Source organism: Setaria viridis, chromosome 9 (assembly GCF_005286985.2).
Source record: "Setaria viridis chromosome 9, Setaria_viridis_v4.0, whole genome shotgun sequence".
Taxonomy (NCBI): domain Eukaryota; kingdom Viridiplantae; phylum Streptophyta; class Magnoliopsida; order Poales; family Poaceae; genus Setaria; species Setaria viridis.
The window spans coordinates 29,700,955-29,773,043 of record NC_048271.2 but is presented as its reverse complement, the minus strand read 5'-3'; the positions used below and the strand labels follow the sequence as shown (position 1 = coordinate 29,773,043).

Here is a 72,089-nt window from a genome sequence, read left to right as displayed (position 1 = left end):
GGGAAGGAGTTTCATCAAGATGAAACTGTGTATACACTGTTTCCAAGACTATGAAACTTGCATTGGGGGCTATAGAGTTTCATTTCATCTAACCCTATCCAATCACATACCTCACAATTAAATATCATGGCCATCCTATGAAATCGTGAAATGAAACTATACACTGGAACTCTCTGTTTCATTCACGAGAATACATCTTATAGGATGATGTGGCATTCTTGGAAACAGTGCCACGCCACACTAGCCTAATAGACATATCTGCAAATAGCGGTATTCATTGCATCGGTACAATGTGGAATGCAACCATGCGCCACGTTACACTCTCGAATGTCCCAGAATTTAGAAAAAAAATCACACTTAGGACTATTACATGGAGGATAGCACTGTTACACGGAGGACAGTGACATCATTACACAAAGATCCCCACTATATAAGCATTCCAAATCAACCAAATGAAAGACATCCACTCTAGCCTGCCATCCACTTCATCATCATGAGTCATGGCTATTGATTTAAACATAGAACCTGACGAAGGAGTTGGGCATCCATTACCTGATCCATTACCTGATCTAAATGTAACGTAGAACCACTAGATGAGAAAAAAGATGAAATCTATCATCTCCAAGAAGATGGATTTCATTCGATGGCTATTAATCTAAACATAATACCAGATGAATTACAACAAGCTCAGTCTCAGGAGGCCATCTGCACACCATCCATGGAGGCCGAGGCGCCCCTCAAATCGGTCACCTTGACGCCGCCCGCCTCCACCTCCATGCTGGACTCTTCATCCACGGAGTCGGGGACCTCAAGTCGCCATTGGCATCCACTCTCATCCGACCCATCCATTTGATACAATGGCTGCGCGCACAATCCACTCTCCACAGCTACGGCTGCCAGGCTTCATGACGACATCGTCGTCCCCTCCACCATTGCCACTTATCTTGGAGACCCCATGACACCGGCGGATCCAGGTGCGACGCCTTCGGCACCTGGCGTCGCCAGCCATGAAAGGGAGGTGGAGGAGCGATGGATGGATAAGGGGCACGGGGGGCACTCGCGGATGGAGGGAGTGCTAAGTGGTGAGGATAGGATTTGGAAGACTGGAACACAAGAAGCAGGAGAGGGGAGGGAGGTGCTGAGGTGTTGACGGAGCTAGGTCGCTGGATGTGGGGCAGCAGGCGGTGGCGATACAGAGCGGTGCGGGAGGATGGACTGCAGAAGATTGGAGAAACGAGCTATGCAGAAATGAGCAGAGCGGTGGTGTGTCCCAGAGTTCAGAGCGTTCAGCGAAAAGCTGAAACGGCTGATTTGTTGTGAGAGAAAAACACTGTTTGATGGCTGATAAGCCAGCCGAATAAGCTGAAGCGAATAGGCCGCCAGGCTTCCAGCGGTCCAGCCTTTCAGGCCAAGGCTCGGTGCTTCAGTTTTTTTTAACAAATGGGCCCACGTATACTGTGCACATGCTGGCATATTGGGACTCGTACCTATTGGTGCGTTTATTCTGGGTAAATTTTTGAATTTGATAAGTTTAGTTAAATAAAGTCTTAGATCAGTCTCAATAGAATAGAATGTTTTATAGAAGTTTTATGAGTATTAATTCTATGTTATATCAGTAATTTTCCTAATTGGGTAAGCTTATTATGAGGAAAGAGAGGAGGAGCAGTTTCATGAGATAAGAGAAGTTTCATCTATATGACACCCACCGGACTTAGTTCTTAATTTTGGTAACTATGCAATAGAAATAGAAATGTACACTAAAACTAGCCTTAGGGCTGATTGGTTGGGTGTGTAGCTTGGGCCTGGCTAGGGACCGGAGCCGGCTGTGCGCATGCAACTGGGTATGATTGGTTGCTGGGGTAATTCGGCTAGACTGGATGGACTGTGTCATGGGCTCCATTACTTACGCAGAGCTAATTTATTCACCCAAGGATTTCATTTCCATTTCTCTCCAGAGCCAGGACACGAGGCCTCCATTGCACACGTAGAGCTAGGACTGCAGGCGCTCCCACGCAACCAAACATCCAGACGCTGCATCCGTTAGGCCTGGTTGGGCCAGATGTGCGCAACCAATCTCTGTTATTTGCCTGGATGGTGTACTGTAAGGGTCAGTTTCGTGTTTTTTTTTCTTCAGCTTGTCCAGGTAAAACAGCTCCGGCTCCTTAAGTACTTCAAGAGTCAAGAGTGAAGTTATTTTTAACCAAACTACTTGGTAGGACTTCAGCTAGAGCCGCAAGAGAAGCCGGAGCCGGAGCTCTACCATATCCTAAGTTTATTATTTAAACATAAATGGATTTTGACTGACTTGTTAGTGTGTATGGTCTGAGAACTGAAATGGGCTTGGGCCTGGCCCGGTCTTTGTGTGCGCACGGCACAACACTTAAAAAGGCTACGGAATAACCGATATGTACACACAAATTCGTCTTTTGGTAGAAACTATAGATGGAAGCTGCAGAAATGACACCCCTGTCCATATATAGGTGCTTGTCCATAGCTGCAAAAATTATACAAATTGGCGGACACCTAAGTTCTGCCCCTTATACATCGATACTCCTCGTTCCACATAAGCATGAAACATCCGAAGTCCGAAACGTAATACCTCTTACATGAAAGCAAATTGATAAAAATTGGAGCAAACATACGTGAGTGAAACTAAATCTGATGATCTATAGTTCGTCCCGTTGTATTTAGAGCAATATTGCCGTTCAACTCCATGCACGGTGTAAACACCATAGTAGAAATGATTTGTTTTCCCCAACAAAGAAATGACTACTCCAATATTCCTGAATTAGCACAAAGAATGATATTAATGGGAAGTAATTCTAATTGAATAAGATCAGCGCAAAAGTTTAATACTCTTTTTGGATGTTTAGCCCAGTGGGTAAAGCCTGCAAGGAATCACTGGAATCAGTAGGTGCAAAAAGAAGAAAATAGGGGGCTTACCTCGAAGGCACAATAATATAACAATTTGGTAAATAATGTTGAATAAAGTGCTTACACAGACAACCATCATGTTACAATTTGAATTGAAATTTCAAAGATAGAAATTGATCATTGATAATATAAATATGTAAGCAAAAGGAAGTTTAAGAAAGAAGTAAAATAGGTTCATCAATAACATGGCAGGTTGTACAATCTTCGTCGTTCATCACTTGACTAACATCTCAGCAACTAATACCAACCCGAAATAAGAGTAAATTACATCCACCATACAATAAATTGCATGATTGTATCACTTTGGTCCAACAAGTTGTAAAATATACAAATTGATGCATGGAGTTGTCAAATGTGTTATCGAGTGTATTTCTTGATGGTTAGGGAGAAGCTATCGAGGATGAAGGACATGGCCAACGAGAATGGAGTTAGTTGGCCCAACCGCATATTTCTGGGGAGTCGGTTAGTCACATTGAGGGCTGCAATCTTGTCGCTGGTTCCGAGGGCGCACGCAATGAGGCGGTGCTCCGCCTGCATGCTTCCGACGCTGCGCGCGAAGAGCCATGCTCCACCTCCAAGGTCGACGGTGCGCAATGGAGAAAATCAGTTCATCGGCAAGCACACGATGGCATTAAAGGGACTGTGACATCTTAGGAGGGAGGGTTGAATCGGATGTTCGAAAATTTAAGGCTCTAGGCATATATAAAAATCTATTTTAATTTCTATCTATATGTGCACTAGGTTTTTCTATGTGTTGCTATCTCTACCGTAAAAGAGTTTTGCACCATAGGTTCCAATCCTATAAACTACATATGACAATTCTAGGAAAGGTAAACGCCGAATGTAAGTGCAATAAGAAATGCGGAAGGTCAATGAGGTAGAGGAGACAAACTCCGGGCGTGGTGACACGGCGATTTTTACCAAGGTATCGGAAAGCAAAGCTATCCACTAGTCCTCGTTGTTGGAGCCATTCTCAAAGGGAATGCCCACACAAGGGCATAAACTCCTTGGTCAAGTAACTCCGTAGGATAGCCGACGGATCTTCCCTTCGCGTAAGTGGGTCTCTGCCTAGCCTCTCCCGGATGCTCCTTGCCGCTGTTCACTTGATAGAGCTTTGGCAAAAACGCCAAGGGCCTCTCCTCCCTATCACAAGCAATGGAGGTCACTTCACCGTTACAAAGTTCCGCATTTACAACTCTTGGTGCGAGCAAGCACCGATACAAAGGAGATGTCCAAACCTCGCCTAACTCCCTAAAGCAATGCGCTAAAAGGCCTAAAGTAGCACTAACTAAGACCAAGACTTATGTAATTACCTTAATCTTCTCTTTACCACTTTGGTGGATAGAGCACTTGTGTGTACGTAAGAACCAACCCTATAATTTATGCAAGATCTAACACGCTTGAAATGGCCGGGCAAAGGGGTATTTATAGCCTCAAGCTAAGAAACTAGCTGCTATGTAGCCATTGTAACTTTCTGCGTATGACCGACTCATACGTTGCCCTGGTAACTATTACCACCGTATGAATCAATGAAGCCCAAATTATACTTCGAAACTTCCAGAGTTATTTTTTAGCCGATGCTGAGCCGAGCCAACGATCACCGACTGATTCGGTAATGGCCACTGTTCCCACCGTATGAATCGGTGGTAACAGTGCATGAGCCTATCTTGATCCTGGCTGTGGTCACCGATTGAATCGGTGATGGTTACTGTTACCATCGAATGAGTTGGTGGAATGTGTCGTTGCACATTTTTCAGCAGGATTCATTTCAAATCTTCACATGTCTTTGTCTCGACTTCATTACCATCATTTTTAAGTCTTAGAATAAGATCATCTCTGGATTTTTATTATCATTTGGATGCTCAAAAGTTCTTCTAAGTCTTTTTCTTGTTATTTTGATGGTTTTGTAATTTATTTGGGACCTATAAAATACCCACAAAGGTACATCTTGCAAACACGTTAGTCCCAATGGCTATGTTGTGATTAATCTCCAAAATCGTTAGGACCATTTTCCTTGCAGGCACAACCGCGATGGCCTGGTGGTGGTTCTCCGCTCGCTTACCGGCATGCTGCTGTGATGTGTCCTTGCATTCACCGCCGCGGCACCCCTTCACGACCTCGACTTGTTCATCGCCGATGCTGAGTACTAGGATGGGACGCAGAAGGGACTAATTTGTGTGCTGCCTTGATAGCGATCTCAATTGTGAAGCAAGAGGGAGAAGAGTAGAAGACCATGAAATCCACCTCCATGTTAAAAGCATAGCGATCCTTTCCTGGATGCAGTTGCAGCCTTGCAGCTGCAGGCAGGTGCAAGCAATTGATGCCCTCTTCCATGACACAGCTGAGCGCTGCCTATTCCCTGCGCCCTGTCCTCTTGCAAGTCTGCACCCTGTCCAAGCCTGCACACCATCTCATCTCCCAGACGCAGTTGAATCCTAGATTAGTCAGGACATTGTTTCGGGAGAACAAAACGGACTAATCGTCCATACTCATGATTAGCTTTCAGGGAGAGAACTTTCAGGGAGAGAACTTTCTCCAGCAAAATGGATGGGAATTTGTTGGAGGAAGAACTAGCGCGAAGGCGTTTGTCTGATTCGATCGAGAAAATCATCTCGTCTCCCGGGAGGCCGAAGAAGGTATATCGGGAGGCGACTCATCTTGAGGGAAGAATCTGGTGTGGTTCTGATTCAGAGATCGATGAAGACTTGGGCGACGTCGAAAGTCCTCCGCAGATATGCTCTTCTGTGATTGCAGGTCAAATTATACCTACTGAACAGGCACAGACCGGCAAATCTGGGGAGCAACGACGAACAGAAAAGCTGCAAGCGAAGGGGTGTTGGCCGTGGGATAAAAATAAAGGATGGAAGGGTCCTTTGCCCAAGCCTAGATCTTCTCCTCTGAGAACGCTTGGAGATTTTTTGAAGCCTAAACTCGATGAAGCCCATCAGCGATTGTCTACCTCGCCGGCGTTGACGATTTCTTGTCCTGTGCAGATCTCAGATCCCAAAAACACAGAAAGTTCAAAATTCAAACGAGCTGGCTATTGGGCTCACTGGTCCAGTCTTGGGCCGAAGGGATATTTGGTCACTACGTAATCCTGGTTTGGCATCCCTACAACGGCGGCTATCACGAAGACCTAGCAACACGCGATCTTACGCGCAGGCGCTAATGGCTGGCGGCATGGCGGCGACTGGTGGGGGATCCGGTGGAGCTGGGAGCGGCGGCAGCGATCAACGGGAGGGGCGCAACTACGGCGTCCAGTTTCGCGCGCATCTCGCACGGTGGTGGCCGTGCTCCAAGAGGTCAGGGCCGGGGTCGTGGACAACGTGGCGAACACGATCGGGGAGGACGAGGTGATGGACACAAAGGCCGTGGACATCAAGTTGGGCACGCTGGTGGCGCTCATCCTGGAACTGGTTCTCACCGTGGTGAAGATAAAGGACCAGCAGGCAGCCACAACATGCAACGTACAGAAAAGGGTGAGAGCTCGGAGTCCTTGACAGGGAAGCACAAGGGTCCACAACCAGCCGGGGAACCGGATCCAAAGAAGAAGAAGTTTGTGCTATGCTGTGAGATTTGCGAAGCAGAGCACTTCACTAATCAGTGCCCGTTATTACACGGTCCCAAACCGGAAGCAACTTACTGTGGTCTTGCACGGGATGGTCTTGGCTTCTTCCACATACCATGCTTTCAGTACCGGATCCAAACCTCCCTTTGTACCGGTTATGCAACTAATATTGCTAAGTCAGTACTAAAAGGGTCCTTTTAGTATCGGTCCAAATAATCGGTACTAAATAACTAGCCAATTTAGTATCGGTTGGTCTCCCCAACCGGTACTAAATTATTTTTTCTTTTCTGTTTCTTTTCTCATTTTCTTTTTTATTTATTTATTCTATATTAGTATTTCGTATTTATTTCCTTTACATATACTAGTTCAAATAAGCAATATATATAAAGTTGTATTTGATCTATAATATTACATTTGAGATAATATTATATATGGACATATTGTGCATACACATATATGAATAATATTGCATTGCATCAACTCTCCAAGTTCAACATTTGGATCAACTATTTTGAAACCGAGTCCTGATGATGATGCAGATTTGATCCATCATTATGGAACTCTCCCGCTAGATTTACTACCTCGTCCAGAAGAAATCCACTAAATTGTTCTTAAATCGCCCTGATTTTTTTCCGTCTCGAGGAATTCTTCCTTCATGTGCACAATCTATGTCATCAGCAAAAGTTATTATATTAAATCAATGGATCTGCACAATTAGAACTAATTTATTGTTAAGAAATTTATATACGTACTCTGAATTCGTGGTCAGTTATACGCTTGGGACGTACAAAACCATGGATGAACTCACATACGTAGTATCCACATAAATTATTCCCCGAATTCTGTCTCAAACACTATATATATGGCAAAAGAAATTATGAAATATTTGTTGTGTTCAAGGAAGTGACACGAGATGTGCAAATTCAATACATACCAGGAATTTGGAGTTGATATGAAGTTGCTCCTTGAATTCACCTGAGTGATGTTGATGGAAGCGAGCCCATGCTATGTTGAACATGTCTATGAGGTCGGTGTATTGATTTATTGGTCTCCTCAGAGAGTTCAGGATATAGACCATGCTTCGATCAATCACGATAACAAGGAGTATCCAGTGGAAGCTATACATATATACATAGTGAAAAACTATTTAGTCTTATTTTTAACTGCTAGTTCGAAAAATAAAAGAGATGGAAAACACGCTCACTTGAAGTTGTATGGCAGAAGTATGTACTTCTTGTAATGTTGCTTGTCCAAGAAATTATATATATTCTTCAAGGTCCGATTTAGTTTATCTCTTACATTTCCCTCATTTATAACATTCGGGTCCATGAAGCCGACATCATACAATCCTATCCTCCGGCAAGCTTGAATCTCTATCCTGCATGATACAAAATAGAATAGGAGATAAGACATCGCACAATAACTAGAGTAGAGATTTTGAAGTTAGAGCAAATTAAACACTTACAGAACCCAAGAACTAATGAGTGATTTGTCAAGTGCGTCTTGATTTTAAAGGAAATAAAGTTCCTCGAGCAGCACATTTATAACGGCATCACCACAGAAATAATGCTGATCTTGATATTGAAAAAATAATGCAATAACTGATGAAAAATTGCTATTATATTTATTTAGTACGTAGTAAATCAAATAACGTTCATAAAATTGCAAAAAGAAGTTTGTTATCTTGATATTGATTAGATTTACACAATAAAAATATTAGATGCACTTAAATATCAAAGATAGTAAAATTAGTAATATTAAGTTAGTAATGGGTTATAAATTCTCATAATACTTATGTTAACTTAACAATTAGAAAAAATAAATATTTTGACCATGCAAAAATCTAGAAAAATAGTGCCTACAGTGCTATTAACATGTTTACCATAACTTAGTCATGTACTTGTTAAATTGTATGTAAATTTATTGTTTAATATATAATGGTGCTAAAAAAATCAAAATAATTAATATTTTAACCATGCAAAAATTAGTTCTTGTTTAATAACTCCATAGAACGTTATTACATTACTTTGTCACTTGATCGTAAAACTTTGTCACTTGACCACAATACATTACATATCATTACAATGTGTTGTTACATTAATTTATCACTTGACCACAAAACATAACATATAGTTCTAATACATTACACATCATCATCTAATGGAATGTTAATAACCTTCCTCTTGATGAACGTCCCTTGGTTGTGATCGTGGCGTATGGAGCATCCTCTTTGGTTAATAGGATGCTTGGGCCAAGCTCGATTGAAAATGGAGAAAGATCATCGAACTGATCATAGACTTCTGAAATATCAGTTTTGTCCTCAACTCCAGTGATTTTTATTTTCCCTGGAAGAACTATGTGGCGCTTTGGCTGGTCATTTGACTTATTAGCACCCTTCTGTTTTGGTTTGCTTGATGTCGGCTAGGCACCCCCGAGCCCACAAGAAGACTTGTACGAACCCACTCAAGGAAACGTACCCGAAACCTACTCGGACATGAATACTACTCTGCAGAGCGCGTAGGCTTCATGGACTTCCCGAAGACTAGTCGGGTCCAAAGGAAAGTACTCTACCGAGTTAGAGTAGGACTCTGTAATGTACTCGACTAGGACTCCTACCCTATAACCGCTGCTCCGCCAACTATATAAGGGCGGGCAGGGATCTCCTCTAGACAACGAAGAACAAGATCAATACAACCAACACACAGGACGTAGGGTATTACGCGATCTAGCGGCCCGAACCTATCTAAATCGTGTTCCTTGCATCACCATCGACTCCTTGATTCTTGACGACACCTGCTGCACAAAAGACCACCTTGGGTACTCCCTAGGCGGGTTGCCAGTCTAAACACCGACAGCTGGCGCGCCAGGTAGGGGAAGTCGCCGAGTTTCTCCGCGCGAGATCGATGGCACCAGTCATCATCAAGCCTGCTTCCTCCTTTGAGGTGAGCGCGACCTTCGTATTCGGCTCTTGGCTTTGCATCGCTGACGGTGCTGGATCCTTTCAACGTTGCATCATCGATAGCCAGGAAAAGAAGCGTCTCGATGAAAACTTTATTCATCAAGAAATAGAGAATCTCATCAAAAAAATCCAAAATTTCAATGCCAACAACATTGAGTTCGACTACGGCACAGGCTGATGTCCAAGTCATCCCGCAAGTCGACTTCAGCTCGAAGTCAATTCCCGCACGAAGTCCGCAACACAGCTGTGGTCCACCAAGATTTCCTTACTCGAGTCCAATCCGAACTAGAGTCAGCTAAGGACTACGACTTCGATTCAGACTCCGTCCAAGAGATCCCTCTGTCAGGACCAGCTCAAGGCTTGGTAATTATTTCAACTTCGTAAGGCAGATTCGTTTATTGGCCTCAGATGAAGCCATCATTCTTTGCCCAAGATTACGAGTCACGCCTTGTCGCTTACATAGACAACATCCCATATTAAGAGGGTATCCCGCTTACTTCAACCCGCGAAGAAGGAAGCACTACGGAGATTGCAACATCAAGCTCTGGAAGCTACTACATGGACAGAAAAATCTTCGTCATCATGTTACCAAATAACGACGTGGGTGCCAGCCACCAAAAAACTCCTTGACGGGTTGCACAACTCGACGACTTTTTGCAAGACGAATCGTCAGCCAACACCCCGCAAGATGAAACCTCTAAACAAAGAATCAAAGAAGGGCACGCAATGCTGCCCGAGCAGATCGTCGCTGACTACTAGCTACAAACATTCCTATTGTGAATCTCGAAAGAGAATTTGATGCAGTGCAAACTCGAGAACACAACACTCCACTCGCAGCAATTGCCTCGATCAATCTCATATCAACTCTCATACCTCATGACAGAGACAACAAGTTAACAGCACAACTCACGGAAAGGGGCAACGGGTTAATAGCACAACTCGTAGAACAAGCTTACAAACTACTTGATAAGGAATCGCCAATCTCATCCATCCCTCGCAACTCGGCCCACCAGGATGGCAACAGAGGTGTTGCAGTCTATGGTGGCAATCGTGAGGCTCCAAGAAACAGTAACGAAGTAGTCAACCAGCGGAGGCAACATAGCCAAAGGCAAAATAGAGCTGAACGCGAGGCCCCAAGGCGAAACAAGGACACAAGGGAGGCTACCTGCACCAATTCTGCAAAGAGCCCTCCCCACCGCAGAGCCGATCGCGAAGCCTCAATCTTTAGCGACCTAAGAGAGGTAATTAATAACAACCATCGCCGCGAACGCGAATGCGAAACCAATGACTATGATCACTTCCCCGCCTTCACCACACAAGTAATGAAGACTAAACTACCCGAGAAGTTCAAGCCGACGGGGATCACCAAGTATGATGGTAAGCAAGATCCAGTCCAATGGCTACGATGCTACTCACTAGCAGCTCAAGCAGCTGGGGGTAATGATGATACAAAGGTTATTCACTTCCCCATATGCATGGAACCCGCACCATTAACATGGCTCGAGTCACTCAAGCCCAAGTCGATCGATTCCTGGGAAGACTTGACGAAGGCTTTCACTAATAATTATGGGAGCTCCATGTCTCGCCCAGGCAACAAAATTGACCTAAGCCAAGTCAAACAGAAAGAAGGTGAGACACTTCGTGACTACCTGCGCCGTTTCTTTGAAAAAAAGGCTACAATATTTGACATTTCAGAAGCAGACAACATCGAGTGCTTCCAAAATGGCCTCTATGATCATCGAACATACCAAGACTTTGGCAGACATTGTCCAGCCACCATCAAAGATCTCAAAATCATGGTGCAATAATGGGCAGATAAAGAAGACAAAGAGTGTGAGAGATTCGGCTCTCATCACAACCGCGGTCGCGAAAACAATAACAACAATCATGAACAAGACAGAAATTGCAAAAATGATACTCGAAACAACTACTCGGGTAATCAGAACCACAAGCGCAAACTTGACAACACTGTCGCGGCTATGTCCAACTCAGGCAAGAAAGGGTCACACAAACGCAATGATGGGCCCTCCTTCACTGAGTTACTCAAGAAGCAATGCCCGTGGCATCCAAACAGCAAACACTTGGCGATCGACTGCTACAACATGTGCCGAGTAATGCAAGAATTACCCGCACCACCCCCTCCCGAAGACATTGGTCAGAAAAAGGATAAAGGTAAAGGCAAGGTCAACAAAGTTGATGAGGGCGAAGGCGAGTTCCAAACTGCCTCTAAAACGGTCAACATCATTTTCGGTGGAATCCCAGGTACCACATCCAAGCGGTCCAATAAGCTAGTACTTAGAGAGATTATGGCTATCGAGCCAGTAGCTCCTACACCACTTTAATGGTCTAAGGTACCCAGAACTTTCAGCAGAAAGGACCAATGGACAAGTTTCTCAGAACCAGGCCGATTCCTTCTGGTACTCGATCCTGTCATCGCAGGCTCAAGACTTACCAAAGTACTCATCGATGGCGGAAGCGGACTCAACCTTATTTTCGCCAAGACACTAAGGAAAATGTGCCTCGACGTCACAGACATGCTTACTCCAACGGACTCACCATTTTACGGAATTATCCCAGGCAATGCTGCCATACCTTTAGGACAAGTTGTCCTACCAGTCACTTTCGGCACCAAGGAACATTACCGACCGAGTACATCAGGTTTGAGGTTTCCAACTTTGAAACTTCTTACCATGCCATACTCGGAAGACCAGCCCTAGCAAAGTTTATGGCTATACCACACTACGTCTACCTGGTACTCAAGATGCTATGACCTAAGGGTGAGTTAACACTACGTGGAGACTTGAGGTGATTGTACGAGTGCGACACGAAAGCTGTCGAACTCGTAGCGAGTTCTCAAGCACCCAATCCCATGCAACAAGTCTTCACAGCATCAAAGAAACTCAACCCCACAGAACTCGAGATCTCAGGAAACAAGACGAGATCAACTAAGGTGAAACCAGCAAGCGAGAAGGACTTCAAACCCGTCGATCTACAAACTGGTGACTCATCCAAGACAGCCCTGATTGGAACAAGACTAGACCCTAAATAGGAAAGCGTGCTCATCAGTTTCCTTTGGGCTAACCATGATATCTTCACTTGGAAGGCCTCTGATATGCCTGGTGTGCCCAAGGAGCTGATTGAGCATTCATTAAATGTCGATCCCAAAGCTACCCCATAAAGACAATGACTACGAAGGTTCACCCAAGACAGAAGAGATGCAATAAAAAAAGAGCTGGCCAAACTACTTGCAGTAGGGTTTATCAAAGAAGTTTTCCACCCTGATTGGTTAGCCAACCCTGTACTCATTCGCAAGAAGAACAATGAGTGGAGGATGTGCGTCGACTATACAGACATCAACAAGCATTGCCCAAAGGACCCCTTGGACTACCTAGGATCGACCAAGTAGTCGACTCCACAACTAGGTGTGCATTGCTCTGCTTTCTTGACTGCTACTCAGGCTACCATCAAATAGCCCTCAAAGAAGAAGATCAAGCCAAAACAGCTTTCATCACCCTGTTTGGAGCATTTTGCTACAAAACAATGTCTTTTGGGCTAAAAAAATGCTGGTGCGACCTATCAACGTGCCATCCAGATGTGTTTCGAGAAACAACTACACCGCAACATAGAAGCTTATGTAGACGACGTGGTCATTAAAACAAGATATCCAGATGATCTAGTCGCTGACTTAGAAGAAACATTCGCAAGCCTACGAGCATTCTGGTTGAAACTCAACCCTACGAAATGCGTTTTCGGTGTACCCTCAGGAAAATTACTCAGATTCATCATTAGCCATCATGGCATTGAGGCCAACCCAGAGAAAATTTTTGCCATAAAAAATATGCAAGCTCCAGCTGGCATCAAGGATATGCAGAAGCTTACATGCTGCATGGCAGCCCTCAATTGATTTATCTCAAGACTTGGAGAACACGGATTACCCTTCTTCAAGTTATTGAAATAGCAAGACAAGTTCCAATGGACAGAGGAGGTAGACAAAGCCTTGACACAGCTCAAGGACTTCTTGTCAAAACCACCAATCCTCACAGCTCCATCTCCAAGCGAGGACTTGCTCCTATACATAGCTGCTACTACTCATGTTATCAGCACAACAGTAGTAGTCGAAAGGTCTGAACCAGGCCACGTCTACAAAGTCCAGAGACCCATCTACTTCGTCAGTGAAGTACTCTCGGACTCCAAAACTCAATACCCACCAGTGGGAAACTACTCTACACAATCCTGCTTACTTCACGGAAACTACATCACTACTTTAAAGAATACAGCATATCCGTCATCACCGACTTCCCGCTCGGTGAAATCCTTCATAACAGGGATGCAACGGGTAGAATCTCCAAGTGGGTAGTAGAACTCGGAGCTCTATCTCTAGATTTCAAACCCAGAAAAACTATCAAATCCCAAGCTCTGGTCAACTTCATAGTGGAGCGGAGGGAAAACCAAGTACCAACACCAGTTGAAAAGCCAGAGCATTGGGTTATGTACTTCGACAGTTCCCTCAAGCTTGAAGGCGCCGGTGCAAGAGTACTCTTAATCTCTCGAAAAGGTGAACAACTCGAATACGTTCTCCAGATCTTTTGGGAAGTCTCGAACAATGAAGCTGAGTACAAAGCACTTTTACATGGCCTTCGTCTTCCAATATCACTCGGTATCAAACGACTATTGGTATATGGTGACTCGCTAGTTGTCATTAACCAAGTCAATGATGAGTGGGATCGCAACAAGGAAAAAATGGACGCCTACTGCAAGGAAGTCCGCAAGCTAGAGAATAAGTTCTCAAGCCTTAAGTTTCACCATGACATTCGCGACATCAACGTAGCTGCTGATGTGTTATAAAAAATAGGCTCAACCCGTGCAGAAGTTCCAGCAAGTATTTTTGTACACGAGCTTCGCAAACCTTCCATACCAGAACAAGCTATTCCAGCAACTACCAACACAAAACCTCCAGAACCCAACCGAGAGATCATGATGATCGAAGTTGACTGGAGATCACCGTTCATCGACTATATCAAAGAACAAAAGCTAGCCTCCGATAAGGACCAAGCTGAACAAGTCTCGCAGCGAGGTAAGAGCTATGTTCTAGTTGGAGATAAGCTCTATAGAAGGGGTGCATCTTCAGGAATACTCATGAAATGTGTCACCCAAGAAGAAGGTCAAGAAATCCTGGAAGAAATACACAAAGGAATATGTAGTAATCATGCCTCTTCATGAACGATCATAGGAAAAACTTTCAGAGCAGGCTTCTACAAGCCCATGGCACTGGCCGACGCAAAACAACAAGTCTGTAGATGCTAAGGCTGCCAATTATTCGCCAAGCAACAACATGTCCCCGCCTACAAGCTTAGTACAATACCTCCAACATGGCCCTTTGCATGCTAGGGGCTTGACATGATTGGTCCACTCCCAACTGAACTAGGAGGGTTCAATCGAGTACTCGTAGCCATCGACAAGTTCACCAAGTGGATTATAGTCAAACCCGTCACTTGCCCCAAGGCCGACCGAGTCCTCGACTTCCTGGATGAGATCGTATATCGCTACGGTTTCCCCAACAGAATCATCACTGATTTGGGATCCAACTTCAACAATCACGACTTTTGGGAATACTGTGAGAATAGCGGAATTGATGTACGATACGTCTCTGTCGCTCGCCTAAGGGCCAATGGCCAAGTCGAGCGTGCCAACAGCATGTTACTCGAAGCTCTCAAGAAAAGACTGCATGACATCAGCAACACAAAAGGAGGCAAATGGCTCAAAGAACTACCCAATGTTCTTTTGGGACTACGCACTCAACCATGCTGGGCACTCTCCCTACTTTCTCATATATGGGTCAAAGGCCATCCTCCCTGTAGACGTCATGTGGCAATCTCCCGTAGTTGAGCAGTATGACGAAGGAATATCAGAGGAAACAAGGCGCCTAGACCTAGACAGTCTGGAAGAAATAAGATGTGCAGCACTTGTTCAGTCATCCAGATATCTCGATGCGCTACAACGCTATCACGACCGTAATGTCAAGGAGCGTTCCTTTAATGTGGGTGACATGGTCCTCAAACGCATTCAAGACATATCAGGGCTGCACAAACTCAACTCGCCATGAGAAGGTCCCTACGTCATATCCAAGGTCACATGGCCTGGATCGTACCGACTACAGGAACTCTCAGGCGAAGAAATACCAAACTCTTAGAATATAGAGCATCTATGTCGCTACTACCCATAGCAGACTACAAGACATATACTCGGGTCTTCACCCATTTATTAAACAACAAAGATCTTTGACAAACACTATCCTTGCCTCCGCTCGGCTATTCACAGCCACTCGAGCTCTTCAGCTCTGCGAGCCCCAGCGCTCCGCCTTCGACTTGATTCCATCAAGTCTATTTGAGTTATCACAACTCGTCGACTATTCACAGCCACTCGAGCTCTTTAGCTCTATGAGCCCCAGCGCTCCGCTCTCGACTTGTTTGCATCAAGTCTCTTCGAGTTATCACAACTCGACGACTATTCACAGCCACTCAAGCTCTTCAACTCTACAAGTTTCAATGCTCTCTTGCCGACTCGTCTCTACAAGACTAAGCGGCTTCACAAAGCCACGACTCAAGTCATTCCACTTACTGGGCGCTCTATGATAACAAGCCACGGCTACAGCGCTAGTCATTCGTTCTTCTAAGGCACAAGACTGCCACAACCATCAGTCAAGGAGTACTCAAACTCACTTCATACTTGCATTTTTCGCGTTAACGAAACTCCGCAGGATTACAATCGACTACCCAATGAAGTCAGGGTATACAAAATACAACACAATAGCACAATAATGACTGCAAGAAACTAATGGCAGTTAGAACAGAAGTCCCAAGCTTTTACTATATCACAAGGATACACGAGCCTAGCAACTGCCTGACTACCAAGGTGCAAGCAGTGTCAAAAGGCAGGGCCTGCACACGAGGAAGCTGCGCAATAGGCAGTTGTACCCTGATCCCTCCCCCTGACAACCGGAAGCCAGGTACTCCTTCACCGTCGCTCCCTCGACGGCGACAGGATGAATACCCGATGCAGGATCAGGAAGAAAAGCACCAGGAAGATGAAGTGCACTCCCCAAAGCTACTCCCTGGACAACTTTAGTGCACAGGTCCTTACCACATGCTACACCTCCACCTCTAATCAGGGAGCTGGATAAAGACCGCAGAGCTCATCATCCTTCACCCACGAGTTCCAGCGTGGACTGAGTTGGATCGCAATTTGCAAGATGAGGCACACAACAAACCCTCCTACGAGGATTCTTCTAGCATCGCGGCTATCCCTACGAGCGTCAGAGTCTATGGAGGGAAGGTAGCTCTAATCTACGAGGAATCTTCTTGCACCGAGGCGCTCATTGGAAGCTCTCTACTATCAAACAACATTAACCTGAAGCAAGCCATCGCTATACTGAAGGGCATGACCCTAGTCGAGTACCTAGGGGCTCATTTATAGCCGAAGGGCTGCAACTGCCTACTACTCGCAATTCCAGCCTGCTCGTGACGATTAGCACAAGACATTGACAAGGGTCAGACAGACGACTTAACTCCACGCATGTGACCACACTGAGCATAACGGAAAAAAGTGAACAGTGTACCCGTGCACCCTCTTAAGTACAAAGCAATAATTGCTACAGTACCCTCACCAGCAACTCCAATAATTGAAGACCACACCAGATACTATGACTACTCGATTACTTGGATATTGTTTTCCCAACTACGAGATCAACCAACAAAGATCATCGATTATATCAGAATTTAAATTTCTCAAAGCAAGATTTACATGACTGAGTTTGAGTACAGCCACAAGTGTTCAGCAAAAAATACAACACGAGTTCAAATGACTAGGGTTCTTCCAAAGATATGAACTCGGTCATCCTTGCCGCAATGGGCTCAGGCTCCTCAAGATACTGCACATAGGCATCCTCTGTGCAGTCCCAGGCAATTCCGTCTCCAGCCGCCGACAAGTTTGCCCTCGGGTAATACGACTTGACCACTACAAGGACTTGCTTGCAGACAGTCTTACATAGTCCAGCAACTCTACCTGGGGCAGCTCTTAGTCTCTCGACTAGAGAGCGAGGCTCAGCATCATCTTCGGGTGGAACAATGGCGTTGACTGCGTCTTGAGCAGCACTAGTCAACTCTTAGAGATCACTTTCCAGCCTCTCCACAGCTCTAGCATGGCCTCTACAGGACATCATAGCCAACGCCAGCATCACTCCCATCCGATCCTTTCTATCCTTCTCACACTCATAAGCCGCCTGAGCTTCAGCTAGTGATGCCCTAAGACGGACAACCTCATTGGCTACCTGGTCGTGGGCATTTCTCCAGTCAAGTAGTTGGCTACTCGCAGCGGCCTCCTTGCCTTTGAGCTTCGCGTCAAGCAACACACTAATCAGAGAAGAATCTATGACTATGATTAAACATACTCAACAACTATGAGTACTCACCCTGATATCTTTGATTCAAAGATCTATAGCGATTCTCCAGCCACTCCTGAAGGACTTCATGATCATTCCTTTCAATAGCAAAAGATTTAGTGGCCTCCTTATGAACTAGCAAGGAATCTGTAAGACGGCGACATTCTTGCTCCAATTGCACTACCCGCTGTTCGGCTACACTATGCTCCTGAAGAGCTCGAGTATTTTTCTGGGCCTTATCATACAGATCGTACAACAACACAACACAATCATCAAAGCTTGTCAAAATATAATTAATCAAAGAAAATGGGTTATACACACCTGAAAGCTCTGGATAGCTCTCTTGATCTCTGACTCTGGTGGCAGCTCGAGTATCGGACCCCCAGTGCTCTTGGCAACTCAAGGCTCTGGCTCTTTACTCACAACATACCCTGACAAGAAAAATCAAGGTTAGCTACTGGGTACAAGGGAACTCCCCTTCAAAAAACATCTCTACTCCAGTAACATACCTATTGCGCCAAATTCGCCTACTCCTATCGCAACAACCGGTGCCAAGGCCTGAACACCAGTCGCGCTCACAGTCAACGCAACTTTAGCCGTTGTAGGCAGCACACCTTCAGAACTCTCGGGGACTGTAGGACCTTCCACTGAGCAGATGACCTCCTGCAGCATATTCATGGTAGCACCCAAGAGACTTGCGTCTTCGATCTTAGGTGCATCACCCTCCATAATTAAGTCAACTATGGGCCCAGAAAAGGTAGTCAACGGACCAGCCTCAACCTCAGCCCCCACCTCGACGGGAATAATGTCTTCGGCATCCCTTGATCGATCAAGTCACATGATTATCATCCAGCTACAGAGTACAAAAATCATGAAAAGAAAATACTACACAAGTCCTTACTGGGCTGATCCCGACGGCAGACGAACACACCTCTTTTCGACTACCACCGACTAGTTACTCGGTACTGGCTCCACAGGGGCCACGGGAGGAAAGTCCTCCACATTCTCACCAAGTTCTGAAAGAACCAAGGTTGAGACTACGTACGCACGACTATCAGAACAAACCGCGTACTCACCACTGGTAATATCCTCAGGCAACGAGGCATCAACAACCACTTCCGGTGTCTTCACAGCAACCGCCACCTCAGAAGCCGTGGCCTCATCACCTACTGGGTTAGTAGCCTTCCTAGGGGCTTCCAGCTCGGAGGCTCCCAGCTCGGGGGCTGCTGACCCTAAGTTTGACGGCTCCTCCTCCATGAGCAGCCCTTCCATAGCCGCGACACTCGCAGCCGCATCTCTGGAAATCATGACTACTTCAGCAGAAGTAGCCTCATCATCACCAAAAGTCAAGTCGGCGGCCTTTTCAACACACAGACTAACATCATCAGTGTTCTACAAGCAATATGACTAAGTCAACAAGAAACTCAAAGTACTCAAACAATTACAACGCACGTACCTTGGTACCTCACGACTCATCGGGAGTCAAGTCTGAAGCAGTCGCAGCATACTGTGTAGCGGGTTTCTTCCGCACTACTTGGTGTTTCTTAGTCGGAGGAGTGGAAGGAGAATCTTCATTATTACCATCAGCTACCTCCTTATCCTTATACGGCGTGGGCAAAAAACCAAGCACCACCCAGGACTACAAACCACAATACAACATTGTTACTCGGAAAGTACTACTTGTCAAATTAACCGACTATATATTTGACTACACAAAATGAACATAGAAAAGCAAAAATACCTTTGCTGACCCATACCAACCGTTCAACTACCGGAGGACTCTTGGGAGTACTGACACTCCTTGATACGTCTTCAGGGCACATACGTGACGGGTCATCAAAACCCGTGTACTCGAAGCCCCAGTGAGCATGCTGCTGCAGGGGCTGAACTCTGTGCTGGGCACGCTGCTGCAGGGGCTGAGCTCTGTGCTTAAGGAAACTAGCGGCTACATTGATCCCAGTTAACCCCAAAGATCTCAACTCGGAAATCTACGACAACAAGTCGGTGATCTCATGGGTATCCTCAGGCTTAGTCACCCAGTTGTCCGCATGTTTTGGAGCATGGCCGGTGACTACTGGCAAGATAGGATCATGGTTGCCAATATAAACCACCTCTTCTTCCAATCACCATGGGAATCGGGCAAATCGTACTCAAGATATGCACCCGAGTTTCTCAACTGAAACCTAGCTCCTCCAAAGACTTTTGTCCTAGTCGTGCTGGGTTGTGGTTTACACCAAAACAATTTCCTAAACAAATCCAGACAAGGCAAAACACCCAAGTACACTTCGCATAGGTGTACAAAGATAGCCATATGCAGCACACCATTCGGATTCAAATGGACTAGCTGAAGATTATAATACTCGAGAATACCTCTGAAGAAGTCAGAGGTAGGCACTGCCAGGCTTCTCTCGACAAAGTGAGCCAGCATCACCGCCTCCTTGGGGTGTTCTTCGAATTGCCATGCATTTCCATATGCAGGCCTCCACTCAAGCTCAACCTTTGGTTGGAGAAACTTTGCATGAACCAAGGCCTGAACCGCCAGCTTTTTCATCACAGAGTGGTGCCAGGTGACCCCAGGAGGCGGTGGCGCAGTATGGTTCATTGGATCACACTTGGGCGCGGGCAACTCGGGCTCTTTACCCTTCTTGGATCTGGATCACAACTTGCTGGTGGTCGTGGTCTCCCCCTGGATCTTCTCAGGTTTCTTGCCCATCTTCTTGGTACGCATCAACTAATCTTGAGGAATAAAGGGAGAGAAAAAGGCCGTAGCGATTCCTCTTCAAAAGATTGGGCGGGGCAACAATGGCAGCGGCGGCGCAAACAGGAGCAGCGGCGCTAGGGTTGCAAAAAGGGCGCAAATTGCAGATCTACTACAGGCATGCCAATAATTAGCACTGGGCCCCCTATTATATCAACAACATTTCCGGATTCCACCCGTTAATCAAGCAATGGTCAGATACGACTAAGATTCACCACCATTTAGTGTCCAACAGCTACTCTGACCAAGAAATTGATCCTTCATCAACTACAAGTAGTCATCAAATTGCTCGGGGGCTGCGTATACCGTACCCGTTGGATAAAGTTTTCTTTTTCTGAAGACTAAGATAAGTCAAAGAGAAATTACAAGTTTGACCCTCAGCCTGATTCTTCGAGACAGACTACTCAAAGCAAACATCGGGAACTGCTAAGAGTACCTTCCAGTCACGCGACAGCTCCGGTACTCGAAGGTTGGCTACATCGAGAAGTACTCGAGAAGCACGAGGAGGAACTCGGGTGACATCTTCAAACACTCGGAGCTGTTCCTCTTGACTACAAAGTACTTGGGGGCTTGTCAGCTTGGCACCCTCGGGCCCACAAGAAGACTTGTACGGACCCAATCAAGGAAACGTACCCGAAACCTACTCGGACATGAATACTACTCTACAGGGCGCGTAGGCTTCATGGACTTCCGGAAGACTAGTCGTGTCCAAAGGAAACTACTCTACCGAGTTAGAGTAAGACTCTGTAATGTACTCGACTAGGATTCCTGCCCTGTAACCCTGCTCCCCCGACTATATAAGGGCGGGCAGGAACCCTCTCCAGACAATGAAGAACAAGATCAATACAACCAACACACAGGACGTAGGGTATTACGCGATCCAGTAGCCTGAACTTGTCTAAATCGTGTTCCTTGCATCACCATCGACTCCTTGATTCTCGACGACACTTGCTGCACAAAAGACCACCTTGGGTACTCCCAAGGTGTCGGGGGGAAATATTAACGACTCCTCCCAAGCCCATGGAGACGACAAAACGTAAAGGCCCAGGCCCACCTGAGGTAACAAGGCCAGCGCTGGCCCAACACGGGGAGCAAGGATCACGCTCCGCCTCGCCTGACCCAGCGTCCTAGGGTTAGGCATCCCCGACCCCCGCGAAACCAAGCTCCGCCTCGCCCCACCGCAGGACCGGGGTCGGGGGCATCCGACCCCCCGCCGCAGACCTCCGCTTCGCCCGACCCCATGCATAAAGGGTCGGGCTGGCCCGGGCCTACCAGACAAGTATCCGCCTCGGGCGCGGATCTCATGGGTCCCCCTGTCGATCCCACCATAAATGCGCCGCAAAGCTGTCAGAAGAAAGGATCTCCGCGGGGTCAGCCGAAGGAGCCGAAGGCGGGACGGGATCTGCGCCCTCTCCCGTGTCCGGCGGCGGCACCACTCCATCAGTTGCCGCCGCGGGAGCCACCTCCACGGTGGGACCTGCGACCTCACCAGGGACCCCGCTGCTCTCCACAGGTGGGGCCGCGGTGCGCCCCGCAGGGGCAAACAACACCCGCAGCGCCTTCTTGGGCGCCAGCTACGGGACGAGGCCTCGAGGGGCGGCATTGCAAAACAGTCAACAGAGATCAGCGAAAACAAACACAACGCATGGAAGGGAATGAGGTTCGCAAAGGAATTCAACTCACGTTCCCCCAGCGCAAGGACGGCGTGCGCGCTTCGCCTCCGAGCCGGACGTCAACCCCGGGGCGACCGGCAGCGGCCGCTTGTCACCGCTCCTCTGCTCCTGGGCTGCGGGCGCAGGGGCGGGGGCGGGCTCCGTCGAGCCCTGGGGAGCGGGCTCCGTTGACCCCTTGAGGGTGGGCTCCGCCGACCCCTGGGGAGCGCTCCGCACCAACCCTTGGGGGGGTGCTCCGCGCCGCCCCCTGGGAAGCACCTCGCGCCGACCCCTGAGGGGCGCTCTGCGCCGACCCCAGAACTTTGCGGGATCAAGCCCCGGGTGGACGATCCGTCCGCTTCATCCCTCACGGCCGTTTGGGAGCGCGTCTCCCGAATAACGAGCGCGCCCGACCGGGGGGAATGAACAAACTCCTCCTCCTCGTCGTCATCCTCCTCATCCTTCTCGTCATCGTCATCGTCATCGTCGTCGTCCGACACGACCTGTCCTCGCCGCTGCTACTAGAACTCCTTAGCGGCCTTCTTCTTCTTCTTCGCTGTCTCCTTGTCCTTGCGGCGCTTCTGCTTCTCAGCAAGGAGACGGTTCTGAAGCCGCCGCTCGGCGTCCTCCGGCACCGGCGGGCACGAGTCCACGACCCGGGTCAAGCTACCCTGCAGACACAAAAAGGCCCCGCGTCAGAGCGGCGAACCAAGAAACACGAAAAAAGAAGGTTCACGCACAAATTCCTTGCCAGGTCGACGAAGTCCTCGTCCGGGTGCATCGGAGGGTGCCCGGGCACCGGGTAGTTGGCGCCCTTGTCCTCCAGCGCCTCCCGAATCTGCCGCCGGATCTCGGAGGCGGCGAGCGCACCCATCGTGAGGGCGGTGCCGTCGGTCGGCGCACCGGGGGCCATCTCGGCAAGCGAGCAGACCCGGAGCATCAGCGGCGCCACCCGCCGGGCGTGGTACACCCCGATAACTTCGGCTCCGGTCAACCCCCGGCCCTTCAGGTGCTCGATGGCCTGCGCAGGTCATGGATCCGTTTCTTCTCCTTGTCAATTGGGCCATACGCCCACACCTCCGGTGCTGCCTCGATGATGCGGCCGGTGAACGCCGGCAAGGGGGAGTCGGAGTAGTTCTTCACGTAGAACCACTGCTGGTGCCACCCCTAGTGGGACGCTGCGGTCTTCATCGCCATGTACTCCCTGGCACGGGTATGACGGAGGTGGATTCCGGTGCACCCTATCGGCACCGGGGGCGACCGCTGCTGGCTCCCCATCTTCCCCGCCTTCTGGTACAGGCTAACGGTGAAGAAGTATTTCCACAGCGAGAAGTTAGGCTCGATGCCCAGGAACCCCTCGCACAACATGACGGACGCCGCGATATGATGAATCCCGTTGGGGTTGAGGTGCTGCAGCTCAAGCCCGTATTAATGCAGAAGCCCGCGGAAGAAGAGGCTCGGCGGAGTCGCAAAACCTCTCTCGTGGAAGTGGGCGAAGGAGACGACATAGCCGGCAGGCGGCGTCGGCGCCTGCTCCATCCCCGGAAGCTCCCATTCGCCCGCCTCCGTCCTCTCGCAGAGGAGACCCCTCCTCACTAGGTCCTCGGCGCGCGAGGGGCCGAAGTGGGAAAGCGCCCAAGATCCCATCGCTGGAGAGAAAGAGGATCGATGAGGGATGAGGGGAAAGGGTGCGGCGCGGGGCGGAGGAAGATGAAGCGGGTGCAGGAGAGCTAAGGGCGCGCGAGGAGGCAAAAAAGCTTGAAAGCAGACAGCGGGCGGAACCGGCGAGGTGAGGTTTCCATTTTATAGGAAAGGCGAGGAAGGAGCGGAACAGACGCCCTCGTCACCATAAATGCGGCGCCAAGTACGCTCCACCACGCCTGCCTCTTTTTTGGAAACCGTGTGCACGGCCGGCAGCAGAAACAATTTTCCTCCCTCGATTCGCGAGTCGGTGCCCTCCACCGCTTCACCTCCCAGGGTTACGCGCGCGACATCCCCCACGATCGGCCCAAGGCACTGCTCCCTCCGCATCCAGCCCAAGACACGACCTCCATCCACGTCCAGCCCAAGGCCCACCAAAAGGTAAGAAAGGGATACGGGGCTGAAAACGCCCCCACGGCCCATTACGGTCGAGGAGTTCGAAGGTTGGCCCACCATGGGTTCGACAACCGCTCCAGGTTGCCCCCGATCGAGGGGTGAGAAGAGACAGGTCCGCAAGCGACCATCACCCAGGCGCGCGATAGCCCAGGGCGTCTCAATCTCACGTTCGAGTCCAAACCGGCATTACAGTTCATGGTTTTTCCCTGAAGGAAGGCAACGAGCCCCCGGATCCAAACGAACGGATTCGGGAACTATATGAACTGGCCGATCGGAACCTCGGGCACGCCACCAGCTTGGCCCAAGCCGGACCCCCCCGAACGGGGACTGGGGCCCCACTCGAATTTGCCCGATAGCAGGTCAATGAGCACCACGGTTTGTCCGACGAGGATAGCGTGGCACGGCTCGCCCCCTCCATCCCAACGAACGGACGCTTGAGGGGTAACGCACAAAAGTCGACCCAGCCTCCCGACCGGTCCCCTGCAACACGCAGGGGCTCGGGGGCTGGCCTCGCATCCTAAGGCCACGCGGGTGGTCTCGACTTAAGGCTCGCGAGCGAAAGGGGCCGACGAGAAGTCCTCCCGCGCCGAGTTGCTCACAGGGTGCGTCACCTAATTAACCCCCTCGGTCGAGCCACCCAAGCAACACCTCCCGTCCTGGATCAACCACGAAGACTCCTCATTGGCGATGACAACAGCCTCTAGAGGAGCGTCCCTGCTCCACCACAGGCTTGGGGGCTACTGTCGGGGGGAAATATTAACGACTCCTCCCAAGCCCATGGAGACGACAAAACGTAAAGGCCCAGGCCCACCTGAGGTAACAAGGCCAGCGCTGGCCCAACACGGGGAGCAAGGATCATGCTCTGCCTCGCCCGACCCGGCGTCCTAGGGTCAGGCGTCCCCGACCCCCGCGAAACCAACCTCTGCCTCGCCCGACCGCAGGACCGGGGTCGGAGTATCCGACCCCCCGCCGCAGACCTCCGCTTCACCTGACCCCAAGCATAAAGGGTCGGGCTGGCCCAGGCCCACCAAACAAGTATCCGCCTCGGGCTCGGATCTCATGGGTCCCCTGTCGATCCACCATAAATGCGCCGCAAAGCTGTCAGAAGAAAGGATCTCCACGCCTCCACGCAACCCATCGCAGGTACCCATGCACGGCCGCACGGTACCTGCTACAGTGGCTGCAACCTTCTCTGATTGGCCACAGGGCACTCATTAGCTGCACCGCCTAGGGCAGGAAGAAGTCTCGCCTGCTCTCGTGCCCCGCGCGCCCAGCGGCAGGGATGCGACGTCCGCCCTCCGCAAGCCATCAGCAGGACGGCAAGATCCGCCGCCTCCCCCAGCGGACACGGGGGTCACGACAAAATGCCATCATCGCGTCCGGCGGCTACAGTCGCCGATGAGGCCGTCGATAGGATGCAGCGGCCGCCACCCCATTCCGGCTAACGCGCCAGTAGAAGCCGAAGGCCGGCGAGGACGCCGGCGACCTGGGGACTTGTTTCCCCCCCTTTTTGCATTATTCTTTTTACTGCTCCACACACTCGGTCTCACTTGTAACACCGGTGGCCTCCTCATACTATAAAAGAGGAATCAGGGGCCGGAGACAAGGGAGAAAGAACGCACAACTCAAGACACCATAACACTCCCTAGACAACAGAACGCACGAGCGCACCCTGCTAGAGCGTTAGGGCACATCCAAGGGACTTGGGACCAGTTCCCTCTCTCGCACTCCTGTAACCCCTACTACAGAACCCTGCGTGGGCAACACGAGCAGCTCCCGATACTGGACGTAGGGCATTCCCGTGCCCGAACCAGTCTAAACCCGTGTCTCCCACGCCACCATCCGAAGCCTTACGTGCATAAAAGAAATTTACTAGTCTAAGTCTTGACTCGCTAATCTTGACAACGACACTAGGTGGGTTGCCGGTCTAAAACACCGACACTTGACATGTCCTTCACATTAAAAAACTTGAGTCACATCATTGGTTAGGATGAATGGTTCGTCTCTCTATCCAATCTTGTTGAGGTCCACCATTGTCATTCCATAGTTGTTTGTCATTACGCCTTCTCCAGTAAGTTCCACCCATTGGCACCGAAACAGAGGGATTTTCAGAGGGATATTCAAAGGTCCATAGTTGAGTTCCATATCTCCTCAATGACACCATAGTATATGTATTTTTTTTCCATTTTTGTCTATTGCCTCTGTACGGGCACCACTATTTTGGTTTGTGCTCTTTTGGTCTTGGGCTGTCGTGTAAAATGTGTACCCATTTATGTCGTATCCTTGGAATGTCAATATTGAGATAGATGGACCCCTAGCCAACCCTGCTAGGTGCTCTTCAATCGTGTCATCACCCATCAGTTATTACCGCAACCAAGAGGCGAAAGTGTCAATATGATGACGTGTAATCTAGGCCTCAATCTTCCCCTGGTTTGAGGACCGCACAATGGTCTTGTGCTCCTCCAAGTATGGAGTCACTAGGGATGATTGTTGCAGGACCGTGAAGTGTGCTTTACGAAATGTACTCTCATCAATGTCCATTCGAGCTTTCCTCCCTAGTATGACCTTTCCCTTGAGTCTCCCCTCATGGCGTGATACAAGGACTCCAATCAAACACAGGTCATCAATAAAGTCAACATAAAACTCAATGACCTCCTCTTTTCCATAGCCCTTTGCGATAATTTCTTTTGGACGGGCACAATTACGAACATAGTTCTTCAGAACGGCCCTAAACCTCTTGAAAGGGAACACATTATGTAGAAATACAGGACCGAGAACAAAAATCTCTTCAACAAGGTGGATTAGAAGGTGGGTCATGATATTAAAGAAGGAAGGTGGAAAGACCATCACAAAGCTGACAAGGCATTGCTCTACGTCATTCTGCAGCTTTAGTAGGTTGTTTAGATGGATTACCTTATGAGAAATCATGTTGAGAAATGCACATAGCTTCACGATTTCCATTCTCAGATTCTCTGGTAGAATACTCCTCAGTGCAACAGGCAGCAATTGTGTCATCAGGACATGGAGTCATAGGCCTTTAGATTTTTGAATTTCTTCTCTTTAATATTTATTATTCCCTATGTATTTGAGGAGTAGCCTGATGGGACATTAATACTATTCAAGCACTCAAACATGCATTCCTTCTCTTCCTTGCTGAGAGTGTAACTAGCAGGATGCAAGTAATGTCCATCATCTCTCTTTCAGATGTAGGCCATCTCATTGTTTCATATATTTCAGGTCCAAACGTGCTTCAATTGTATCCTTTGTCTTTCCATATGTACCGAGGAAGCCAAGCACATTCACGCAAAGATTTTTCATCAGGTGCATCACATTGATTGCATTACGGACATCAAGGAATTCCTAATAAGGTAGCTCCCAAAATATAGACTTCTTCTTCCACATGGTTGCATGTCCGTCCACGACATTCGGAACAGGTTGGCTATCAGAGCCCTTGCCTAAGACTATCCTCACATCCTTTATCATAGAAAATACACATTTACTATTACGGTGAACGGACTCAGTATGTTTTTCTTCCTCCCCTTCAAAATGCTTCCCTTTCTTTCTTAACGGGTGCTTAGCATGAAATAATCAACGATGGCTTGTATATATGACCTTCCTACAGTGTTTCAAATATATGCTGTAAGTATCATCTAAGCAGTGCGTGTAGGCTCGATATCCCTTGTTTGTCTGTCCGGACATATTACCAAGCGCCGGCCAATCATTGATGGTTACGAACAACAATGCTCATAGATTAAAAGTCTCCTTTTTATCCTCATCCCACACATGTACACCTTCTTCCTTCCATAATTGTAAAAGTTCATCAACCAATGGTCTTAGGTAAACATCAATATGGTTGCCAAGTTGTTTTGGACCTTGGATAATTACCGGCATCATAATGAACTTCCTTTTCATGCACATCCAGGGCCAGAAGGTTGAACATACATAAGATCACAAGCCAAGTGCTATGACCACCACTGAACTCACCGAATGGATTGAATCCATCTGTACTTAAACCAAACCGTATGTTCCTTGCATCCTTTTCAAACTCGGAAAATTCTCTATCAAGTGTTCTCCACTGGGACCCATCAGCGGGGTGTCTGATCATTTCATCTTGCTTACGTTCTTCTTTGTGCCAACACATCAACTTTGCATATGCCTTATTTTTGAACTAACACTTCAAGCGTGGTACTACAGGGAAATACCACATTACCTTCGTAGGAACTTTCTTCTTGCTGGCCTGCCCCTCAACATCACCAAGATCATCTTGCCTAATCTTATAACGCAGCGCTTCACACACAGGACAAGCATCCAATTTCTCATATTCCTCATAGCGAGAGAGGATACAGTCATTGGGACACGCATGTATCTTTTGTACCTCCAGACCTAGAGGGCAAACAACCTGTTGATGCCAGATTTTGACACGTGTGTGATCGGCGTCAGGGGAAGAAGAAATCAGAAGAAACGGCGAGACACAGGGATGGCGGTTGGAAATCGGCCGATTGGTGCTACAGTTATGGATCGGCCGATTGACCTTTGGAGTTACGCCTCGCCCGACCCCTGAGGACTGGGATCGGATACGCCCAACCCTCCAAGGGAGGATCTCCGCCTCGTCCGACCTTAGATCCCAGGGTCGGAGTAGTCTGAGCCCTCGACATGTGGGTCCTAATCGGTTGTCCCTTGCCAATGAGGTGAATAGAAATCGGCCGATTAGGAGGCTGGAATAATTGGGCCGGTGTGGGCCTAAAGAGGATTGTGAAGATGAAGAGGGAATCAGGCCATGAAGAGCGTGATAATCGACCTAGTACAAATCGTACTTGTAAATATTTGTTTTCTATTTAAATTTAGGGATAGAGTTCTAATCGGATAAGAAGTCATTTGTAACGGGCTATAAATAGCCACCCTTGTAGATCTGTAATCATCATCAACTCAATACAACAAACTACTATTTCCTCATACTTACTTTCAAGTCGGCGACTTCGCCAATACTTTTCTCTTTTTCACGAGTTCGTACGGGTTGGCGGGGCTGCATCAACTTGACCTCCGGCCAATCTTGTAAGTTCCACTTATCGAATAATTTCTAAGCTTTAACTTCGGGCGCATCGCTGTTGTTTCGTTTAGATTTATTCATCAGTTATCGATATTTACTAGAATTTTAGGTTTTACCTGTTGTTCTGGTTTTATCACTAGTTATCCAGCTAGGAATCGGCAATTTCGGCTTTTCTTGGGTTTCGTCATTTGATCTATTTATTTCACGCATAGCTGATTAGATCTGTTCCTAGTGTTGTTACTGTAGCGTTGTTTAGATTACTCCAGTGGTTTTCTTTATCAACGTCGCCTTGTAATCGGTCGCATTGTAACCGATTTCCTCATTATAGCAAATCGGCCGATTCGCTGATAAGCTTTCTCGAGATCGGAACTTTAGCCGATCGCTACCTCTGGGATTTGACACGTTTCTCTCCTTGCCAATCAACAGGTCAGATTGGCTGGCACGCCGCGCGAACTGCACCAGGGCGATCACCCGAACAGGAGCTAAGCAGATTCTCCCAGGTCGTGTGTCCGACGCTGGGGATTTGATTAGTCGATTTCTAGCGCCAACACACTTTTGGCACGCCTAGTGGGACCAGTACAACTGCCACTATGTCGAAAGCTGCTGAAGTCTCGGAAGATAACGTCATCGAAGTGACAGAAGCAGACCTCAGGGACGACCAGAGGGAGGAATTAGAGAAGCAGACGGCATACTACCGGAAGACATGTCCGCAATCCTTCAGTCACACCAGGAGCGGAGAAACTATCAAAAAGATTCCATTTCCAACTCCCCGCCAGATCACAATCACCGAGGACTCGGATAAGATGTCTGAGAGGGATCAACAATCTGTCTATCAAGCTTTCATCGATCAATCCCCGGTGATTTCTAATACTGTATACAATGCCGTCATCAGCTCCTTAGCTAGTGGCGTATCTCAAGGGTACTAGGGGCCGGCATATGCTCCGCCAATTATGGCTCCGAACAAGAGTTATTCAAATACACCTTATTCGGCTTCTCAGCCGACCCAAATTCCAGTTGGAGGTTCTAGCACTTCCTCATCATCGATCCCTATGGGGTTTAATGGCGCGCAATATCTCCAGCCGCGTCCCATTCAGTTGTCCTCCGCGCAGTTTCCTCCGTTGAATCCAGCGCCTTGGGGGGCACCATCAGTGATGGCCGCCCAGGATCAACCGGCCAACCATGGAAGTCCTCAACTCCAGGCATCTTTCCAGGCGGCCGCTAGGCCAATCATGCTGCAATATCAGCCTGTCGCACCGGAGATGAGCAGGGCGGCAGAATCAACGGAAGTACTTTGGGGCGTTGTGCCGCTCGTACTGTATGACGAAGCAGGCGGCTCACTCAAACAGCCGACCCTGACTACGCAGCCGGCTATGACACATCAGACGCCGCACGCTTTCACTCGTCATCAAGTCATCCCGCCGCCAACATACCAGCACGTACCAGTTCTCCAGCCGACGGTACACCAGCAACAGCCGGACTGGTCGGCACGCTTAGCAGAGGTGATTCAAGAACAATTCGGCTTAAAACCGAAGGTGCAGACCTACACATACAGGACACCGTACCCGCCTACATACGACTCACTGCCGTTTCCCCATCGGTATAAAGTTCCTGATTTCACTAAGTTTTCGGGACTGGACGACACCTCAACTGTGGAACACGTGAACAGATTCATCATCCAATGCGGGGAAGCAGCGGCACAGGATGCTCTACGGGTGCGCCTTTTCTCGTCATCCCTGTCTGGGTCAGCCTTTCAGTGGTTCACTACATTACCGCCCAACTCGATAATTACGTGGGCTGATCTGGAAAGGCAGTTTCACAAGTATTTCTACGCCGGGATACATGAGATGAAGCTGTCCAATTTAACCAGCCTTAGGCAGAGAAGCGACGAGCTGATATCCTCATATGTACAGAGGTTCAGGGAGATTAGGAATAAGTGCTACTCCCTGGCCCTGACTGATGCACAGTTGGCCGATATAGCCTTCCAAGGTCTCCTACCTCATATCAAAGAAAAATACGCCTCACAGGAGTTTGAGAGCTTAAGCCAAATCGTCCACCGATTGTCTGGTCAAGAAGTACGCCCTTTCGATCCACGGAGGAACTTCCAGAAGAAGGTGACGTACTTAGAAGAGGTTGAAACCGAAGAAGACGCAGAAATCGGCCTTGCGGAATGGGTTAAAGGGAAGAAGCCGATATCATGTCCGTTCGGAAAGAAGGAGTCGAAAACGTTCGGATTCGACATATCAAAGGCCGATAAAATCTTCGACCTCCTCCTCCAGGAAGGACAGATCAAGCTCTCGTCGTACCATACGATTCCTTCTGCCGAACAGCTGAAGAAGATAAAATATTGCAAGTGGCATAACGCTACCTGCAAAGATACAAACGAATGCAAAATTTTCCAGCAGCAGATACAGTCGGCCATCGAGCAAGGCAGACTTAAATTTGAAGTTCCAACGAAACCGGCCAAGCCGATGAAGATCGACCAGCACCCCTTCCCCACCAACATGGTTGATACGGGGAGGAATTCGCTCCAAACCAAGGTCCTGACGTCCGAATCGGCTAAACAAAGTGGCGCTGTGGACCCCAGAAATCAAGCAACACCCGAAGACGTCAAGGGAAAACGGCGGATGGAAGATGATGACGATGGAATGGGAGAACCACGTAAGCCCATTACTTCCCAATTTCTGCTCAATAAGTATCAGCGGCAACATGAACGCTCGAGATCCTGGGAAGAGGAGATGCGGCGCATGAAGATCACTGGTGATGTCCGTTCTTCATCCACTGTTGGGAAAGCAACCTCAGGTTGCCATCGGCCGATAATTGCCCTGAGTGCAACGGCCCGTATCGTAACAATCGGCCGTTCAGAAGGTCTCGCTCCAGAGATGGGAAATCAGAGCCGATCAGCAGGAACTGGCATGACCAAGAAGACCGGCGCCCTCCAGTACGTGATCGGTTGGGGGGCAGAAGTGACCGATATGACCGGTCGGAAGGTAGGCGCGAGCGAAATGATAGGCCGGGGGGCAGATTTGATCGACATGACCGGCCAGAAAACAAGGTTAGCGTCCACAGTCGACTTGAAGAAATGGCTGATGCTCGGGTATCAGACGAGAGTCCTTTAGGACGTGAACCAGAATGGGAACGCGCCAGGCCACAGACCAAACCAGTAAACCCCAGGTGGTGCCCTGATGGATTCACCAAATCTCAAAAAAGAAGAATCCAACATCTCTGCCAGTGGGAACAGCAGGAAGAAGAACAACGGCATACGATGGATGAGAAAAACGGCAAGTCTCAGGTCTAGCGCCCCAAAAAAGGTGACAGGGGAAACGACGAATCGGCAGCCGACATCGGCATGGTTTTCATACTGCCGATGGAGTTCATGACTCCTGCCGACCGACAGAACATGTCGGCAATAGAAGAGCAGATGGCACAATTGGCTTTAGAACCAATGACAGCCACGTTCGAGAAGCCCGAAGATGACAAACGACAACACCTGAAGGCGTTGTTTCTTAAAGGGCATGTCAACGGCCGACCCATCACCAGATTACTGGTAGACGGAGGAGCTGCAGTTAACATCATGCCATAAGCCATGTTCCAGAAGCTAGGGAAATGCGATGACGACCTGACCAGGACAGATATGATGCTCAAGGACTTCGAAGACAACGTATCCCCCGCTCGTGGCGCTCTCTGCGTCGACCTCACCATCGGCAGTAAGACCCTTCCTACTACTTTCTTTATCATTAATGGCAAGGGGTCCTACAACATGCTACTCGGCCGAGACTGGATACATGCAAATTGTTGTATCCCGTCTACAATGCATCAATGCCTCGTGCAATGGGTTGGCGACAATATCGAGGTGGTCACCGCCGATTCCGCATACAGCGTCGCGGCAGCCGACACGCAGCAGTGGAGCTGCGAGATCGTCAAGTGCATATCCGGGAGAATATGGGACACTGATTTCTTGAAGGTGTCCGATTTTGGCCTGCAGCTGATCCAAGCAGTCGGCTCCGAAGACTCAGACTAAATGGATCAGTTCGCCCGAGAAGATGGGAAGCTGGGACACGGATTCACGTCGGCCGATTCATTAGAAATGATAGACTTAGGCGATGGCACCAAACCAAGGCCGACATATATTAGTGCAAATTTGGATCCGGAATACAAATGTAAATTGACAAATTTATTAAGAGAATTTAAGGATTGCTTTTGCTTGGGAATACCATGAGATGCCCGGATTAGACCGATCTATTGTTGAGCATCGGTTACCCATAAAGCCGGGGTATCGACCATATCAACAGCCTGCACGGCGGTGTAATCCTAAAATCCTACCAGACATAAATGCTGAAATAACGCGGCTAATCGAAGCAAAATTTATTCGGCAATGTCGTTATGCCGAATGGATCTCCAACATTGTACCAGTATACAAGAAGAACGGAAAGCTACGCGTATGCGTCGATTTCAGGAACCTCAATCAGGCCACACCAATGGACGGATACCCCATGCCGACGGCCGATGTGCTGATAGATGTCGTCGCAGGACACAAGGTTATTAGTTTCATGGATAGAAACGCTGGGTACAATCAGATACTAATGGCCGAAGAGGACATATCCAAAACGGCCTTCAAATGCCCGGGTCACCTTGGTTTATTCGAGTGGGTGGTAATGACTTTCGGTTTGAAGAACGCTGGCGCTACGTATTAGAGAGCCATGAATTACATATTTCACAAACTTATCGGCATACTAGTAGAAATCTACATCGACGACGTCGTAGTCAAATCAAAAGGACATCAGGAGCACCTAGCCGATTTGCGACAGGTATTGGAATGCACTAAGAAACATGGGCTGAAGATGAACCCGAGTAAGTGTGCCTTCGGCGTATCCGCCGGACAATTCTTAGGATTCATGGTGCATGAGCGGGGAATAGAGATCAACCGGAAGACCATAGCGGCAATCAATAAAGTCGTGGCCCCGCAGAATAAAACTGAGTTGCAATCTCTAATCGGCAAGGTGAATTTCATCAGAAGATTCATATCTAATCTGTCTGGGCGAATCCAAGCCTTCACACCATTATTAAAATTGAAGCCCGACCAGGAGTTCATATGGGGGGAAGAGCAACGCAAGGCATTAGAAGATATCAAGCAGTACTTGGTCTCACCACCAGTATTGGTCCCACCTCAAACTGGTAAGCCGTTTAAACTATACTTATCAGCTGATGAACGAGCTATTGGGTCGGCTCTGGTCCAGGAGTTCGAGGGAAAGGAACGAGTAATTTATTATGTCAGTAGAAGACTTCTGGACGTCGAAACAAGGTATCCTCCAGTAGAACGGTTATGCCTATGCCTTTACTTCTCATGCACCAAACTCAGGCACTATTTGCTATCGGCAGAATGTGTGGTCGTATGCAAAGATGACATGGTAAAGTACATGCTGTCATTGCCGATCTTGAAAGGATGAATCGGAAAATGGGTTTTAGCTTTGTCGGAGTTTGATCTTTGATATGAATCGGCAAAGGCCATTAAGGGTCAGGTCATGGCCGATTTCGTTGCCCAGCACTGTGGACCAGAGGCCACCTTCATGGAACCAGTACCTTGGACCTTATACTTTGATGGATCATCATGTGGGGCCGGATCAGGAATCGGCATCGTCCTCATATCGCCTCGGGGGGCAAGCTATGATTTCTCTCTGCCGATAGAAGCATCCGCCACTAACAATCAAGTAGAGTACCGAGCTATACTGAAGGGGTTACAATTATTAAGGGAAGTCAAGGCTAATTCTATCGAAATTTTTAGGGATTCCATGCTTATCGTGGATCAATTAACAGGGAGGTACGAATGCAAGGACGATGTGTTGAGGATTTATTACGAAGATTGCCTGCAGCTTCTGAAAGAATTCAAGTCTGCAGTTATTGAGCACATCCCAAGGAATCACAACGAGGATGCCAACAAGCTCGCCCAACATGCATCTGGGTATCGGCCGATTCAAGGCGCTATGGCTCTAGAGCTCGCGGCCAATGACTGGCGAAAGGAGATTGCCGATTACCTGAAAGATCCATCTAAGAAAGTGGATCGGCGTGTACGATTTCATGCTACCAAATATGTGTTACTGGAAGACGACTTGTTCTACCGAACAATTGATGGCGTCCTACTCAAGTGTCTAGGAACGGAGGAGGCTAAGACTCTGATGGGAGAAATCCACGAAGGAGTGTGTGGAGCCCACCAGTTGGCACATAAGATGAAATAGATGATTAGGAATAATGGGTACTACTGGCCGACAATCCTCGAAGATTGCTTCAAATATTATAAAGGATGCCAGGATTGTCAGAAATATGGGAATGTCCAACATGCGCCCGCATCGGCCATGAATCCCATTATCAAACCATGGCCATTCAGAGGTTGGGGAATAGACCTCATCGGCCAAATCTATCCTCCGTCAAGCAAAGGGCACAAATTCATTCTGGTGGCCACTGATTATTTCACCAAATGGGTGGAGGCAATTCCGCTAAAGGCTGTAACATCGGCCGCTATGGTTGACTTTGTAAGGGACCATATCGTTTACCGTTTCGGCATTCCCCAGACTATCACGACCGATCAAGGAACGATGTTTACATCAGGAAAATTCGAGGAGTTCACAGCCGATATGGGAATCAAATTGTTAAACTCCTCTCCGTACTATGCCCAAGCTAATGGCCAGGCCAAATCTTCCAACAAAGGGATAATTAAGTTAATCAAGAGGAAGATAGAGGAACAGCCGAAAAAATGGCATTTATGTCTGACTGAAGCCCTATGGGCATACAGGATGGCTTGCCATGGGGCCACCAAGATATCCCCTTATCAGTTGGTGTACGGTCACGAGGCGGTACTACCATGGGAGTTGAGGGTAGGGTCGAGACGCACTTCGCTCCAGGACCAGTTGGTGGCCGACGACTACTCCTCACTCATGAAAAGTGAACTTGATGACTTGGCTGGCCAACGATTGAGAGCTTTGATAAGTATTGAAGAAAACAAGAAGAAAGTGGCTAGATGGTATGATAAGAAGGTCAAAGTCAAACAATTCTCTCCGGGAGACCTGGTATGGAAGTTAGTGTTGCCGATCGGGTCGAAAGATCCTAAATTCGGTAAATGGTCCCCTACGTGGGAAGGGCCATATAAAATCGGCCGATGTGCTCCAGGAAACGCTTATATTCTGGAAACGATCGAAGGAGAAGAGTTTACTAGGGCTCTGAACGGAAGATACTTGAAAAGGTACTACCCTAGTATATGGGTTGGAGCATAAGGATCAACCACGATGAACAAGAACACAGCCGATACAAAAGGAATCGTCGGGAGAAAAAACATAATCGTCCAAATCGGCCGATATATTTTATTCGGTACGGACGATGGGTTACACGGCCGACACGGTACAAGTCACCCTTAGAATAAAAAAATAATTAGCCACGCCTCTTTTTAAGCTCTCTCTCTCAACCCGACCTAGTTCTATCAGAAGGCGGATGTGCCATTCTTCTATCTCTTTCATTGCGGCCTCCGCTTCAACTTGACGGGGGAGAGGATGACTCCGGTCCATTGCCGGACGTGATGTTCCTGCTGTTGCGTCTTCAAGGATGATTTGACAAGGAAGCACGTGACTTCTGTCGGCTTGAGGTCGCCGGTGGTCGTTGCCGTCAAGGAAATCCCAGATCCGTCGGATGTCAGTAGGGACGTGCTCTTTGAGTTCGTCACGATGGGCCCTGATTAAATCCTTGTCTTCTTGTGACAACGGTTCGTCGGAGTACACGAGTCCGATGGCTCGTTCGAGCTCAGGACTAAGGCGCCGCGGCTGGGAAAAGCAACAATATACATATGGCCGCCGAAGATGTGATTCTCTTCAGAGGAATTAAACTGAGAAAGAGAATGAAGGCAGATCTTTTACCTGATTAACAGAGGAATAGGAAGAGGATGAAGAAGACATGACTGAAAAGCGCGCCGACGAAAACAAGTTAGGGAAGATGAAGCCGAGCTAGACGGGTACTCTCAAAACGGGGACCTAGGCCGGTGTTTATAAGAAGAGAAGGCGTGGATGTTTGGTAAGACGCGTCCCATCAGAAGTAAAAAGGGTAATAAATAAGGGGGCACCACGAAGGATGGTCAAAGGAGGTATTAATGTTCGTACAAGACTACTAGTGCTTTTACAGGTCGCCCAGAAGGGCGTTGATAGCCGCAATCGCTCGACGCCGAATCTGATCGGCCGAATCCAGGACCCGTTGGTCATCCTCCGCCGATCCAGGGACTTCTGACATGTGGCGGTGGAGTTTGAGAGCTTCGTGAGCCAGGTGCTGCCTCTCCCATTTCAGATCGACGATGACGGAAGGAAGTTCCTAAAGCCTCTTCTCTTCGGCGGTTATTGCTTTGGTCACCTGCTCCATCTCCTTGGCAAGCTCTGCTCTTCGGCGTTTGAGGCGATCTATCGTGCCGACGATTCCCGGGCGAGAGTCTTCCAGAAAGTGGATCCGTTGATGCACCTCTTGAGCTTGACGCTTGTACGTGTCTTCTTCTTCACGAGTCTTGGTCAACTTGGCGTGATCGGCCATGTGACGCAGGGCCCTGAAGACCGGAATCCTCATTGACTCGATATACGCAGCCGGCGCCAAGGCTTCTTCTGCTTCTTCTGGTACTCGCCCGCTGACGTCACCAAAAAGCTGCCGAATCGGCGAGGCATCTTCTACTAATCGGCCGATGTCCTCTTGAAGAAGAGACCATATGCTTGCAAGTTTGGCACGAATGTCATCAGGAACGGAGCTCAAAGTGACCTGACGGGAGGCGACTTCCTCGTCATCGGAGAGTGTGACCGCGAACGAAAAAAGACTGTTGTTGGGGGTGTCCTGTTCCTAGAAAATAGTAAATCAAAAAGAAAACAAATCAGCCGATGGTGACAGCGAATCGGCCGATTAAGGGTGGGAAATCTTTTACCTCCTTAAAACGGATTTCTTCAAGCTGTGTTTAAGGGACTGTTACCCTCAACTCTGGGACTGGAGCCATTGGCTCGTCTGAAGAAGAGGACTCAACAACGATCGGCGCTCTGCTCGGGCCAGCTTCTTGAGGAATGACCGACGGTTGGTTAGGCAAGACGCTTAGCGTGCCAGTGACCTGTGCCAAATTTGTTAAGAACATCATCCAAGTACTAGAAGAACGGGTTGAAGGATGGTATACCTCGACAGGAGGAAGCACTGGCGTTTTGTCGATCACTTGGGCTACTGCCGGTTGCTGGGGACCCACAAGGGTAATCTAAGCAGTCTGATATAAAAGAAGTTAGTATAAAGATGGCGATTGGGAAGATCAGACAACAAGTTTACCTGCATGGCTTCCACTAGTAATGATGCAGCGGCTGCTCCGGCTTCTATGGCAACTTGAATGTCTACTTCCTCAGCAGTCGGAAGGGGTGGCGCGGCCGAAGTTTCTGCCGATGTAATCGTGGGAGGATCGGCCGATTCTATACGAGTGCGTACTCGGCGACTGGTTTTCTTGATAACCTTCTTCTGCGCCTGCTTTGCTCGACCGACAATAACGTCCACGAAAGGGGCATGGTAGCCGATAAGGGGGAAGGTGGTATATGGATAACGGTCTTCTATCGGCCGGCCACTCCGGCTGCGTTTTGGGGGAACGCGGTTTTCGGACTGAGACAACAGCAAGAGTTAGTATATATGTTTAACAACATTAATAAGGAATGAAAATCGGCCGGGGAAAAATACCTCGGCATTCGGATCGATGTTGGCTGGATCCAGGAGGTTGCAGTATATTGATGCAGAAGTGCAGAACAGATACTGTTTCCATTTGGCCCACCATAGCTTGAATGGTTGAACGGTAAAGGGGGCTACTATCCACTCATTCAAGTCTATGGTGCTGGAGTCTGGGATCCGGTCTCGCAGCCGATTGTAGTCGAGGCCCTTGGTGAGTTCATCTCTGAACTTTGCTCGGCCGGCAAAGTACGCCTGAATCGGCAATTGACCCATGCCGAACTGCCGTGCCGCAACGGAGGGGTTGTAGAACTCATACGTAGGAGCATCTTTCCCCGAGAAAGAAGTTGGCTGGTAACATTCCTGGTTTAATTAATTCGTCTGTGAGATCTTCGTCGAATCAGCCAGTAGTCGAGTCAAAGCAAGAAGGGAGCTCAAAGATTGGGTCATCTCTCTGATAAGGGAACCAGACGGTTGCGTCTTCACTAAAGCCGTTGTAGAAACACCGGAAGTATTCGGCCACTTTGGTAGCAGAGTACGAGCAACCGGAGAAGGCTGATGCCGCTTCACCGAAGGATGTACATCGGCGTCGGACAGTGGGATTCTCTGCCAATTCAATGTTGGGGAATGTCATGTGCTCCACTCGTTGCTGAGAAATCTTGCTCATGTACAGGTTAAGACATAAGTTAATAAACAACCAGGGTCCACCTGGGTTTCCAATCGGCTCCCCTTGGGATAATTTGACACCGATTTGGTGAAGCATGTGGTAGGCTGCTCCCAGTAGGTGCTTTCCAAGGGGAACGGAGGTCCCTATCGATAATGCCTCGGCCAGAGCTTGAGTGTTGGTGGATGGACCAGCTTCTCTCCCACAGAAGAAATGTTTCTCTAACCACATCATCAAGAAGGCCGTGTGCTCTCTGTTCTCGACTGATCCGGCCCTTCTGTTGCATCTGATGAACCCCTTCCATCCGCCGATTCCCCTTGTGTCCAGCCGATGAGATGTCGTGGCTAAAAGGCGAAAAGGGGTGTCCGGGGAGGAAATGTCCAGGCCGGTCAGCAAGACTACATCAGCCAGAGTGGGGGTCATGGGTCCGTGTCCAAAAAGGAATGCATTGAGAGCATCGGACCAGAAGTAAGAAGCTGCCATCACTAATGGCTCGTTCCGTTCCATTTGGGACAAGGATAGATCGATGCACTGGCCGATTTTGAGCTCGTCCCATTGGACCTTCTTAGAGGCGGCTATCCGCTAGTACCATTCCCTCCAGCCGGGAGTTTCATTCGGCCATGACCTAAAGGTACCCGACCAATGATCTAGGTCCATAGTTGATTGCTTGAAAGGGATCCTATGGGTTTCCAAATTGATTAAGTCGGTTGGATCTGGGTTTCCTATGGGACCAAGGCAGATAAGGCTGGGAGTTTCTGTGAGGCGTATGGTAATGTGATGCCTAACCACCTAAAAAAGGAAAAAGTTGGTGCGGGAGTAAGAAATAGATCTAAAGTAAATGCATTACTGATAGGGAAAGTTTCGGTAATGACCTCCGGGATGAAGCTCCTCGTAATCGGCGGGATCGTCGGTGCAGCTGCAGATGATGAAGCCGCCAATGGGATTTCGGTTGAAGCCCCAACTTTCACTGACAGAGTTCCTTCTCCCGTCGATGGAGCCACCGCTGTTGCTGCTGGAACCTCCACCGAAGGCGCCATCTCCGGAGTTTCGGGCGCTGGTGAAGTGGTGGAGGTTGCCGCCATTGGAGAAGTGGGGAGGAATGGAAGGAAGGAGGCACCGGAGAAAACTGGAGAACTAAGGAAAGCGCCTGAGGAAGAAGAAGACCGGTGCGTTAAAGGAGGAAGACGTGAGGTCGTACGGGGAGTACGGGGCGTACTGATATTTAAAGGTGGTCTGAGAAGGGGTAAAAGTGTAATTTTTACCGTGCCGGCGTTTCGATTGTTTCGGGAGGAGTGGTTGTCGTGGGCGCCCGTTTTGAAAAAATTGCAATCATCAGGCTGGAGACCGCGAAACGGAAGGATATTTTCAATGCGCTCGTTTCGGAAGGGAATTTGAAAGGAATTTCGAAGTAAAGACTATGTTTTACTCCGAAACTGGGGGGCATGTGTTGAGGCTAGATTTTGACACGTGTGTGATCGGCGTCAGGGGAAGAAGAAATCAGAATAAACGGTGAGACACAGGGATGGCGGTTGGAAATCGGCCGATTGGTGCTACAGTTATGGATCGGCCGATTGACCTTTGGAGTTCCGCCTCGCCCGACCCCTGAGGACTGGGATCGGATGCGCCCAACCCTCCAAGGGAGGATCTCCGCCTCGTCCGACCTTAGATCCCAGGGTCGGAATAGTCTGAGCCCTCGACACGTGGGTCCTAATCGGTTGTCCCTTGCCGATGAGGTGAATAGAAATCGGCCGATTAGGAAGCTGGAATAATTGGGCCAGTGTGGGCCTAAAGAGGATTGTGAAGACGAAGAGGGAATCAGCCCATGAAGAGCATGATAATCGACCTAGTACGAATCGTACTTGTAAATATTCGTTTTCTGTTTAAATTTAGGGATAGAGTTCTAATCGGATAAGAAGTCGTTTGTAACGGGCTATAAATAGCCACCCTTGTAGATCTGTAATCATCATCAACTCAATACAACAAACTACTATTTCCTCATACTTACTTTCAAGTCGGCGACTTCGCCAATACTTTTCTCTTTTTCACGAGTTCGTACGGGTTGGCGGGGCTGCATCAACTTGACCTCCAACCGATCTTGTAAGTTCCGCTTATCGAATAATTTCTAAGCTTTAACTTCGGGCGCATCGCTGTTGTTTCGTTTAGATTTATTCATCAGTTATCGATATTTACTAGAATTTTAGGTTTTACCTGTTGTTCTGGTTTTATCACTAGTTATCCAGCTAGGAATCGACAATTTCGGCTTTTCTTGTGTTTCATCATTTGATCTATTTATTTCATGCATAGCCGATTAGATCTGTTCCTAGTGTTGTTACTGTAGCGTTGTTTAGATTACTCCGGTGGTTTTCTTTATCAACGTCGCCTGGTAATCGGTCGCATTGTAACCGATTTCCTCATTATAGCAAATCGGCTGATTCGCTGATAAGCTTTCTCGAGATCGGAACTTTAGCCGATCGCTACCTCTGGGATTTGACACGTTTCTCTCCTTGCCAATCAATAGGTCAGATTGGCTGGCACGCCGCGCAAACCGCACCAGGGCGATCACCCGAACAGGAGCTAAGCAGATTCTCCCGGGTCGTGTGTCTGACGCTGGGGATTTGATCAGTCGATTTCTAGCACCAACACAACCTTTTTTGCTTCATACGTTAAGCAAGGCAATTCGTTCCCTCGGGAAGCATGTTCTTTATGACTTTCATTAACTCATCAAAACTCTTGTTAGGAACTCCATTTTTTATTTTCCATTGCAGCATTTCCAGTGTGGTACCTAACTTTTTGTGCCCCTGTTTGCAATCTGGGTGCAACAATTTCTTATGATCATCTAACATACGCTCAAACTTCTTTGACTCCTTCACATTCTCGCAGTCTTCCTTTGCATCTCACAACACCTGACCTAAACCATCGGTAGGACCTTCTTCTACAACCATCTCTTCTTTAGCCTCGCCCATTGGAGCATCTACAAAGGCACCTCCTTGAGTCCAGTCAAGAATGTAGTTACCATCTTCTTCTTCATCATTATCTTCTATCATAAGTCATTTTTCCCCATGCTTGGTCCAAAAACAAAATAGTTAGGCATGAATCCCGAACTGTATATATGGGCGTGAATAGTCTTTCTTGATGAGTAATCCTTCTCATTTTTGCAAATTCGGCATGGACAACAAATGAAACCAAACGACAGCTTGTTGGACTCTGCCAGATCGAGAAAACCACGCAAGCCATTAATGTAGTCTATGGAGTGTTTGTCCGCGTTGTACATCCATTGTCGATCCATCTACAAAATATTACCGAACCAAAGATATATGATCATCCATAGAATTGTACATGAAATATAACAAACATGATACAAATACCATTAAACTCAAATGTTGCTGAAAGTTTAGAGAGAAATACACAAATTTAAATTTTAGACCCAAATAACATGATACACTACGACAAACTCAAATGTTGCTGAAAGTTTAGATAGAAATACACAAATTTAAATTTCAGACCCAAACAACATGATACACTATGACAAACCATCCACTGAGTACTATCTAGGAGGATTTTAAGCATCCTTGGGTAGTGAAGACGAATGTTTCACTGACCCAGCCTCATCTTGTGGTTTATTTGTGCCTCCTGCGATGGTAGTACTCAGTGGACCTGAAACACCCAGGACTGGCGTGGAGCATAACAACCACCCGCTGCAATAGCATCTTCATGACATCTTTCCAAATAATGAGGCATTACTCTCTCCCACGTGCTCATTTTCTTCGGGTTATCATGAGGGTCAACTATGGTTTTCCCCTTGCCACGAGAGGAATGACGATCACCCCCACTGTCGCCACTACCTCCAGCAGCAGTAGCCATCTCTCTGTACTACAATTTATTTAGATCATATTTGCAAATAACTAAACTATGAATAAATTATATTTTTCCCCATAATTTATTTAGCTCAACATAACATATAAATGAAAAGTTTCTCCATTGTAGCTTATTCTAAAAATAACTAATTACGTACCTCTATTTCATTTTATTATCTCTATGTACCACAATTTATCTCGCTCATATTTGCAAATGACTAAAATATGAACAAATTATTTTTCTCCATAATTTATTTAGCCCATATTTGTAAAGGACTAAGCTATGAAATTATTCCTCTAACCTCATATCAAAATCTTTGACTAATACAAAATATAGCATCCAAAAAATTGTAGCTTATTCTAAAATCACAAATATGAGCTCTAAATAACACATGGATATAAATGAAAAATTTCTCCATTGTATCTTATTCTAAAAATCACAAATTACTCTAGCTCTAAAGCATAAAACTTAGTATACTGACCATGTATCAAGGGAGGATGAAGTTTCTAACCTTTAGAACACTTGAATGAGTGAAATCCTCACGAAATGGTCAAAAATCCGGCAGCACCTCCCCTATTTCGCCATGAATGGATGCAGCCCGAGTTAGAGGAAATGGCTCGGGCAGGAGGAAGAAGATGCTTGATTTATAGGAGGGAAGTTAGTACCGGTTGGGAGCTCCAACCGGTACTAAAGGTCACCCATTAGTATCGGGTGGAGGCACTAAAGGTCCTCAAGCACATTAGTACCAGGTGGAGGCTCCTCCCGATACTAATGGGTGGCCTTTAGTACCGGTTGGAGCCCCCAACCGGTACTAAAAGGGGTCACGAGGGGATCCTAGGGAACTAGTCGTTAGATCTGGTACTAATACTCATATTAGTACCGGGTCAAAAACCAACCGGTACTAAGCTTCGGGACCAATACCGAGTTTTCCAGTAGTGTACCGTATACTTCAACGGCCAAAGCTCGTTGTAAGGTGTCGGCAACTGCTCTCATCAAAATCAGTGAAGGCAATGTACCGGCAGAGCTCGTCAAGAGCGAACTAGCTCGAGCAGTTCCGATAAAATGGGATTGGGTAGTACAAGAGCATGGAAAAAATACATTCATTGTGCCATACCTGTGCCAGGTGGAGCTGCAAAGAATGATTAGTATGAAGCGTCTCCGAACTGATAACAATGAAGGGTGATGCTATTTGAAGAGTGGAATAATGAGATCAAGCCGAAGCAGAAACTACAGAAGGTATGGGTTCATGTATATGGCATTCCATATGAGATTAGATCCTTTTTACCTCTTTGGGCTGTGGGGTCAATTCTCGGAGCAAATCAGAAGGTTCATATGAGATCGATGAAGAAAACAGGGGTGATACGACTTATGGTTGCAGTTCTTGATGCAAATTGCATTCCAGATGGCGCTGATATAGTGGAAGATGACTGCCTTTATGAGATTTTCTTTAAGGTTGATCATGTGGTCGCTGATAACAGTGGGGAACCGGATGAATTTAATGAGGATGATGACGTAGAACGGGAGAATCAAAACAATCAAAAGGATCATGAGATGGAGGATGCTGAAAAAGCCCACAATAATGGTTCTGATGCTTCTGGTTTAGAGGCACCACCTTCCAATTTACAACCTGATCAAGCACCAAAATCTGGTGCACCAAATGCATTTGAAAAGCAGGTGGTGGAACAAACACTTGACTTAGCAGTAGACATCGATGAGCTGAGTGCCAAAGTACTGGCTGAGAGTGATGAAGATAACGTGTCACTGTCGGCAATGATGGATTCAGTTCATGACCTGCAGCCAATTCATGACAAAGAGCAATACATAGGCGGGATTTCCCCTGTGGCAATGCAACTGGAAAAAACAAAGATGTCAGAAACTGCTACTAAGGAATCTGGTGCTAATTCAGAGAAGCAGGTGTTGGGTTCCGTTGAGAGTGCGGGGGGAGGGACAACAGCTAGCACTCATTCCATGCTTCATGGCTACGTGCAGTACAAAACTGCTGTGAGCGACACGATGGGAACCGTTCATCTCGGGACCGGCCCCGGCTGGAGGCAAGCCTCCTGCGCACAACAATGATGCGCGCCATTCATTAGGTGGGGGTGCACAGCTAAACCAGGAAGATGGTGCCCAGGAGGGATCTAGGAGATCAGCTATACAACTTACACAGTGATGCATGTGGAATCGAAAGCGTAGGTGGTCAGGGAAATAGAAATAACAGATCAAGTGGATACCTCGGGTACTGTTTGCAAGTCACAATTCCATGGGATTCCTAGACGCATGTTGCAGGCATTATCCAAAAAAAAAAATGGAATACGGGCTAACCTTACAAATGAGGCAATGGCAAAAGAGCTCCAGGATCTTGATAATGTCATTGGCATGGAGATGATCAATACTGCAAGCACCGGAAGTGGTGAGTTTGAGAAGAGGTCATGAAGTACTAGAACAATTACCAACGAAGATGCAAAAATAATGGAGAAAGCAATGAATCTGGTAGCCAAGAAAAATGCTCTTGATCCAGGTAACTGCATATCTTTCCCATCTATTTCAGATTATAATATTGTCACTAGAATTGCAAACCTAGGTGTTCCTATGGGTAGAGATAATAGTGTTACGTCTTCTGTTACCTCTCTCAAAAATATAGAAATTCATAGGCTAAAGGTGTCAGCTAAAAATAATGCTGATAACAATAAATCTTCCTCTCCTAAGATTAACCTGGATGGGGAAGAAGAGGACCTGTTAGATGCACGACTCAACCATCTTTGTGGGAATGATGAGTGTGCACGAGGGACTCGATCACATCTGTAGTGATTTAGTAGCGACACCTCGCAAGAAAAAAAAATCCAACTCTAGGAAAAAGCCTAAGGTGGGTTTGACATAAAAAAAACCTATCGCACCATCAAAGCTAAGTTTCAAATGAAAGGGGTCTTCTGGAATAGTAGAGGTCTTGGAGACTTGGCTAAACATGGGTACTTGGAAGATTTGGTTAAAGAGGAGCAAATTGATTTTATTGCTCTCATGGAAACGGGTTGGGATCAATTCCCAAATGGGACCCTTCAAAAATTATGTGGTGGCAAAGAATTTATTTGGCAGTACATGGCACCACATGGTCGGGTCTAGGGGAATCCTTCTTGGAGTCGACCTAATAGTGTTCGATATTGGGTCCATATATGAACGGGACTTTTATATTAAGTTCACACTTTGAAATAAACATGATGACTTTAAGTTGTCATTGTTTGCAGTTTATGGTCATGCTCAAAAAGAACATAAGGAAAATTTCCTGTTAGAAATGGCACACATATGTGGTAAAGAATCGCTAATATATATAATTGGTGGGGATTTTAACATCATACGTTGTCCTCAAGATAAAAATAAGGACAATTTTGATGCAAAGTGGCCAAACCTTTTTACATGGTCATTCAGACTCTTGATCTTAGAGAGATAGAAATGTCTGGTCGTAGATATACTTGGGCGAGTAGTGGGGATGATCCAATGTTTGAGAAATTGGATTGAGTTTTAGTTAGTACGGAGTGAGAACTACATGCCAAAGATAGAAGTAACTCAGATCACATACTCTTATTACTAAACATGGGTGCGTCTTCTCACAATAGACAACACCAATGCTTAAATTTGACTTGGTTCCTAATAAATGGCTATTTTTAAACCAAGAAACCACTTCGATGGAAAGATGGCAGAATAAAATAAAATCTCTTTGGCAATTTCTAAGGGGTTAGGCCAAAAATATAGCTGGCCACAATAGAAAAGAAAAGAAAAAATGGATGATTGATGATCTGGATAAAAAAAAATTGAAAACAGGGTGCTCTCATATCAAAGAGTTAAATTTAAAACAATATCTCAATGAACGATTAGTTCACTTATTGAGAGAGGAAGAAATCAAATGGTATGAGAGAGCTAAAACTAACAACCTCTTGGAAGGTGATGATAGCACCCAATATTACCATTTGGTTGCTAATGGAAACTATAGGAAACAACGCCTCTTCAAATTAGAACAGGAAGAATGTGTAATTAAGGGTGATACTGAATTGAAAGCTTATATCACAAACTATTATAAGGGGTTGTTCGGGCCACCGGAGGATAATAATTTTACCATGTTGGAAAACCAGAACAATGATATATCTCAAGTCACGGAGGAGGAAAATAATTTCCTCACAGCTCCATTTACAGAGAAGGAGGTGAAAGAGGTAGTGTTCCAAATGGAGCATAATAAATCTCCTGGAGCTGATGGTTTCCCAGTAGAATTTTATCAAGTTTTCTAGAAAATCATAAAAACAGATCTCATGGCGCTATTCACGGAATTTTATGAAGAGCGTCTCCCTCTGTATAGTCTCCATTTCGGAGTAATTCCTCTTCTCCCAAAAATAAAAGAGGCTGTCAAAATTCAACAATATAGACCCATTTGCTTACTGAATGTGAGTTTCAAAATTTACACTAAGGTAGCTACTAACAGACTCATGGGAGTGGCTAATAAAGTGATTCGACCCACCCAAATGGCATTTATGTCTGATCGAAATATTATGGAAGGAGTAGTGATATTACACGAAACTATCCATGAACTACACACCAAAAAACTTAATGGTGTAATTCTCAAAATTTATTTTGAAAAGGCCTATGATAAAGTGAAATGACCTTTTATACAACAAACCCTTAGAATGAAGGGATTTTGCTTGTGATGGTGTGCATGGGTTCAAAATTTTGTTTCGGGAGGAGGTGTGGGTATCAAAATTAATGATGACATCGGGCACTACTTTCAAATAAAAAAAAGGCTCTTAGGCAAGGAGATCCCATATCACCTATTCTCTTTAATATTGTGGCAAACATGCTCTCTCTCTTTATAAAGTGGGCAAAAGAAGATGGCCAAGTTGAAGGAGTGATTCTACACTTGGTGGAAGATGGACTATCTATTTTGCAGTATGCAGATGACACAATTATTTTCATGGAGAATGACTTAGAGCAAGCTAAGAATATGAAACTCTTGCTTTGCATCTTTGAACAATTATCGGGTCTAAAAATCAGCTTCCACAAGTGAGATATTTTTCTATGGATAAGCTAAACAGTACGGACATGAATATACTAAACTGTTTGGTTGTGGTCTAGGCACATACCCCTTTAGGTATCTAGGAATCCCGATGCATTATAATAAACTTGGTAATACGGATTGGAATATCATCGAGGAGAGATTCAAACACAAATTAAGTACGTGGAAGGCTAAACATTTATCTTATGAAGGACGGTTGGTTTTACTAAATTCCATCTGAAGTAGCCTTCATATGTTCATGATATCCTTCTTTGAAATCTCTAAAGGAGACCTAAAAAGATTGGACTTTTATCGATCCAGGTTCTTTTGCAAAGGCAATAATGGTAAACAAAAATATTGCCTAGCTAAATGGGACATTTTGTGCCGTCCTAAAGATAAGGGGGTTTGGAATAACAAATCTCTTGATCAAAAAGAAATGTCTACTCAGCAAATGGCTATTTAAATTGCTTAATGAGGATGGCATATGGCAAACATTACTTAGAAATATCTAAGTTCAAAGTGCCTTTCTCATGTTACAATTAAACCTGGTGACTCGCATTTCTGGAAAGGTTTGTTAAAGGTTAGGGATAATTTTCTAGGTTGTGCAACATTCAAGATAAAGGTTCTGGGAGGATATTTGGGTTGGCTATAAATCACTAAAAGAGCAGTTTCTGATCCTACACAATACAGTATACTATCCTCATGCTACTGTGGCAAATGTGATGAACCAAACGCCATGGAATATCTCTTTTAGAAGAGTATTAGTTGGGGATAAACTGACAGCCTGGCATAACCTTGTATCTAAAATAGTTCCTTACCATCTTTCGGTTGGAAGGGATAATTTTACTTGGAACTTGCATAGAAATGACAATTTTACAGGTAAATCTATGTACCAGTATCTCATAAATCAGGATACCCCTTTCAACTGTAAGTTTATTTGGAAGCTAAAGTCCCCTCTAAAAGTAAGATATTTTTTTTTACCTCCAACATGGTGTTATCTTAACAAAAGATAACTTATCTAAGAGAAACTGGTCTGGGAGTCAAAAATGTTTCTTCTGTGATCATAATGAAACAATTAAGCATCTCTTTTTTAAGTGTCAACATGCTAAGATAATTTGAAGAGTTGTCAATATAGCTATTAGGTTAACTCCACCAAAGTCAATAGCACATATGCTTGGAAATTGCTTCATGGGCATAAGAAACAAGGATAAAAGTTTGATTTTTATTGGGGTTGCAGCTCTTATGTGGGCGATCTAGTGTCTGCGTAATGATTTGGTTTTTGAGAAAAAATGGTTTACCTCTTTTACGTAGGCTGTTTTCAGGGGAGCTTACTGGCTGCGATTTTGGTCCCTATTACAGCGTAGGGACACAAAGGAGACTGTTCGTTTGGCAAGCAAGGCATTGGAGGTCGTTGCCTTGGATATTTTTGCAAAAAATGTATGGAGAAGCAATAATAGACTTTGCTTTTAATTTCTTACTACCATTTGTAATCTACCCATTTTATTTGTAATCAGTCTGTGAGCTGAGAATATTGTTAAAATTTGGCTGTATGCGGTCGGAGAGGCCGGAATATTATCCTTTTTCTAAAAAAATACTCATGAGTAAGACTGCCTGGTGCATATCACTACGGTTCTACTTTTATCATGTCTTCGGTTGCCATAGGAACCTTGTCGCAGGTGCAGATCACAGGACATAGATGAACAACCTCCGAGTAAAGGAATGCAAAATTGTATTTTTGAGAGCCTCCCGCTTCCCACAGACATACATTGGCATGCTACTGTAGCAAAGTACAATCAGTGATGTACATATGACTGTATATGCACACATTTGACAACTTCATGCATCAATTTGCATGTTTTGCAACTTGTTGGACCAAAGTGATACAACCATACAAGTTGTTGTATGGTGGGTGAAATTTACTCCTGAAATAATGGGTAATGTGGCTATGAGATTAACTTATATGTGCCTAATCTATTTGAATGGAAAATTTTGACATCATGACAAAACAAAGGAAGGAAAATCATGCCATCTCCATTTCAACGGGCTCCTACGCCATTACTCCATCAGGTACTTGAACCAATGTTTGAGGATGACAATTCGATTAGAGGTGAGTGTCAGGATCTGAGAGATCTAGATGGGAATTTCAGAGAACAAAGAGGAATCGAGCCAAGAACAAGAGGAAAACGAAGATGAACTGAAGAACAGACATAACAAATAGAAGCAACAGCAGCAAAATTGTGGATGATAACTTGGATTCAATTACATATAGACGCGAGAATCAGCGATAAACTACTGGTACTGCTACATCTAAGAGATACTTAGGGTTCTTCTTGTTCGATAATATCTTATAGACTAGGGCCTCTGAGCTAAATAGCATGCTCAGGGTGAAGTAAAAGTAAAAGATAGTTTTATCTGACGGTAACTGTTCCACGTCCGCCAATGGAGGTAAATGAGCTACTGGCCGAGTGAATGGATGACTGCCGACGGATGGGAAATGGATGTTATCGCCAAAGTCGACAAGTTGTTTAAGTTGGCGCCGATATGCTGTGCTCCTTGCTCTGAATCAGAAATACACTCTGCATTGCTCTTGTTCCTCACAATTGCCCCTCTTTGAGATCCTTGTCCTCAACGATGAAATGAAGGAAATACCTTGCGAATGAATGATGCATCTTCCCAGGTTGCTTCAGTTTCTGGCATATTCATCCAATGAATCAACCACTGGACAACATGCTCATTGTTTCAAGGAATTAGCCTTCTGTCAAGTATTGCAACTGGAGCTACTTTGATTGTTCCCTTGGAGTCAATTAATGGCAGCTCTGGACTTAGTACTGCATTATTTCCAACATGCTTTTTCAGTTGACTCACATGGAATACATTGTGAAGTTGACAACCTTCAGGGAGGAGCAATCTATAAGCAGCTTTGACAATCCCTTCGAGGACTATGAAAGGACCATAGAACTTAGAATGCAATTTCAGAGACTTGTGTGCACTGAGTGAGGTGTGGCTGGATTTTCAAGTACACCATATCACCAATTGTGAATTCCCTATCAGTCCTATGTTTGTCTGCTTGGTACTTTGTTCTTGCTTGTGCTTTTTGGAGGTTGTTTCCGATTCACCACTTTTGAGTCATCAATTAATGCAATTGCATGGTCCATTTGTCTTTTTGGAGGTAAAGACCTGATGGTAATTGTTCCACATCCACCAATGGAGGTAAATGAGCTAGTGGCCGAGTGAATGGATGACTGCCGACAGATGGGAAATGGATGTCATCGCCGAAGTCGATGAGTCGTTTAAGTTGGCGCCGATATGCATTGCTCTTGTTCCTGACATGAGGTAATCAGAGAATATGTACTACAACTCCATAGTGGTCGAGGATGGCTGCTGTGATGGATAACTGTTACGTCCTGTATTTTGGTGGATTGTATTTTTTTGCGCTGATGCGTGGAATAGTTGACGTGCCCTAGGGAGGCACCCCTGGCCGCCTTATATAGGCTAACAACCTAGGGTTATAAGTCGGTTTGAATCTAATCTAGTCGGTTGTTACATGGAAAGTAATCTGAGTCAGATTACAACACGTATCCTGCAATATCCAAGCTGATTTGAATCACCCGGCCCCCTTGAATTGTACTTCAAGTATCTTCATGTCCTTGGCCCACACGTTCTGATCAGGCGGGCCCCGAGCAATGTGTAGGAGAATAGGAACACGAGGACATCACAGCGAAGCTTGGAATTTGGTTGGTTGAAGCTGTGATGATGTCTTAGTGATGGAGAGGCTGCGCAGTGCTCAAAAAGAAGAAAATCTGAGCAAACGCAGAGCGAAGTCGAGTGCTGAGTTAATGGATGTCGAGCATCCAGCATGTTGAATCGAAGAACATAGAGGGTGTGGCAAGAAAAAGAACATGGAGATTGAAGCGAAGAACATGGAGAGTAGCCCCCGAGCATTGAAGCGATTAGTATAATCGGTCCAATGGTCAAAAAAGAAAAAATTGATCCTAGAAGCATGTCCTAGTGCCCGAGCACAAGGATAGGTGAAGCTACGGAGGCACGCTGACCAGAAGTAGGCGCCCAGCCCCCGAGCGTAAGTGCAAGGACTGGCGGAGCCACGAAGGCACACCGACCCGAAATAGGCGCCCAGCCCCTGAGGATAAGGACTAGTGGAGCCACAGAGGCACGCCGACCTGAAATAGGCACCCAGCCCTCGAGGACGAGGATTGGTAGAGCCGTAGAGACACACCGACCTGAAATAGGCGCTCAGCCCCCGAGGACGAGGACTAGCGGAGCTGCAGAGGCATGCCGACCTGAAATAGGCACCCAGCCCCCGAGCGTTAGGGCGAGGACTAGCGGAGCCACGAGGCACGTCGTGAAAAACATAACAGAAAACCTGCAAGCTCCGCTCGGGGCGTGCGGTGCAACAACGAAAAAGCCGTAGATTCCATCGCTAGGGTTACACCGTCAAATCCTTCAAAAGCTCAAGGGGCGTAGATCCATTTTTATTTTCACTAGCCACACTCATGATGCTGCCACCGTAGTCCATGGAGCACATCGCCACCGCATCCGTGAACCCTAGGCCACGACGCTGCAGTTTCCAATCTGCTAGCACGCACTTCACCGCCGCCACCCGAGCCGTCGCGCCGCCGTATGCAAACCAAGAGCCTCGCGGTTATTAGATCCAAATCCCAGGGAGTAGAAACCGAAGAAATGGTAGCGGGGAATGCTCCGGATCCATCCACATACTGGATGAAATCTGTGATGACGGAGGAGCACATCCAAGCGCTCGTCGACCGGGACCTCCTCGGGCACAAGGCGCTACTCGACTGGAAGGCGACCGCCGGGCAAGAGTTCGCCAGCAATGACAAGACGGAGACGGTGGTATTTGCATTATTCAACACGTATTTGGGATCCCTTGCGGGGACTTCTTCCGCGGATTGCTGCACTACTACAAGTTTGAGCTGGTACACTTGAATTCCAACTCCGTTCTTGATATCGCGGTTTTTATCCATCTGTGCGAGGCGTACCTCAGAATCCCCCTTCCCACTTCGATCTATGGAAGTATTTGGATCAGTTCAAACCTGTATCGACTAAAGGGAAGCCACGAGTGATTGGGGGATGTGGGTTTTCGCTACGGATGAAGAAAGTGCAAGAGTACTTTGACCTCCAGTTGAAGGAATCCAACAAGGACTGGCACAAGGAATGGTTTAAGATCGCCAATCAAAAGCTCGAGCTCCCGCCGCGCACCAGATACGCTCCACTTGCTATGCCCGAGTGGTCAAACCAGCTGGCCTCAGAGGAGCAAGTGCAAGTGAAGCAGCTGCTGGAGAAGATTGCCAACCTGAAGGTGCGTGAACTCACAGCCGAGGCTGTAAGTATCAATTTCTATCGGAGATTGACACAGACGATCAAGAACAGGGTCCATCCGATGTATGAGTATACAGGGCCACTAGACCTGACCTGGGAGGTCCAGCGAAAGGTGACCAAGGAAGAAGTCGCCAATCGGATAAGCGAGTTTTTTGGTGGTATCATCAAGAACAAGAGCTGCCCCAAAGCATATTCCCTCAAGAGGCCGGCCGAATAGGTATAATCTTAACTGCATTGTTTTTGGCATTCTCGTTGTGCTTTTGTGTTGTCTTTGACTATTCTTGTTGATTGACCAGAATGACGAATTTGAGTTCTTTTGCTCGGTGCCACTTCCTGAAGGGGCTGAGCAATAGCGACCCAAGGTCCGCCCGACTACCAAGTCTGATGAGCCGCCTGCCGGCCTTGATTGGGAATCGGACTCCTCCATCGGGTTGGACGAGGACATGCCAGAAGAGGTCGGCTAGGCCGAGGACTATGAACCAGTGGGACGCCGAACACGGCAGGTCGTGAAGAAGCTTCAGACCTACAAAAAGCCAAGCACCAAGAGAAGCCAAGCACCAAGAGGAAGAAGATGGCCGGTAAGAAAGAGGAGACTGCCCCGAGCGCAGCCTCCGCGACCAAGTCAGCTAGCGAAGCGCACGAAGAATCGGACACGCCGAGCCCGGCCGCCAAGAAGAAGTCCGAGCACCTTGAGACGACCACGACCGACGCAGAACGGATCAAGGAGACGTTGAAGGCAAAGATCCGCGGGGGGTCTAGCAGAGATGTGTTGGTGCCACCACCGCCCTTGCGTCCCAAGTTCCGAGTGAAGCAGAGCACCATGTAAGTGCGATCTGGTTATATTGTCTATCTTGTGGTTGTTTTGCTGCCTGTCTTTCTTAAATTGCTTCTTGCACTAACAATGCAGGAATGTCGTGCTAGATAATGAATTTGGTACGCAGCTGACTAGTTGCACGACCCATGCCGAAGGGGCGAGCGGCCACAACGTTGAACAGTACTCGCTTCCGAAGGTCGGCAGGGATCAAGATAATCGTATGGAGGTGAAGTGCACCTCTCGCTGGTGCAGCTTGTGTTTCCGATTGCTGCAGAACACCTTGGGGCCACCCACGATGATGTTGACTTCATGGTTTGGTCGCTGGAACTCCCCGTTCTGGTCGGCGCCGGCCCGGTGGGCATCTGGGTTTGGCTGGTCGCAGCGCTCTTCTCTGGGCTGATCATTGAAGTCGTCGCGTCGGTGGTTGTCACGGACATCGCGGTCATCATAGCGGTGGTCGTCGTTATCGTCATGGCGGTGGTCGCAGTCGTCGTGATAGTAGTCGTCGCGGTGACAGTCGCTGCGGTCATCACGGTCATCGCGTCGGCGGTTGTCATGACAATTGTCATCCCTGTGGTAGTTGTTGCAGCAAGGTTGCTTGTACTCCACGGGGGCGCCGAGCTCTTTCTTGAGGACTGAGCAATCCCATAGATTGTGACGTACATCCTTATGGAAGGGGCACGGAGCATTCAAGGTGTCATCAAACTCTTCCTGGAGGAAGGTGGTCGGCCTGGCGGGTCAGCTTCAGCAGTGAGGATAATAGGGGCCCTTTTTTGAAGTCGGGAGGACTCCAGTCCTGCTTGGTGCTCCTCATGGGCCGGCAGTTCGTAGTTGTCGTTCTGGCGATGCTTGCCGCCCTAGAACTATACTTGCACTACCTCCTCTGTGTTGGCTTGGTGTTGATGATCTGCATCATCTGCCCGACCATTTTTGGGGCAGCCTCATACAGCTTGCAGAACATGGTGCGGTTCATCAGGCTGGAGCGGAAGTACCAAATGATGTCGCGGTCCTCGACGCTGGCCAGCCTGTTGTGGTTCTTGAAGAAGCGGTTCATGTACTCTCGGAGGGTTTCTTTCTTCTGCTTGCAGACTTGCCTAAGGTTCTCCGTGTTTCTAGGTCAGCTGTAGGTAGCCTGGTAGTTTTGGGTGAAAGCTCTAGCGACCTGACCCTAAGAGTCGATGCTGCTCAGCGGGAGGTTTTCTAGCCATAGGAGAGGGGTGGGACCCATCACCATCGGGAAATAGGCGGCCATCTAGTCGTAGGTGCCATTGGAGGCTTTCACCGCGGTGCTATACGTCTTGAGCCATATGGTGGGGTCAGAGTAGCCATCGTACTTTTCGTTGATGACCGGCTTGAACGAGGACGGCCATTGAATGGCCCTGAGGTGGGAAGTGAAGGTGGCAAAACCGTCGATCGCCATGTCGTCGTCGTCTTTGAGGTTGTACACGACGGGTGGTGCCCCAGGGCGTCCATCGTTGTTGCGCATAGATGGGACATAGGCATCTTCAAGGGAAACGTACATGCGGTCGTAATTGGCACAACGACGCATCTCCTCTTCTTGGCATCGGCGGTCCTCCCGTTCTGTGTCACGGTTTGGTCCAGGGGCACCGTAGTCATGGTCATACTCAGCGCGACGGCGAAGCTTAGCCTTTTCCTGCTCTTGGTAGCGGTTGTTGAGGTCGGCATGGAGGTCGCGGCAGTCGCGTAGCTCTTCACGAAGCTCACGTTGGCGACCTTGTCTGCCATGGTCCTCGCCATCGCCTCTCCTGCCACAGCGGCAGTTGTCGTGGTTGTCGTTGTTGGCGAGTGGGTCGGCGGGTTGCTCCACTTCCTCTTGACGGATGGACTCTAGCCGACCTCCCACGCGGTTGTCGTGGTCACCTCGGTGGTGACCAGATCTGCTATGCCCGGATCAGCTTCGAGAGTGCTGGGTAGATGTGGATCGGGAGTATGTTGACCAGCTGTGGGCCCGCTCTTCGATCTGGACGTTGGCGACGCGGATACGTGCCCGGATCCGTCGGAGTGGCTCCAAGTCTGGAAGGTTTTCCAGGTTGGCGAAGGCAGCCCCTAGGTTAGCCTGGGGTGTGGTGAAGACGTTGTGGCCGGCCCCCTCGAGGTCGGCTTGTAGATTGCGGGCGCGCATAGGGCGTCTGCGTCTGCCCCAAGCACCGTCATGGTCGGCATTGTCACCATCATTGGTGAGCGATGGGTTGGCATCGCGTTGGTCACCTACTGCTTCAGCTCCCGCATTAGCAGCAGGTTGTTGGTGCTGCGGGGCATCGGCTTTCTCCCGTTGGTGCCGTACTGCACGGTCCTGGTTCTTGGCGTTGCGACCTGCTTCCTGAGAAGAGGTTTCGCCATCCCTGGGTGGATCGTCAGCAAAGACCACGAAGGCTTCAGGATCTGGCGTGGTGGAGTTGCCCTCATCATTGCTTCCGTAGGGGTTCGGAGTCAGGACGATGCAGGAGACCTGGAACTCGCCACAGTCCAGAAACTGGGCGGGTCTGGGTGGGTCTTCAGATTGGATCTAAAAAGACCGTGCGAGTTTCGCGGAATACACGGTAGCTGAGTTTCTCAGACCAAAGGGGACGTGGGAAGGACCCTGTGCCGACCTTGTTGAGAGTAGCGCCGCCTCAGAGAGATCGATGCACTCAACAATTGTGTTGCTGATGCGATCTAACTCCGCGATCAGGTCGCAGGGCGTGGGTGGGCGGGTTGCGGCAAGGATGTTGGGAATCCTCTCGAAGAGGGAGAGATCACCGACCTGCTGTGCATGCGGAATGATGATCCTCGGGTGAAGACCTTGCTCCATCAAAGTAGATCCGACGGATGCTGAGCTGGCAGCGGACGCCAATTCGACGAAGAAGGTGGTGGAGTCAGAGTCCACCAGCATGCTCCCGAAGTGAAGCTGGATCGTATTGGCGAGAAAGTCCTACATGCTCTTGGGGAAGATGACGCTGGGGCGGGATGCCATCGAGCTCGCTGGGGAGGATCTCACAATCTCCTACCTGGTGCGACAACTGTCGGATTTAGTAGCCCGGCAGTTTACTAGGGGGTTTCCCAAGTGGTTGATTTGTAGGCAGGGAGGATTGCGAAACTCTAAGGTGATCATGAGAACACGAGGGTTTAGATAGGTTCGGACCTTCAGAGAGTAATACCCTACGTCCTGTATTTTGGTGAATTGTATTGCTTTGCGCTGATGTGTGGAATAGTTGACGTGCCCTAGGGAGGCGCCCCTAGCCGCCTTATACAGGCTGACGACCTAGGGTTACAAGTCGGTTTGAATCTAATCTAGTCTGTTGTTACAAGGAAAGTAATTTGAGTCGGATTACAACACGTATCCCGCAATATCTGGGCTGATTTGAATCGCCCGGCCTCCTTGACTTGTACTCCAAGTATCCTCATATCCTTGGCCCACACGTTCTGGTTAGACAGGCCCACTTGTCAGGACCGGCTAGTATCCTGGTCAGTGGGGACCCATGGGGTACCCATATCCCTCAATTATATTGACCAATGGTTGACCTTTATACCCAAACTAGTCGTGTAACGGCTCGAGGGATGTGTACCACGTGCCCGTCGACTAAAAAGTTTTTTCTTTGGGTTTTCAAGGCAAAAAGATACGTGAAATTACAAGATTGACCCTTAGTCTGATTTCTTTGATTCAAACTTCCATATATGATTCAAGATTGGAGATTCAGAACCAAGTTAAAAGTAGCTTGAGCACATTCTAGCCGCATGGCAGTATTCGAGTGCATTCGAACTCAATCTGATGGAATACTCAAAGGAGCAGCACAAACTAGTCGGACACGTCTACAGAAGTACTCGGGACTGCTACATTTGACTAAAAAGTACTCGAGGGCTTGTCGGCCATACATCTATGAGTCCACCAGAAGGCTTGGACAGTCCTATAATATGAGGTTGTACACCGAGACGTGTCAGACATGGAGATTACGGTGCAGGACGGCATGATCCACGTGGAGGACAAGAACTAGTTGAGGATTAGGAAACTACTCGTAGCAATTAGTGTAGGACTCTCTAGTTGAATCCGACTAGCACTCTTGTAAAGCAACCGACCTGTAACCCTGCCCCCGATAATATAAGGCGAGGCAGGGACCCCCTCTAAACGACTTCAATCAATACAACGCAACCAACACAAAGGACGTAGGGTATTACGCGACATAAGCGGCCCGAACCTATCTAAATCGTGTGTTCAAGTTCACCATCGAGTTCCTGATCTCGGCGAGTCCCACGCATAAAACACTACCTCGGGTACCCCTCGGTAGGTTGCCGGGTCTAAACACCAGCAGTACTAAAGGCCTCCTCTAGGACTAGCCGTTCAACCATGTACTAAAGTTCACATTAGTACCAAGTCCACTTGCAACCGGTACTAATGCAGTGAACGAAAGGTCGATCTCCGGTAGTGTACCACAATACCACACATAAAAAAGTTATGATAAATACTTTCTTTTCCAACAAAAATTAAAAAAGACTTATCATCTACCTCTCTACTTCGAAAAGATTAATGGGAAATGGTTCTTTCTAAGTGTGCGTTTCCCACGTGGGCACACCTGCACACTCAACGCTACCTACACATTGAACAACTATGATCGTTACCTCCCAGTATCTACTAATTCATTTGGGAAGGGTTCTCATACAATGGTTTTCACCGGTGAAGTTGAAGGAAATGAAGCAAAAAGAAGAAGCTTTACACTAGTTCATTTTTGTCTAGTTTTGTGAAACGTTACGTGACTTGTTTTACCCACAACAGCTGAAGTTGAAACGAATACGATATCTCAAACAAGCCTTGAGAATTAGAGAAAGGATAATGATGGTGTGAATGCATGCAAAGTAATTTTAAAAAGCCATAGTGTTTGAACTAGACATTCAAACTATTTATATTCTAAGGTAGGCAATTTGGGCAAAGTATTCAAGTATTTTCGTTTGGTTAGTCTGGCAGTTTCAGTTTCGAAATAGGCAATGTCGATGAAATTTTTGCATGCCAAACTATAAGCATATGGATCTTATTTGTCGATAAAATGTATATAAGGATTATAATGATGGAACGGATTTGTAATCAAATACGTCAAGAAAATACAAGAATTTAGAGGTTACTAGCAGAGTCCAAAGTTAATAATTATTCAAAAGCAAACTACAAGAACACACGAAACCTGAGAACAAGATATATGAAGTTTACGAACGAGAAAGTGTGCAAAGCGGAATAAATTTCATAAAATTAGTAATGTATAGAAATATTGTGAGTATATTGGCTTACTTCTCTTCCTGCTATGGTGAAGGCAGCTAACTCCCTCCAAATTTCTTCTCTATATCCACGGCCTATGGTTAGGATTTAAGAAGAGCTGAAATACTCCTTGCATAAAAAAGTAAAGAAGAGCTGAAATAAACAGGTCCTAAATCGCTTTACATCCTACAGCTCTCTTCACAACGCCAACAATTGGTGTAAATTAAGTTAAATATTGTTGCAGTGTCTCTTCTACGATGGCAGTAAATTTCACTAGGTCGTGACAAATCATCAATCTTGCTTATTTTCTTTGTTAGCATATCCTTCTGACATTCCACGTCTCATCACGTTGTATCCATTCTTTAGTCATTCTAGTACAAAGAAATACGAGACAACCTTTTGAATCAAATTGACAAAAAACGCACACAGAATACAGGTCTCATATTACCCATCGATAAGAATAAGTACTAACAGGATCTCTGCAACCCTTTGTCAAATGCAGTCTGCATGAACAGTTCATCTGGGACATGGTCTGTTTTCACAAAAATTAATCACTACGATGAGACCACAGAATTTGAAATCAGTGGCAAGAAACTGCAGAACTAAGGTATGCAACGCCGCCCCCCCCCCCCCCCCCCCCCCCCCCCCCCATTTCATGTCTCGGGCATATATGGAATGGAATCCAATTTACAGACCTACATATAAATACAGGAGGCAAGCATATTATACAAACGTACAGAAGTGCCTTTCCATCTGCCGCCTTTCCCACTGGCAACGCTGACTCCGATGCAGCTGTGACACGCGCTTCCATGTTTTTCTTCAGACCCACTTCTGCATACATTGAACAGCTGTCTTGACAAAACATACAAAGCAAAGACATAGTACTGATTAAACTCATGTGCATCCATAGTAAAGTTCGCAGGGTTCAGTGGAGCATACCTAGTACATTGTGCTTGTTGGTATCGGCTCATCAGAATCTTGTGATTCTGATCCACAATACCGAACATCATGATCACTTCCACCTGTACCACGGTGGCCATTGTCTCCAGGGCTATCACCGAAGCCGTCCCCGCCCTCTATCTGATCCTTTGAACTCCCAGAACTGCCATTTTGTGTGAAGCCTTGGACAAGATCTGGCCTAGGTTCTACACCAACTCGCCTCAAATGTAGCTGGCAATGTTTCAATAATTATTCTTCATGAAGCCCCTAACAATGAAAAGGAAACAAAAGATGTGTCCACAATACCTGAAGGTACAGATTAACTTCATCTGGACGGGACAGGAAGGGAAAATCGCCACCAGTCTTCAGTACAGCACGCCTTGCACCAGGATACCTTTCATTCAACTGGTCCTTCAACTGCTGGGGAACAGCAGAGTAGTCGTTTGTCTGTGCAAAGATATGCACTGCACAGCATTAGCATATAAGAAGTATTGGAGTGTCACAGCTCACAGGTCATGAATTATGGTAAGAGCTAATTTTGGAAGTCATTAATACGGAATCAAAACTAAAGATGTTTATCTCCCAACCTACTCATACATGTTCAGATTTGATTTCCGAATCCAATGTTAACCATATACACAGCCTTGGCTCTAGCTGTCTTGCAGCCAATAGATGGAATGGAGAACTAAGAAAAGCCCCATGTGAACCTTAATGTATGAGGTTTCTGCTAGTCAGTTAAATTTTAGATAACTTACATCCATTATAGTGATGAGTGAATCAGGTAGCATCAATGACCCAACTGATGAAACATTAACATTTAACATCAACCTTGATGAAAGGTCATCTCTTGACAATGTCTCGACCTGGAATGGAGAAGATGTTATCAAATGAGAAGGCAGGTAGAACAGAGAATATCAATGAAGAAAAAAAAAAGAGAAAGGGTTGTTATCCTCAAATCAGTCATCTAACTACAAATATTTAACCATATATCACATCAAGTTTGATTGCTCATACCTATAACATATAAAAATCATTTAAAAAGTTCTGTTAATGCAAAAACATCTAATGATGTTTTTAAGTGTGATACAAACCTGACCCACAACAAAATCTACTGAGTCTGCAATGAATGGTTCATGGGGACCATCTCGGATTCCTGTCAAGAGGTACCGCTTCAGCAAAAAAGAAGGGGTCCAATTAACACTGCAATAGAAAGAAGATTGTTGGATAGAGTTATTCAGTAGTTAATATACATGTATAAATAGATTTTATATTGTTAAAGTTTGAACATATTTTTCCCAAACAGAAAAATCTGAACACATGCTATCACCTAATGTTAAGAAAAGTTTTTTATAGAAAACTAATTTAAGTTGATCTGAGAAACCGAGTTTCTTAGTTGCATCATGTTTATTCTTCACATGTTACATCATGTGTTTCATTGAAAATCATTCAGCTTCAAGTCAAGCCATTATAGCCACCATGTTCTGCTCACAGCTGCTACACTTAAAGTCATCTAAGCTACAGCAACGGTGACATCACTAATTGTTGAAGGTCAGATGCTTGGTTTAGCTCAGTACTGTTGCAAATAACATATCTTCATGTCTCATTAGCTGTGTTTTTCTAAACCAAATCGCTAAAGGAGATGCAGCTGCATTGCGAACTGCACAAAACATGGAATATTTAACAAATCAACTGTCAAACCATTGATATCATACTGTGTTATATTATAATTTGATTTGCAAAACAGGTGCCAGATTTCTTCACAGCAGCTTAAAAATAAGAACGGAACATAAAAACTGCATAATAGACACAAGTTTTCTTTAAGCATAGAAACTGAGTTTTAAAGTTACATTTGTGTTCCACAGAACGCAACAAACATGGCCTAAAAATTTGTTTGTAGCAAAAACGTATTCTCCAGCAGAACAAGACACCATTATTCCTGGTTTCAATAAGATGAATTTGAAGTGACTTGATGTAAGGAAACTCGGTTAACTTTCTGGTTAGCTTATACGGAATCACAGAAATTGGTACATCATCAGATTTTGGTGAAGCCTTGTGAGACTTAAAATCGTTAATTTTTTAAAAAAAGGATAGTTTCTATCCCATCAGTGATAAATTACAATGAAAACATAATCCTTGTGTTTTTTTAAGTAAAACATAAGCCTTGTGTTAGCAAGCAACATATGCTAATGCCTTTGAAACAACGTGATTTAAATGAAAGGAGGCGTCAGATGCGTACACAGCATATGACTACTTTGTAATACATAATCACAGTCTTGAAAGAAGGCTTTCCAAAAGATTATACATACACTGGAGACCATGGCATGGCAGCAGCAAACTTGTGTGTCTCAAGAAAAGTATTTGATAGGACCAAGGACTTCACTCTCCTGGGACGGTGTTGAGCAAATATTTGTGCCAAAAATCCACCAAGAGATGTACCATAAATATGAACCTGCACTCTCAGACGGTCAGCATAACCTATTCACAATTGAAATGAAATACTTTAGGATTCAGTTTTGTAAAAACAAGACTTCTGGGGCATATTTACAAGGACTAAACTACAGACTAGCCCTACTGTACTTGTTTTCTCGAGAAAGAATATACTTACAACAACAACAACAACAACATAGCCTTTCAGTCCCAAGCAAGTTTGAGAAAGAATATAATTAAACAATAATAAACAATTTTGCACCGATTTCACATTATATCTTGGTTATAAATTTGTCTACATCCTGACGGAAAGTTGAATAAAACTGAAAAAACAAATTTATTTTTTTTCAAATGCAAAGTAGGGAGTGAAAAATGTATTTAATTGTAAGAAAATGGGTGCTAGAAACCAAAATGGCAATGCCTTATTAACCTAATAGTCTTGTTAGAACATGAATGCAGAAGAAAAACTGGGTATGTTTCCTTACATGATGGATGTTCATGGAATCCAAGAATTTTTCAAATGAATGAATCCATTCATGGTGATTCCAAACTTGCGGAACGTCGATAGATATCACTCGATAACCCTGTAAGAAAATTGGAAAAAGAATCTAAAAGTAGCTCCACATGTAATCAACTAATTACACCACAGGCTACAGGGATAAATTGGTAGTAAAATTTGAACAAGGTATGCCCAAATGAAATTTGACAGACTTAATGATACTACCCCAATTTAGCTGTCTCCAAACAGGAATATGATTTAGGTAGCCATTTAACACAGGCACACATGAATTTCCTAATTTCAGATAACTGAAATAAGAATAGAGCAAGATGGAGGGAAACATCCATTTCTGAATGTATGTACCTTCATACAGAGGGACATAATCTGTTTATAGTACACATCAGCTGTCCCTGCAATTCCTGGGATGCAGACAAGAGAAGGTACAACCTTGGGCCCAAAGTCGTAGTACCTCCACAGTTTTTGTCCAATCTACAAATTTTCCAATGAAAGGATCAGAAACTAGGAAAAAAAATGGAACAAAATAAACATTAAACACGAACCACTAAAGCATTTTTTTTCTTTCAGAACGCACATTTTTTGCACAGCAAAACTTTGGTGAGTTGACAAAGATATGCACAAGCTCCAGACTGGAAAACTCAGGGGTAATCAAAGATTGATGTTTACCATGCATATCTGTTACTGGATATGGACATAGGGCAAAAACAAATAAATCCACAACTATGCACACAGTTAATGCAAGCAAACAATGAAAAAACAGTTGCATCCTAAGGTAAGACCAAATTTGATCAGCAGCTCCTATTGTAAATAAACTTATATCCTAATCACCAAATAAGTTGATTGAGCATACTAGAGAGATGGAGTGGCCAGTAAACTTGAGAAATTTGAGCTAATCCTTACAAGAGTCGACCAAGCCACCAAGTGGGTACTTGTGAAGCTATAGAATGATTGGATCATGATCAGACAACAACCACCCGGCAGTGGGCAGAAATTTCCATTATGATGCGAATAAACGCAAAATTAACCATAAATATTGCAATCTCTGTTAGAGTATCATCAGATTGGGGTAAAGCCACTGTCTTAGCATCACAACGATAACGCCAAAATCACAGCAAATGCGCCTGCCAAACACTAAATCCACACCAACCATCGCGCTCTGTCGTCGAGCATAGAGAGCTCTTCACACTGAATTCGCTTCAAATCCATCCCAAATCAGACAACGATCAAGCTGCGAACCAAGCGGCACAGGCTGACGCCGAGTACCCCATACCCCCAAAAACCCGGACGCGCGAGGGGTAAGAGACTCAAGTGAGATGGGGCATGGGAGGGAGGGAGTCAGGGGAGCGCGCGAACTCACGGAGATCTTGTGGAGCGGGACGATGGACTTGAAGTAGACGTAGTCCCCCGGAGCCGCCGCGCCGCCAGTAACGCCCTTCATCTCTCGCTACGCCGGCGTTGCGGCAGCGGCGAGTGGGGAGATCAGGAAGGGGGAGGAGACGGCCTGGATCGCGTCAGAGTGACCCACGCGGGCGGACAGCCAGAAGAGGAGTCTTTTACCTGTGTGCCAAAGTTGGGTCTAAACTCCGTACCTCTAAAAAGTTTGTCGACACCTGTATGCCTAAGTGCAACTTGGTTTGTCCCTCCATGCCATTCCGACCCTATTCCATTCGGTTTTGACCGTTTGAGAGCTCTTACAAGCGGATCCAGGCAGCAAAAATGTCCATTGTACCCTTTGTTTTAAAAGCCTGCACGCGTCCATGATCAGGTCCACGGCCGCCGTGAGGGCCACGAACGCCACCGCATCCTCGGCACACCCGATGTGCGCCACCCCGACCTCCTGTCGGCTTGCTGCACCGGCCCTCGCCCTGGACAGCGGCGGACATGACGAACCCGCGGTAGTTCCCCAGGGGCCAGTTGCTGAAGTCGCCGCTGCCCCACGGGCTGCACCCCGGCGTGCCGCTCCAGCTAAGCGGCTGCGTGGCGGTGAGGTCGATGGCGAACTTGCCGCCCTTGGATGACGGGATGGAGGAATCGGCGAGGGGGACGGCGTGGTCGACGCCGGGGAGGAAGAGGTCGAAGCGGTAGCCCAGGCTGTCGGACGCGTCGGCGCTGCCGCGCTCGCGCCAGCACTCGAGGCGCGCCCAGGGCTCCCAGGCGCCATCGCCAACGAGGCGGAGGATGAGCCACGCACTCGGGTTGGAGCGGCTCACGCGGTCCGTCCCCGGTGACGGCACGAAGGGCGTGACCATGGACGCCATCGCTACAGGGGAGCCCGACAGGTCGTGCACCGTCACGGACCATCCCTTGCGCTCCTTCCCCGACGCCCCCTCCCGCTCCGGCTGCATCCCCGGCCTCCGCAGATCGCTGTTGCTGCGGCACCCAAACTTGCAGGTGAACATTAGCTGCTTCATGCTGCCCCGCACCTGCAGCACCTGCGGGCTGCACTCCGGCTCACCGTCAAACTCGAACACGAACCGCGGGTCGGGCTCCGCCTGGACGGTGAGGCTGAGCTCCGCCGCCGCGGGGCTGCCCTTGCCGCCTCTCTTCCCGATGGAGATCCAGCCGCTGTGCAGCACCGCGGGCTTGGCCTCGGCGCCCATGAGGTCGAGCAGGATGGTAGCCTTCCCGAGCAGCCGCCCGGAGCTGACCCTGCAGGTGCTCCCCTTCTGGCCGGTGTAGACCGCGACCTTCAGGCACGCCTCCCCACGCGAGGAGAAGAGCGACGAAACGGCTTCTCGTTGAACCACTCCAGGTCGGCCTTGGACAGATGGAACGTAGCGGCGAGCGCCCCGGACGCCGGCGCCTGCTCGCCGCCGTCGAAGGGCACGAGCGGCGTCGGGACGAGCTGAGCCGGCATCTTTCCTAGCCGGATCTTGCAATGGCACGGCGACGAGGATAGGTGGACGCCCGCGCCGGCGCCGGCGGCCAGCGGCGCCACCGGCATTCTGAGCGCGAGGTTGCCGACTAGCACCCGCACGAACGGGCATGGGTCCATGGCCAACGGTGCTGCTCCTGCTGTCACACCTCCCGAAATCCCCGCGAACTTGGCCTGATCCGCTAGGATTGACAACGGCGGGCGCAATGTGGGTGTGTCGTCGTGAGCGAGGGAGATAAGAGGGGGAGGAGTTGAGCGGGGGGTGCCAGGGGGAGTCGTGGAGACCACGGGAGCGAGGTGTAGCCGCCGCCGCGGGCCCCGGCAGTGGAGGGCGCGGTGCCTTGCGCCATCGGGATGGGATTGCCGGATTAGGATTGGCGGCGAGGCGAGTGCGAGCGGTGGAGGGTTGGTCAACACGGCCTCCGCTAATATGTCTTAGAGACAAAGGGTACAATGAATATTTTCGCTACCTGGTCCCGCTTGTAAGAGCTCTCAAACGGTCAAAACCGAATGGAATAGGGACAGAATGGCATGGAGAGACAAACAAAGTTGCACTTGAGCATACAGGTGTCGACGAACTTTTTAGGGGCATGAAGGTTAGATCCAACTTTCATAGTGGCTGTAAAACTCTCCTAGAAGAGGGGTTTCACCGCTTCACCTGCCTGACGTTGGGCCCGGACTGTGGTGGGACTCACTTCCCAGGAGCGGACTGTTTTGGTAACTGGAGGAGCGAAGGTCCACCCCCGTCCGTCGTGGACGACGTGGACGGAGGTGGCACGAATGATTGCGGACCGGCCGGGACAGCTCACCCACGCGGCGTGTTGGCTCTCGCTGCCCGCTGGTGTGCGGGCCCGATGCGGCTCTTGCCTGGCGGCACCCAACTGGTGGGCCACGGAAGTGCTTGACGCCACGGGAGCCTGGACAACGGGTGCATGTAGCATGTTTTTTCGGTCTAATCTAATCCAGCACGGGCGCTAGGCCGCTAGGCGCTAGCTTCGATCTATAGATCCTGTTGCCATCTAGATGGATCACCGGAAGCAAATCGCTCTTGGATCTGCTTTGCGAGGGAACGGGTGCGGCTACTCGATCAGCGAGGCGCGTTGCAGCCGGGCTGCCGGCAACCATAGCGCGATTGGGTTGGTTTGTTGCACGCTCCCAGCCTCCACCGCATCACCGAGCCTGGTTCGCTCCGGCCAGGCTGACGAGTTGATTGGTTGCCTTGACATTTAACTGACGCTGCACCTCTACTCTCCTTCCCGCACACCTCGCGTGCTCCTATGAGCCTGACCCGGCAGAAACGAGCATTTTGGCTTTTGGGCTTGTTTAGTTCCCAATTTGAGAGTGGCAAAATTGGTATTTTGCCATAAATGCGTAATTGTAGCGTTTCGTTTGTATTTGTGAATTATTATCCAAATATTTCGTTTGTAGCGTTTCGTTTGTATTTGTCCAAATATTGTCCAAATATTGACTAATTAGTACCTGAATTCTAACTTTGACACTATGCAAAAAGAAGATTCCCCATCACATCAAACTTGCGGTACATGCATGGAGTACTGAATGTAGACGAAATCAAAAACTAATTGCACAGTTTTGTTTTTTACTTTGCGAGACGAATCTTTTGAGCCTAATTAGTCAATATTTGGACAATAATTCACAAATACAAAATAAACGCTACAGTGTTGCTACAGTACTTTTGGCACTCCAAAGTTGGGCAGCTAAACAAAGCCTAAACATAACCTTTCTCCGTATTTCTGGAGCCGCTGATGAGGGAATCTTGCGCCGTGCGCGACAAGCTTAGAACGCTGCTGCACCCATCCAATCACATGTTGCCTGCATGCTTGAGAGCCTGGTTCAGCTCAAACCAGCCAACCAATCAGGACCTTGTTTAGTTGCCCAAAGTTTGGAGGTGCAAATTCACTGTGCTAGCACTGTAGCACACTGTAGCGTTTCGTTTGTATTTGTGAATTATTGTCCAAATATTGACTAATTAGGCTCAAAAGATTCATCTCGCAAAGTACAACAAAACTGTACAATTAGTTTTTAATTTCATCTACATTTAGTACTCCATGCATGTACCACAAGTTTGATGTGATGGGGAATCTTCTTTTTGCATAGTGTCAAAGTTGGGAGTTTTGGAGCAACTAAACATGGCCCAGGCCCATTGCTTCCAACTTTCTACCGCAGCAACGTGTAGCAGCGCACGGGCTGTGCTAGCTGGCCCGTCCACCGAGGCCCTGACCGGCTGACCCTGAGCAAGATTGAGGAAGAAAGAGAAATGGCTAAGGGGGTGTTTGAATACAAGGTACTAAACTTTAGAAGGGTCACATCGGATGTTCGGATGCTAATTAGGAGGACTAAACATGAGCTAATTATAAAACTAACTGCAGAACCCCTATACTAATTCACGAGACGAATCTATTAAACCTAATTAATCCATCATTATCAAATGGTTACTGTAGCACCACATTGTCAAATTATGGACTAATTAGACTTAATAGATTCGTCTCGCGAATTAGACTCCATCTGTGCAATTAGTTTTATAATTAGATTATATTTAATACTTCTAATTAGTATCTAAACATCCAACGTGACATGTCCTAAATTTTAGGATGCCGGATCCAAACAGGCCCTAAGATAGGTGTAACATAGTGGAGCAAACTTTTCATGTGGTGCTAAGGGGTATTTGTTTCTTTAATCCTTCCTAAAATTTCTGTCACATCGAATGTTTACATACTAATTAGGAGTATTAAATATAGACTAATTACAAAACCAATTACACAGATGGAGACTAATTTGCGAGACGAATCTATTAAGCCTAATTAGTTCATGATTTGACAATGTGATGCTACAGTAAATATGTGCTAATGATGGATTAATTAGGCTTAATAAATTCGTCTCGTGAATTAGCCTCCATCTATGTAATTAGTTTTATAATTAGCTTATATTTAGTCCTCCTAATTAACCTCCGAATATTCGATGTGACATAAATTTTATGAGGTCCAAAGGTCCAGACACCCCTTAAGTTATAACCAATGATGTAGCTAGGGGTATTCATGTGTACCCATGATTCTACGTAATTGTTTTGATACATATATCATGTAGTACTAATATAGCTATAAAACAAGAATACTACTTGTTGGTTTTACATTCTAAAAGGAGTTTCTACGAGGATCTAGCGAGTTTTCAGCCCACAGCTCAATGGTGGGATCTAGTGAGTTTTCGATTGGTAGGATGGAGACGACATTCAGGGTCCGACTACAGCTTTCCAAGTTGCGCCTTAGCAACCGATACACCACATCCAATGGCTGTCGCGATCTTGTGGAGCGCGTCACCCGACCACTAGGGCACTCGTCCTGCAAGCAATCGAAGAACTAGCAAGAATAAGTATAACAAGTACTGAATTTACTAGATGAAGGTGAAGGTTTCAAACTCAATCTCAATAATGATGGGGTTCCAAAGACAAGAAGATGGGTGGCTGATCCAGCACGCGTGTTTACAAGCAAGTATTGAGAGCTAAACCTGATCTAAACAAAACCCAATTGTTCTTGGTGGCGGCTAAGGGGTATATGAAGGTGGGAGGATGACCACCAGGTTGTTGGGGTCATGCTCCAACCCTAGGACGCGTCCCTAATGGACCCGACTTGATACACGGCCCAAATTAAAGTGACGCAACACCTTTGGATAGAAAACCTCTCGGTAGTAATTCGATCATTGCGGCCGCCTTCGACTAGATATGGACTTGAGTCCAAATCCATATGAAAATAGATTTCATAATGAATCTGTGAAGTACTTAAACGCCCCAATCCGAATCTGTATGCGATTGTGGTGTCCTCACAAGTTGGTGCTATCCTGCAGTCCGAATCCAGCCTGAGCGAGTCCTTTTCCCTTTCGATCTTCTCCCTAGTTCCTAACCAAAATAAGAGTGCACGTGTCTCCATGGTCTAAATATAATTGACAGGAACTCAAGAGTGAACTTACTTGATGATTAAATTGATGAGCATGAGCGTGAGTAATAGGACCAGAAACTGGTACTTGTGTCGGCATTGAAATGGTACTCGTGTCGGCGTAGATGTATCGTTGGTGTTGATGTCCTCATCAGAGGTGCTGCCCGATTTTTTTTTCATTTTCATGAGGATTCACTCATCCAAAGTGTTGTAAAGGTTAGCTATTTCATCCTCCCTTCATTTATTATTATTATGCTTTATTTTATACTTTAGAGATAGAGAAAAATGAGTTTTTTAGAATGAGGGAGAATGGAGAGTATTTTTATTTATACATGTTTTTGAGCTAGAATTTGATGGATAGCTTACTTGTTATATATAATTCGTATTAGGTAAAAAACTTGATCAATATTAGGTATGGGAAAACTATAGAGTAAATATGTTTTTAATATTTAGTCATTGCAATAAAATTAAGATAAATAAATTGTAGGTGTAAGAAATAGAATTTGGTCATTGCTACAATTTTTCATGTCACTATAATTTAACTATAATTGTATTTATTTAACCAATAATTTATTTATCTCATGTTCATTGCAAGGACTAAATATTATAAATACATTTACTCTATTTTCCCCTACCTAATATTGATCAAGTTCTTTATCTAATACGAAGCCCTATGTTTATTTTTCACGTAATACGATGCAGATGGACCGGCAATGGATGTACCACCTCTGCTCCTCCAATCCCAGAGAACAGTATCTACACATGGCATGAATGTGCTTACACTATGCTCTGGTATTGGAGGAGCGGAGGTGGCTCTCCATAGACTTGGAGGAACATTCTAAAGCGTTGGTTCCTCCGTTTCTCCAATACCAGAGAACAGTGTCTACACATGGCATGAATGTGCTTACACTATTCTCTGGTACTGGAGGAGCGGAGGTGGCTCTCCATACACTTCGTAGAAGATTGAGTCATGTGTAGAGGTGGCTTGGAGGGCGAACATTCTACTATGTTGTACCATTATTTTAGGATAATTGACTATGTGAAGTCCACTATGGAGCGTCTATAATCTTTAGTGTATATGTATCTTTATTGTCTTGTTCCAAAATTCTAACATTTTTCTTTTGTCGACCTAGTGAATGATATGAATGTTGATTGGTGTAATTTTCATGTGAATTGTTTTTATCTTTATGAAGGTTGATTGGTGTAAATTATCAATATTGATCAAGTTCATTATCTAATACGAAGACCTATGTTCATTTCTCATGTAATACGATGCAGAT

General features: G+C 46.9%; 1 protein-coding gene, 1 long non-coding RNA gene and 1 pseudogene across 5 annotated transcripts; all 3 read right to left on the bottom strand.

Moving 5' to 3' along the window:
• Positions 1 to 43,156: 43,156 nt before the first annotated feature.
• LOC140221278 (uncharacterized) lies at positions 43,157 to 60,729 on the bottom strand. Its single transcript, XR_011897022.1, has 2 exons — positions 60,141 to 60,729; positions 43,157 to 46,059 (listed from the first exon to the last, which is right to left on the bottom strand). It is a non-coding gene; the product is annotated as an uncharacterized lncRNA (long non-coding RNA).
• Positions 60,730 to 60,742: 13 nt separating this feature from the next.
• On the bottom strand, positions 60,743 to 65,532 carry LOC117839029 (uncharacterized). 4 transcript variants are annotated; one of them, XM_034719262.2, is made up of 9 exons: positions 65,348 to 65,532; positions 64,336 to 64,461; positions 63,959 to 64,057; positions 63,353 to 63,495; positions 62,138 to 62,246; positions 61,802 to 61,909; positions 61,353 to 61,493; positions 61,047 to 61,277; positions 60,743 to 60,959 (listed from the first exon to the last, which is right to left on the bottom strand). In XM_034719262.2, exons 1-8 carry the CDS (start codon positions 65,426 to 65,428, stop codon positions 61,047 to 61,049), a joined length of 1,038 nt encoding a protein of 345 aa, XP_034575153.1. In that variant the 5' UTR covers positions 65,429 to 65,532; the 3' UTR covers positions 60,743 to 60,959. The 4 variants fall into 4 exon arrangements, with proteins under 4 accessions (XP_034575153.1, XP_034575152.1, XP_034575154.1 ...); XM_034719261.2 differs by having other exon boundaries at positions 60,743 to 60,955; XM_034719263.2 differs by having other exon boundaries at positions 60,743 to 60,935.
• On the bottom strand, positions 65,435 to 67,033 carry LOC117835490 (uncharacterized; annotated as a pseudogene).
• Positions 67,034 to 72,089: the final 5,056 nt, after the last annotated feature.

What these genes read in the sequence shown, in the direction of transcription:
- LOC117839029 (XM_034719262.2), bottom strand. Translation starts at nt 65,428, where the DNA reads ATGAAGGGCGTTACTGGCGGCGCGGCGGCTCCGGGGGACTACGTCTAC. An exon ending in ATTCCATGAACATCCATCAT is followed by an intron (nt 63,496 to 63,958) that starts GTAAGGAAACAT and finishes CTGAGAGTGCAG; the next exon opens with GTTCATATTTATGGTACATC. An exon ending in GCCATGCCATGGTCTCCAGT is followed by an intron (nt 62,247 to 63,352) that starts GTATGTATAATC and finishes TTTCTATTGCAG; the next exon opens with TGTTAATTGGACCCCTTCTT.